At 44.0% G+C, this 70,833-nt stretch overlaps 4 protein-coding genes across 4 annotated transcripts in view; 1 reads left to right on the top strand and 3 right to left on the bottom strand.

The window, feature by feature from the left end:
- The window catches only part of LOC118589701 (myosin-3), a 21,324-nt gene extending 18,928 nt beyond the window's left edge, over nt 1-2,396 (bottom strand). Inside the window, exons 1-2 of the mRNA XM_036197202.1 lie at nt 2,191-2,396; nt 456-599 (exon numbers count right to left, since the gene is read on the bottom strand). Coding sequence (XP_036053095.1) covers nt 456-599; nt 2,191-2,394 — 348 coding nt within the window. The 5' untranslated portion in view covers nt 2,395-2,396. The remainder of the gene's footprint in view (nt 1-455; nt 600-2,190) is intronic.
- A 21,146-nt stretch (nt 2,397-23,542) lies between these two features.
- Nucleotides 23,543-35,680, bottom strand: LOC118589631 (protein SCO1 homolog, mitochondrial). Its single transcript, XM_036197098.1, has 6 exons — nt 35,414-35,680; nt 34,242-34,332; nt 31,827-32,024; nt 31,083-31,175; nt 28,796-28,911; nt 23,543-24,383 (listed from the first exon to the last, which is right to left on the bottom strand). The coding sequence occupies exons 1-6, from the start codon at nt 35,642-35,644 to the stop codon at nt 24,249-24,251; spliced, it is 864 nt and encodes a 287-aa protein (XP_036052991.1). The 5' UTR covers nt 35,645-35,680; the 3' UTR covers nt 23,543-24,248.
- Nucleotides 35,681-35,682: 2 nt separating this feature from the next.
- Adprm (ADP-ribose/CDP-alcohol diphosphatase, manganese dependent) lies at nt 35,683-50,674 on the top strand. The gene is made up of 4 exons (XM_036197097.1): nt 35,683-35,804; nt 46,393-47,019; nt 48,189-48,305; nt 50,232-50,674. Exons 2-4 carry the CDS (start codon nt 46,419-46,421, stop codon nt 50,534-50,536), a joined length of 1,023 nt encoding a protein of 340 aa, XP_036052990.1. The 5' UTR covers nt 35,683-35,804; nt 46,393-46,418; the 3' UTR covers nt 50,537-50,674.
- Nucleotides 50,675-54,301: 3,627 nt separating this feature from the next.
- Tmem220 (transmembrane protein 220) lies at nt 54,302-65,164 on the bottom strand. The gene is made up of 6 exons (XM_036197420.1): nt 65,055-65,164; nt 64,394-64,423; nt 60,436-60,496; nt 59,464-59,587; nt 58,069-58,128; nt 54,302-55,473 (listed from the first exon to the last, which is right to left on the bottom strand). Exons 1-6 carry the CDS (start codon nt 65,145-65,147, stop codon nt 55,338-55,340), a joined length of 504 nt encoding a protein of 167 aa, XP_036053313.1. The 5' UTR covers nt 65,148-65,164; the 3' UTR covers nt 54,302-55,337.
- Nucleotides 65,165-70,833: the final 5,669 nt, after the last annotated feature.

The raw sequence follows: 70,833 nt of genomic DNA, 5'->3' as shown, positions 1-70,833 counted from the left end.
TATCATATACATAATATAGGCATATATACCTATGTATGTATTATATATACACATATATCGCCTTTACTATTATCCCAGGCTTCTTTTTGATAACCCGTAAAGAAGAGATGGTTTCTATTCATGGACGAAGCGACTGAAATTCAAAGAGAAAAGCAGCCAGTCCTCCCTCCCACAGCTAGTCCTGTGCTGACCCCACCGTGACCTCAGCTTTCTTGCTCTTCGGGCTCCTCCTCCTCCTCCTCTAACTTCCCTCTCCCCCCCCCACCTTCCTTCCTCCAGCCCCCTCCTCCTACTCCATCCATCTGTCTCTTCATTCTCTTCCCTATCCCATCTCCTCTCTTTCGGCCAAAGAGGATTCTTTTGCAGGCTCCCCTCCCCCCCCCCCGCCGGCGCCCCCCTCCCCCCTCCCCCGTATCTGATGCCACCAGAAAGCCTGTGGGCTAGCAGCCACTGACGTAGATCATCCAGGACGTGTAGCGCTCCTTGAGGTTGTACAGCACGGCGGGCTCGTTCAGGTGAGTGAGCATGGCCATGTCCTCGATCTTGTCGAACTTGGGGGGGTTCATGGCATACACGTCCTCCGGTTTAACCACCAGGGTCTGAAAGGGAAGACTCGTGAGGTTTATCTAACGCTCCCCCGCCGTTGGACAGCTGTGGGTTGTCTGGCACCCTGGGAGAGACTGCAAACCAGGTGAGCAGAAGAAATGCCTGGGTGGCCGGGAGGGAAAACAAGGTCAGCACGGCCTGCGGTGGCGGTGCAGCATGGGTTCTGTTCCCACCACTTGGGACTTTTGATCTTCTCTATCTGGTAGGCCTGGGGTTGGGGGATAGTGGGAAAATGATGACAGGGGGCCTCTGAGGACTAAGTGGAGGGCTGTGACACAGAATGGGAGCCAAAGGAGGCTGTTTGGCTGTGCTGTTGGCTGTCCCTGTAATTCACCTACCTGCTCCGAGAAAGGGGCTTGTCTTCAGCAGGCCTGACGAGGGACAACGGGAATGAGAGAAGAGACACTGTGTCCCTGGTGTGGTACCCACAGCGCCTGCCAACGTCGCTGCCCTGTCTGTAGCAGCAGCTGTCCATCTTTGAGACCCCATCCGTCTTCCTTCACCACTTTCCCTGTTCTTGGGGAAGAGCTGCTGGCCCACCCTTCCCTTCCTGCAGCTCCCTGGATCTCTTCCTCCAGAGGGAGACTTTCACCACCAAGCCCTGGGGCTTTCCTCTGTGAACAGACAGCCTGTGATGGGCTTGTCAGCTCCTGCCCGCCTTTCTCTTTGGAGTGACTCTGGAAATAGCCAATCCCTGAGCAGTATGGCCCAGAAAGCTGCCTTCTTCCCAGCTTCCCTTAAGCCTCCCTGGGCCGTGGGCTTCCCTGTGCCATCTCAGGAATGTTCTCCCAAGACCCAGTGATAGTCCTACATTGAGTCTAGTTTCTGCCTCCCATCCTGCTCTGGAAGCCCATTCTCAGCCTCTTTATCTGGAATACGAAGAGGTCCCTTTCGGGGGTTTCCATACTTGTACTGCCCCTTTCCTCCCTGCGCCACTGAATGACGTCATTTCCTTCATCTCTTGCATCTTCTTTGTCCAGACTCTTATTCTGCCTCCATCATGCCCTCACACCATGGTGACCAAACCAGGACCCTGCACATGTTGGCTAGTGTTCTATCATTGAGCCGTATCCACGGCTCTTTGGTTTTCTTCCTTGTAACATTGCCAGATTCAAGATTTTCTCAAGTCCCAACTTCCTCCCACAGAATGTAGTGGGCTCAATTGCCCTTCCCATTCCAGATACAGAGAGCCTGGTTCTTGACATTGACCTTGTGGTCTTCTAGGGTCCCTGACCTTCCTTGGTTAGATGACCATTGACAGAACTGGGGGAACCTACAAACAGTGGATGTTCCAGAAGTACTCAGCCCTGAAGACAATGAAGACGGTTCTCTGGCCCAGGACAATGCAGTGACAAAAGACACCCAGAACTAAATCAGCCACCGCAGGGCCCATCTCCCATCTGGCTACAGAGGCCAGGGCATTCAGTTTTCTCCCAGTGTCTGGATACCCAATACTGGTTCAGATGCTGAATTCCAGACCCGGGCTCTGGCTCTGGAAGCGGGTGGAGGAGGGAGGAGATGTTCATGCAAAGCAATGTGAGGAGCTGGGTCAGTGCTGAGGAAGAAAAAGACTAAACACCTTACCCTGTTGTCTTCCGTCTCCACGGTGACCTTCCCATCCTGGCTACTCTTAATTTTCCCCTTGGCATATTCTTCCTTTGAGTCAACCACGAAGCAGTAGGTTTTGGCATCAAAGGGCTGGTTCTGGGCTTCGATCCTCTCCTTTTCTGACTTGCGGAGGAAAGGTGCGGCTATGCCGAAGACTTCCATCTCAGAGTCGCTACTCATGGCGTCAGCTGCAGAACAAACCCAGCAGTCAGACCAGCTGCTCCCTGGCCAGGCAGCAAGCAGCCTCCCACCCGTCCAAGTAGATCAACCTGCCCCCACCCCTGCTGTCCATGGAAGCCTTTCAGACTGGGTCAAGGAGACCTGGGCTGTTCCATGCCCATTGGGGCTCCACACAAGGAGTCAGCACTGGGAAAATGAAATCAGCTCATATTTCTTGAGTTGCTACTGTATGCTGTGGGCTTAGATTGAGTCTGTTTAATCCAAGTGTCTCAATTCCTTCAATCTGGGCTTTTGAAATCCCACTCCTGACACTTCATTTTCCTCTTCTGAGATGCGCATATGGCCAACAGAACATTCAAAAATAAATACCATGAAAAGCCAATAAATAAATAAATAGATAGATAGATAGATAGATAGATAGATAAAGGCATTCCTCAAAGAGAGCACACTGAACAGCAAATGGAAGGGGCAGTTTTGAAGTATTTTGAGTTGAGATGGCTTCTTCCTCCCACACTCAGAATACACAGAAGGCCAGGCATGGTGGCGCATGCCTTTAACCCCAGCACTCAGGAGTCAGAGGCAGGTGGGTTTCTGTGAGTTCGAAGTCATCCTGGTCTACCTAGTGAGTTCTGGGCCATCCAGGGCTACATAGTGAGATCTTGTCTTTAAAAAAAAAAAAAAAAAAGCAAACAAACAAACAAACAAAAACCCACAAAGAATAGATGGGATCCTCTGGCTGCAGCCCTGGGGAGGAAAGACCTTTCTCTCCCTCCCTGAAGCCTGGTCTGTGTTTAAACTCTCACTTGGACGAGGGAGCGCTAGGTGATCTGGGTTTACCTGAAGACTTCCTGAAGCTCAGGGACGGGGCCTGATTCTCACCTGAGTCACACCCAAAGGACAGCAGAAAACAGCAGCAGCTGTGGAGCTACCAGACCTGCAAGAGCATGCACACAGAGAAGCTTAGAGAGTAGTGATGTCTGCTTCTGTGTTGAACCAGATCTTGATGAGACTCAACTCACACACACAAAGGCCTAGACCATTATAAAGAGCCTTTAACCCTGAGGTAAGCTAGAGGAGCAGACTGGTCACAGCCTCCAGCTAGGTTGAGCTGCCAACTGCCTGGCAGGCTGGCTCTCCCAGCCCACTCTGACAGTTTCTTCAAACAGCAAGATCATCCAATGTGAATAGGGAAAGAATTCTAAATGGGCTGAGTCCCTGACAATAAAAGCATCTGTTAGCAGGTGAGGTCAGGCCTCCTGGTTGTCTGTGATCAGAGACAATGCTGAGATTGGCTGACTTAAACTTGGTGACCCCAGCATGTGGTCTTGAGGCAACTAAACACCCAACAGGTATAGAGTCCAGACAGCGAGCGCAGAGTCCTCTGCCCACTCCGTGGATCAGAGAGGCAGCAGGAAACCATCAAGCCATGGTGGACAGGCCCACATGTGTCCAACAGGCTCCTTCCCAGGCAGAAGAAAGAAAGAGTGAGAAGAGAGAGTGAGTAGAACCCCAGTGATGATGACCTGCTCGAGGCAGCAGGCAGCTGGGGACTGAGCCTCACATCTCACTCCACACATGGTCTTTGAGAACACCTTGAGAAGAGAAATGAGAGCCACCTTATGTGACAAAGCCAGGCAGGGCCACCGCCCAGGTGTGGCAGCAGCAAAGGCCAAAAGAGATTCAAGGAAAGTACTGCCACTTACCTCTGACCACGACAGAGTGAGCCACAGAGGAGCAGCCACCCCCTGGGCTTTTATAGGCCACCACTCACCCCCTGGGCTCATTCTTTCTCTATATTTGGAAAGAGAATGAGTGACACCACAAGCTGAGGACTGGCCCCTTCCACACGTATTTTTTGTCGTTGCCAAGGGAAAAGTATATATAGACATGAGCAGGGTCCAAAACCATTTTTCCAATGGTAGAACGCTGGGAATTTGAGATGCCTTGCTCTGGTCTCAGGGGTGGTGTTTCTTCACCTGATACAATGGGATAGTCTTTGCTGTAGAAGCCCCACCTGCCTCCATCCTGCAGGCCTTCCCACCCTGGAAATCAGTGGGAGCCACCACCATGGGAACAGGGGACATTTTGTTGTGCTATTTACTTAGAAATATCATCCCATGAGACAATGAATTAAAAAAAAAAAAAAAAAAAACGATTGAACCTGTTGAAATTTGCTTGCGATTATGAGCCAGACTCATCACAACCCAAGGCTGTGTCAGGGCAGTTCAACTGTAAAACTTGTGCCCTGGAATTTAGGGTTTTCCCCCCTCCTTTTCCTTCTCTCTCCTTTCTCTCTTTGCTTTCTGTCTCATTACTATCATTATTAACTTAATCCTTTCTTAAGCACCAGTAGGACCAACAAGCAAGTTAATGACAGCGAGCTATGCCACCAGCCCGTATTCACAGTGACAGCTGCTTAAGGCCTGTGGTTATCAAGACATATTACCAATTAGGAAAGACCAGCTGCCAGCCGGGATGGGGGCTGAGGGGGATGGTGGTGGCCTGCAGAGAAAGGGAGGGTGGGTATTGTCTAACAGATGTTGTCATTTCTAAATCAGGACTAGAAAAATGAAGAAGAGAATTAAGGTCTATTTTAATTTTTTTCCCATTTCCATTCTGCTGTTCCTTTCTTAACCCACTCTTTGGGGTATGTGGCTGAATGGGCACTCCACAGTTTACTTCGTAGAGAACTGAGTACCAATATATCCCACTTGAGAATGAGGACCGTCCCCTCCCAGTCTACCCACACACAGCTCAGAAATGGAAGCCAGTTGAAGAAGGGAGAAGGCAATGCAAAAGTTTTCATGAGGAGAATTTATTAAACACCCTCTGTATGCTCTTCTCTATCTAGGATGCTTCAAGATGATACACTGGAATCAGAAGATAGACTTTCCCTAACATAAATCACATTATGGGCGACAAGTCATAGAGACTTCAGAGATTTGTTTCCAAGTTTTAGGCCATTTCAGATCCGAGCAGCACACATTTACATGTTCAGTGAGGCCAGGCAAGGGAGCATGCTGAGGCTCATTAATAACCCCTTGTGCTGCCTCCCAGCCCACTGTGACATCTTCTCATTGCTCCTCTAGCTCCAGTTTGGACTGAAATATCTTCTAGCACCATCATTCCTGAAGTGCCCACCCATTATCTGAAAGAGCATGGGCTCCTGGCTCTGAATTTCCTGCCCAGTGACACATTGTCCCAGGCTTCCATGCTATCTCTTGTCCAGGTCCTGGGAAGAGATGGGTAAGACAGACATGGGACAGCAAGGCATCACTTAGGGAACAGATGTTAGAAGGCTCCCAAAGACAATACAAGAGACGGGCTCAGACATTGGCAGAGACACAGGCAGAGAGATAGGTGCCTTCAGGTTCTTTCTCATCATCTGCAGTCCCTGTTGGGAGGGACTTGTCCTGTATAGCCATCAATTATCTACCTAACTGGAGCCATTCACATCTCCAGGACTCAAAAGAGAAATGCTTTGTGCAGGTTGCTTTTACCTACTGCTCTTCCAAAGTTGGCTATCCTTTCTTCTTGCCATCAGACTTATTTGACACCATCAAGTAGATCCTGAGCCTAGCAGGAAGCACGATGGAGTAAAAAATGCCCCATTGAGAGATTCACAAAGTCACTTGCTAAGCACCCTTCCTTACATGTAAGGAATGGGAAGCAGGAGAGAGGGAGAGGTTCCAGGGGCTGTGAAGAGAGCAGCACCAGGCTGCTTCTCCAGAAGTTGTGAGGAACATGGTTGACAACAGTCATGGTGGCCCAGAAAGCAGCTTAAAGAGTATGTGGAAGGATCCAAGAGGCAGAAATGCTCAGGTGGTGGGCATGGCTTACTACAGAAGAACATGGGGCTGAGAATTAGACACACCCCAGTCACCCACACCCAAACTATAGGCTAGGACACTGCTTCCGGGACCTGTTCTCTCATCTGTGAAATGAGAGTGATATGCGCATCTCACAGACTATTAGGTGCATCCCATAGGGCATTCAAGTATTTGGCACACCAATGTTTGTCAAATGTAAGCTGTCTTCTCTACTTAAATGCACTACGGCATGAGATGACTGCCTTTCTAAGTGGTAAGCTTGAGTGGATTATTCTGAATATGTGTTTACTGAGCTGCAGAGAGGGAATGATATCAGACAATATATTTTAAGGTGTCTATATAAAGAGAAAGTCTTAGAGATAAGAATATTTTTTTGCCACCAGAAGAGGCAGCTTTCTGGGGCAAACTGGATACTCTCCCGGCATGGAATTCTTCCTCTGATAAAAAGGGGACAGATGACATATAGTATATTATTAGCCATCTCTGGGGAACAGAGAAACCCTTGTTCTTTGAGCCATCACACAGGCAGAGCTAATCCCCACAGCCGGAGCCTAGGGCTTCATTTGTCCCTTAGAAGCTGGGCAAAAATGAAGTGTGTCTCAGGAATGCAGGCAGGCTCAGGAGGTCAGGTGCTCGCCACCGGCCCTGGGATGCCTAGCTGCTTCCTCCCTGGCTATCTGCCTCCTGTTTGATGTCTGAACCCACAGGGGATGCTGGGGCTCCCAGCCATGCAGCAGCATTCCCGGGCCCACTGTGTGCCAGAGCATGAAGTCATCTTCAGTGAGCACATGGCTCCTGGATCAAGTGCCTTCTCCACGTCCCACTGTGAGGGCGATTAGGTGTCACTGGAAATGAAGGACTTCATTATTCTGGTCCCAAACCATTCCTTGGTTCTGAGGTGAAGGGTAGGGGCCCTGAGCCAGGAAGGAATTCAAGCAAAGAGAGGCCAAAGCTCTTCCTTCAGTTCAAGTTGATAGTATATGCTTTCCCTGTTTTGTTTTGTTGCTATTATTGAAACATTTTTCAGTGTACAGGTAAGTTTGAGGCATCACAAATGATTTCCCATGGGCAAGGGCTGCTCTGTTCTTCTGCACATTTTCCTCCTCCTCTCCCTCCTCCTCCCCCTCTTCCTCCCTCTCCTCCTCTTCTTCCTCTTCTTTCTCTTCTCATCCCTTTCCCCTTCTCTTCACCTTCTCTTTCTCCCTTTCTCTCATGTGGCTGTGTATCTGCAATTAAGTAGCAGCAGATGGGAACCTTCATGTTTCATTATCATCTCCTAAAGATAAGGGCAACTCCCACCTAATAGAATGAACGATAATTCCTGTATCATTTCTTCTAGTCCATATTTTCCACTCCCATAGTCCATAAATTCACCCCATTGGAGATCTCTTCTCCCTGACATTAGGAATGAATCTACTTTGGGGTACTTTGTGTGGCTCTACCTCTTCCGTTTTATAGAACATTCTTCCATCTGATTTTTGATTGCATCTTTGAGTGATGGAAACATACATTGAGCGTGTGTTACACACGTGGCATAGGTACAGAAGCTCCCCTGACCCCATGATTCCGCTTGCTTTCTGTTACTCTAGGGGACCACTGTCTGAAAGTATTACTATAGTCTTCGGCTGGGATCTTTTTCCTTTGGAAACAGGGCCTCTCTATGTAATGAAAACTGCTTTCCACCAGCCACCCCCACTGCCTCAGCCTCCTGTGACTGAGGCCTGTGCCATCTCATCACACCTGATCTGGTCGGGATTTTCAAAAGACGGAGACCACATGCACACAATTCATTATTACAGTTTAGTGTAATAAACTGGCTTTATCTGTACTGCTGTTAATGTCTGCTTGTACCAGGTTATGAGTTCCACTGGTCACAGATGTGTACATAAAGTGGAAAGCGTACTTTGTGTAAGATTAGGCGCCACCTGTGGCTTCAAGCACCCCCTAGGGTCTTAGAATGCATCCCACATGCATAAGTGAGTAGTATGGCTAGGATTAGTGAAGAGGATGTTTGGGGGAATGTTTTCTATTGAGGGGAAGAGCAGGGCCAAAAAAGACAGAAAGGGGGAAACTTTCAGGGAATGAGAAATAAGCAGACCCTAGAGAGCTGTAGTCCGGGGAAAATCATCACCCGACAATAAACAGCTGCTGAAGCCTCGGAATTCTCCCTTCTTTTGGAACGAGAAACTCATGGCTGAAGAGATGGAGGAGGGATATGGTTTGCCTTTTTACAACTTTTGTACTGCCCTATTCCAAAAATTAATACATTCAAAACATAGGTTTTAAAGTCTCCCTATTCTGCCAATGTAATAAAAGTTCATCTGTCTGCCTTCCATCAGGTAACCTATTGTAAGTACTCACCATGAAGGCAAGGGTAAACCAGCCAGCACTTTCAGTCTCTTTGGGCACTGCTCTGAAGATTTGGCAAGCCACATTATATAAAGACTATGCGGGAGGCACTGGTATGCCCGTTGATGATTTCAGAGGAAGCTGGAACGTGGGGAAGGAAAAGAAACCAGCTTGGGGTATGCAGCCAGCAAACAACCAGCTTGGAATTAGAATGTCAAAGCCAGGCTATGAAGTACCTCATTAACTCAGTGGGAAGAGATCATGACTTGAGCTGCAAAACGGATCAGGAGAAGCTTCTAGAAAATGTCAACTCTTAATCTGTCAGAGACAAAGCTGATGCTGAAAAGTGACCCCCGTAAGGCTATGATGTCACACACACACTGGTAAAATAGAAGGAAAAGACTGGAGGGGAAGGCGTTTGTCGGGTCTGTGACATTCAGCGGGCTCAGAGGAGATGACAGCTCCTGTCACAAGTCAGCTGGACTGAAATGATTGACTGGGCTCGTGTGGTTGGGAGCGTGCAGTGCCCTGATGAAAGTGGATGAGAATGCTCTCAGAGGACAGGAGAAAAGAGATTCTAAGAAAAGCCACTTGCAACGAGGTAAGGCCCTGCCAGGAGATTTGGCAGTAACAATGAAAGGTACAGGCAGTGCCACACAGAAGGGAGAAGATAGCAGCCCATTGGCAATAGGCAGGCACGGAGGAAAGAGATGAAAGGTGTCATCAGGTTACCAATGCCACCGTGGAAAACAAATGCCACTGTGACAGCAGGACTCGCGAAGAAAGGTGGTCAATGGAGAGTGGGGAAGTTAAGATTTCCATCACAGCTCTGGTGGTGCTGTGAATGAAAACGGCCCCGTTGGCTCCTATGTTAGAATGCTCAGTCCCCAGGTAGTGGCCCTATTTGAGAAGGATTAGAAGGTGTGGCTTTGTTGGAGGGGTGGACACTGAGGTGTTAAAAGCCTACACCACAGCTAGTCTCTCACTCTCTCTGTCTCCTGCCTGTGGATCATGATGTAACCTCTCAGCTACTGACCCAGCACCATGCCTGCCTGCCTGCCTGCTGCCATGCTTCCCACCATGATGATCACGGACTTACCTTCTGAAACTATAAACAAGCTCCAAATTCATGCTTACTCTTATTAGTTGCCTTGGTCATGGTGTTTCATCATAGCTATACTAATCCTAACTAAGACAGCCTTTAATTTGGAGGACAACATAGGTTTCATTTAGAGAAATCTTTCCACCTGCTCAGACCTTAGAAACACCCAAGAAGCTGAGAGGACAAAGTCTACATGAGCAGTTTGACCTGGAGACCTGGCGTAATGGGTATGGGGACAAAAAACCAAACACTTAAAGAAAAACTGAACAGGTGTGTGCAAAAACCTATGTACAAGTGTTGCTATAGGAGGAGAGACTCCACACCCTAAATACCAGCCATCCCCAGGCTAATATGGCAAGATTCCAAGAAAATTCCAACTCTTTTCCCCTGGAGCTTGAAAGTCAGTCCCAAATTTCAGACATCAATGATAAACAACAAAACAAAGAAGAGAGAAGCCACAGGATACCATTGCAATGATTAGAACACAATCCACAGCCTGGTGTGGCAGTACCTTTAATCCCAGCACTCAAGAGGCAAAGGTAGGATCCCTGTCTCTGAGTTTGAGGCCAACCTATTCTTCATACTGAGGTTGTGAGTTCCAGGCCATCAGGTCAACACAGTGAGATCCTGTAGATAATCAATAAATAACAAAAATAAAAGCGAAGCAAACATGCCACAGTCCACACACAATGGAGTCACACTGTGCATGAAGACAGACAAAGGGACATGAAAGAAAGTCTAGACCGACCTCTGGAGATGTCTGTAGAAAGCTGAGGGTGAAGACAGCAGCATCTCAGGACCAGGACGGACTCTAATAAGCAGTGCTCAGACACCCTGCGGCCATCCAGAAAAAGAGAACGGCCCAGAAGCGTACCTCACACCACACATCAGAATGAACTATGTGTCAGGTCCAAACAAAAATCTAGGGGGAAAGCTACTCCTTTTGAAATCATCTGTTCACATGACCTCCCATGGAAGACCCCACTAAATCCTTAGATTCTGTGTCTCACTCAGCCCCTTCCCTCCTGCATGTGTTAGCAGTTACCTTGGGTGGTGAGAGCAAGGCCAAGCATGATGGTTCACATCTTTAATTCCAACACTCAGGAGACAGAGGCAAGCAGATCTCTGTGAGTTCTAGGCCAGTGTGGTCTACATAGTGAGTTCTAGAATAGTCAGGGCTATGTAAAGACACAGTCTCAAAACATCTTAAAAAAAAAAAAATCAAAACAAAAACAAAAAAACAACCATACATTTTACTTCAAAAGACAGGTCTAGATTTAGGGCTGGAACACCCTCCCCCAGTTCTGACCTGGTGTGGGCTGAGGCAGCAAATCCCCTAGAGAGGGTTCCTGAAAAAGAAGAGGGAGGAGGCAGAGCTTGGGGACCCCTATGCTCAGGTTTAGCTGGGTGGGGCTGGGGGTATGGTTGGAAGGACTAGGGACCCTATGACCTCAAGTGCTCCCCCTGAAAGGTGAGGGAAGCAAAAAAAAATGTTAAATTCATCATCATGACAATTTTTTTCAAAGATCTATAGCAAACAAAATTGGCACAGTCAAACAACAAATGACAAAATATAATAAAATATCTAAATATACCTCATAAAGGCATATTTAGACATAGGAAATGGCATTTGATATTACTGAGTGTATGAATTCAGGTGCATAGTCATCAATCATGAACAAGATGTCAGGTGATGTAGCAGACACTGTATCCTTAATATATAAATAGTTCTTAGAAATTAAGAAAAAAGGAGACAAAAACCCTTTTAACTAGAAGCAAATGGTAAATCAACAAATAGAATGATTTATACAAAAGATATACATACATGCATGTGGCTTTTAAACACAAAAAATATTTATCTTTTTAAAAAAGAAAGTCATATTAAATCATGCCCAATTAGACAGAAGAAAATCTGAACACTGCCAATTCAATTTGTTGGCAAGCAGAGAATAGACACAGGTTTCTGGTTGGTGAAAACCAGTATGGAGGAGAATCTGGAAAAAATATTAAACCAGCCAAAGAAATAAAAGTAGGTATGTGATATCCTGTTGGCCCAGAAAAGTCACTTTGGAACTACTCCAAAGATACATCTCCACAAATACAAAGCAAACAAACTAACTAACTCAGCACAGACTACTTGTATATTAGGGTTTTTTATTTTTGTTAGTTTGTTTTGAGTTTTTTCACTTTTATTTTATAAATGGGTGTTTTGCCTGAATATATGTCTGCATACCACATCTGTGCAGTCCCCAGAGGCCAGAAAAGGACTTCAGGTCCCCTGGAACCAGAGTTACAGATGATGGTAGGCTGACATGTCAGTGCTGGGAACTGAACTTCCTTTGGAAGGGCAGCCAGGACTCTTGACTGCTGAGCCATGACTCCAGCGTGGCCAGGCTATTTACTGGGACACCATTTCTACAATAAAAGATTGGAGGCAGCACAAATGCTCATTAATACACAACAGATTAGATGATTTGTGCCATAATTTATGATGGTTCCATAATGGAATTAGAAATATCTCTATGAGCTGATGTGAATTAATCTCCACAATTTCTTGTCAATGAAAAAGTAAAAAAGAGAGGAGTCCAGAACAATGCATAAAAGTATAGACTTTGGTGCAAGAAAGGAGAAACAAAATATCTCTTTCTATTTGCTCATTTTTTACCAAGAAACAAGGTGTTTTAGTTACTTTAGTATTGCTGTAATAAAATGCCATGATCTATGCAACTTATAATAGAAAGCATTTAATTTGAGGCTTATGGCTTCAGAGGGTCAGAGTCCATGATGGCAGAGCAAAGGCTTGGTGGCAGGAATAGCCAAGAGCTCACATCTGTTGACCTGAAAGTTGGGAATGACCTGAGCCTTTCAAAACCTCAAAGCCCAGCCCCAGTAACTACTTTCTCCCACAAGGTCACTTTGTAATCCTTCCCAAATAGTTTTATCCTCTGGGGACCAAATACTCAAACAAGTGGGTCTAGGGGGGCATTCTCATTGAAACAACCACCCAAAGCTAACCCAGAAATTAATGACAACAGCTACCTACAGAGAGCAATGGGGATGATGCCTTTTGTGCACTTTATAAATGTATATATGTGGGTACTAGGAACTGGACCTGTTTTATACATTCAAAAGTAAGGTTAAATACCTGGGCATGGTAGAATGGCCTATAACCCCAGCACCTGGGAGGCCAAGGATCTTATATTTAAAGTCAGTCTTGGCTATACAGTGAGCTGCTGCCTCAACAAAATATAAAAAAAGAACTTAAAGAAACTGGGATGTTTGCTAAGTGGTTCTTTTGGCTGTAATGCCAGGTTGCGTTAGAAATTATTTCACACAAGCCAGGCTTCTCTTTTATAATTTATTCTTATGGGAACTGAGTGGAGACTTGTAAGCACTACATTAATCCCTCAAATCTATTTATCTTTCACTAAGCCCTATCTCTTAAAGGTTTAATTATCTCCTAACATAGCTCCACCAGGGACCAAGTTTTTAGAACATGAGTCTTTGGGGGGGAATGTTCTCAAAAGGTACCTACTATAGTATTGGATCATAGGAAATAATCACAGTTAGTATTTGATGCTACTGAGAATATGAAAACGATGCATAGCAACTGGGAGGGTTGTGGGCAAAATGAGAGGTGATATGGCAACAAAATGGTCACAGCAAGGGACAAGTGGCAGCCTATAGGCCCCCGTGCCATTTGCTGCCAGAGAAAAAGGCAATGGCCTTTTTGAGTCTACCTCAAGTGACCTGACAGGTTGAGTGTAGAGTCAGATGCTCTGGAATAATAATGACAATAGTTTTGGTTGGGGATGGATCTAATGTGAATCTGTCTTAGAGTTGTCATGTAAGAAAATGCCTTAGACCCAGGCTAGGCTAGGTCTACATGCAGGCTTGGGATACTGAGATACCAACAGAAGGGAATTTGCACTTCCTAGTGTCAGGGAGAGTAGAACTCAAAAAAAAAAAAAAAAAAAAAAAAAAAAAGAGGGTGAGAAGGTGATATCTCTTCCCCTGCCCTGCCCCCTATCCTTTTTTTAATTAAAATTTTTCATTTATTTTACATACCGACCAGTTTCCTCTCCCTTCTCTCCTCCCTCTCCCTCCCCCCACCTCACTTCTAATCCCACCCCCATTCACTCTTTTATCTCCAATCAGAAAGGGGTGGGCAGGCTTCTCAAGAGAATCAACACAGCATGGCACATCAAGTTGAGGCAGGACCAAGCTCCTTTCCTGCATTTAGGTTTGCCCTGCATGCCCCCCACCTATAAGATGTAACTATGCACTGGGGTTTCTAACAGGAAGTAGTGATGGACTTCAGTTTTGCATTTGTGTCAAGAGACACATGAGCAAATGTGGCACTGATGGGCCAGGGAGAGGAAGGCCTCCCGGAACTATGCCCAATTCCTTTCCCCTTTGCACAGATCGCAAAGGTATATAATTTACACATGAATTAAACAATTTATAATTAACATGTCACATTCACTTCTTGGTTCCCTCTGTCTGGTGTAAGCATGAGTACAGGGTGGGTGAAGGGATTTACACAGTAGTTCCAAGAATCTGGAGGCCCCGGAGCATGGATATCAGTAGAAAGTGTCAGTCGGTAGAGACAGGCTACCTGGCAGAGGCCACCATACATAGGAGCCAACTGTAGACAGATTCTCTCTTCCATTCTCCCAAGACGGAACCTAAGGGGTCTCCCAGCCCTAGTTCAGAGCAGGATTGAGGGGTATAAAGAGGAAAAGACAGAATCCAAGATTATCCAACCACACTGAGGAAAATCTGGAAGCAACTAGGTCTCTGTAAAGTGACAAAATCTCTCAAATTTTATTTGCATCTTTTCTTTTTATTTTGTAAAAGTTTAAATTTTAATTAAAATCCAATTATATCACTTTCCCCACTTTCTTTCCTCCATCAACTCCTCCCACATCATCTCAAACTGATGGCATCTTTCTCTTCATTATTGTTACATATATAAGTACATAAATACAGCCCACTGAGTCCATTTGGTGTTGCTTGTGTGCATATGTTTCCAAGGCTAACCACTTTGCATTCAATAACCAAGTATGGAGATCAGCTCTGGGACAGACTAATTCTCCCACTCTCAAGAGTCATTCATTAGTTGCCTGAAATTCTTTGTCTAGGGGCGGGACACTGTGAGATGTCCCCCTTCTGAGTCAGCATGTTCACTGTCATTGTTCACGTTTCGTTTGGGCACCTGTATTGTTGAGGTATCGTGGCTGTGGTTCCCTGTGAAGTTGGATATCTTTCTGGCCACTCACAGTTCTTATCCTTCATACCCTTTGTTCTTTCTCTCTCATGTATTTTTTTTTTCTATTTTAGGAACTTTTATATGTCAAAGGTTTTAGTAATCTTGTGTGTGTTGCCAATGCTTTCCTCATTTGTCTCTGATCTTTTTTGAGCCTTGTCACAATCCCAGGGAATAGGCAGAGCAGGTGGCCATATCCCCACTTAATTGGTAGGGAAGCTATGACTCAGCAGGGAGAGTTTCTTGCACAGGGGATGGATGGGGCTGTGGGAGGTGCTGGTCCTGGTTGTGAGCATGTCGCATGTAGCTACCTCAGTGCCTCAACACTGATAGAATATTCTTGAATTATGGAAGAAACAAATTTCCCCTGTAAAGTTTAAACTTGCTAAAAAAAAAGATGGGGGGAGAGAAACTACTCTTAAATCCTCATATCTAGTACCTTCTGACTGTCACTTAAGGTACAAGAGTCTTGTGGGCTGCAAGAATATATTATAGAGATTCAGCTGTGTATTAAAGGTATACTTTGACCGGCTAAGGGGCCATCAAATGGGAAGCCATTTATCATGGAATATTTGGTGTTACACAGCCTTAATATTTCACCTGTCTTTTGCTATGGAATTCTTGCATGCCCAAATACTCCCGGACCATTTGGCAAACAGTTCTGCTGAGACCCTAGGTAACTAACTCCTAGGAGACAAGCAGGCTGTAGATATATGTATAGCTTTGCTTTTTATGTAAATGAAGCTCAGACCATCCCCCTTCCTTCAAACCTAGGGGCAGGCAGAGAGATTGACTGAGGACAATAGGGCTTTTTGCATAACCAGGTGCTGTAAGGACTGGAGGGAACTCCAGAGGCAGACACAGAACTTCGTGGCCAGAGAGAGAAGAGAGGAAGACAGAGATTCTGTAGGGGGTCAAGCAGATCTCTTGTAGAGTTTATCTGGGCCAAGGGTAAGGAGCCAGGAAGAATAAATGAAGGACGAAGGAACAGAGGACAAAGATGAGACCAAAAGCTTAAGGACCTAGTTATTACCAGGGCTATGAGGGGACAGGAAAAGTAGGTACAAAGAGGAACTGAGACTCAGGACAGAACTAAAGCTGTATAGAACATAGTGTAAATAAGTCCCTTTTATTTACCCTCACCATAGATAGTGTCTTTTCCAGGACTCTGGGAGGAATTTTCTCAGGGTAGGAACTTGGGAAAATTCTGTTATCCTTACAAGAGAGACACAAATCTGTATGTGTGTTGAGGCAAAGGGTGGTCTGTCATAATATGTGACATTCTCTAGGGTGACTTGACAGCTTATCACTAAAGGCATTTCTCCCTGGGGTTTGCATGAGACTGTGCATAAAAAGCCCAAGTCGTGCTGTGCCCTTCTCCAGTCAAAAGCAACCAAGCACACAGGGCAACATTAAACCTAGCACCTCACTTTCATGGCTGGTGGGAATTAGATCAAGATGGCTACCACTGCTTCCTACAACCCCTGCAGACATTACTAGTGGACCACAGCACATAATAGCTGATCCTGGTCTTCACATCATAATCCCTCTTAGCACCATAATGTTGGAAGCAATGAAATATGATTAAAATCAACACAGAGATAAACTATTTGTCTTCCTTAACCTTGACCACTTTTCCTAATAACAATTCTTTTGTAAAAAATTGCACTAGAGCTGCAGACATAGCTCAGTGGTTAAGAGCACTGGCTGCTCTTCCAGAGGTCCTGAGTTCAATTCCCAGCAACCACATGGTGGTTCACAACCATCCATAATAGGATCTGATGCCCTCTTCTGGCATGCAGGTAGACAGACATGCAGAGCACTCATACATAAAATATAAAAAAAATGACTTTTTTAAATTAAAAAAAGCACTTCTTTTTTCGTGTGTGTATGTGTGTGTGTGTGTGTTGTATGTGTTTGTATGTGTGCAGATGCATATCCCCATGTACAGATGTAAAGACCAGAGGAGGACATTGGTGTCCTGCTGTCTCTTTCTGCCTTACTCTCTTGAGACAAAGTCTTTCCATGAATCTAGATTAAGGCTGGCACACAGCAAGCCCCAGCTATCCTCATGCCTGGCTTTGTTTTATATGAGTCCTGGGACTTTGAATTCATTACGGTAAGTGTTCCTACCCATGAAGCCATTTCTTCAGCCCCAATGACTCATTTTTTATATAATACTATCATTCTCATAAACAAAATGTATATTCACTTGAAAAGGCTAAGAAAACAGATCATCCCCGGGCAGTGGTAACACACTCCTTTAATCCCAGCACAGTGGAGGCAGAAGCAGAGGATCTCTGTGAGTTTGAGGCCAGCTTGGTCTACAGAGCAAGATCCAGGAAAGGCACCAAAACTACACAGAGGAACCTTGTCTCAAAACAAAACAAAACAAAACAAAACAAAACAAAACAAAACAAAAAACAAACAAACCAAAGAACAAAAAAGCAAAACAACAACAACAAAACGGTAATCAAAATAATTTAAAAAATTCATGAATGTACTTCCATTTTGAACAACTGTTAACATTTTGGTGTGTAATTTTTGTGTTTATGCAAAAAAATGAGATCAAACTTCTGTGGCTTACCTAGTCAAATTATGTACTGAATATCTTCTTATACCCTTATACAGTAACCAACAGCTCCTCTTTTAAACTTACTTAAATGTAGTTATTATGTGGTCCTGGGGATCAAAACCAGGGCCTCACATATGCTAGGCAACTCTATCACTGAGTTATACTCACAACCCTACAGCTCCATTTTAATGATCCTGTGGTTTTCCATTTATGAATGGACCACTGTTTATCTGCTATAGCTCAGCACATAGGTAGTTCTGCATTCCACACCAATTTACATTATTTAATATGGAAGTGCTGCAGTAAGCAGATGTTTGCACTCACTCCAGTTATTTCTGTGGACAAAGTAAAGCAGGTTTGTTATCTGCTGTGAACTCACCATCACAGAATGGTTGCCATGGTTTCTCTACCAGTTCCATGCAAGAGACATTATTAATGGGTATCATTCTTTTTAGTGTCTCATGAACCTGAGACAAAATCCCACTGTTTTAACTTTCATTATTGATCACTAGTAATGCCACACTTTTCATCTATCATTTATCTCTTATTCCTCTTTTGGGAACTATTATTTATGTCCTTTGCCTGGCTTTTTCTGAAGTTATTCATATGCAATTTCTCTATGGACCCTTAAACACTTCTTATCCATTGGGTTTAGTAATTATTTATGTATGTTTTTGATCAAGTCTAGTGATGACCTACTTTATGCACTCTGCCTTTGCTGTCATGTCACAGCTGCATTTCTGGGTTTTATGGTTGTGAAAAAAAGACTCACCCAGAAGCTCTAGAGAAGAAGCAAGAAGGGAGGAACCAAAAGCATTGTGTAGATTGGATCTAAGACTAGATGCTTAAGAACTCCAGAGCCTTGGCTCTCAAAGTCAGGCTCACAGCACAACAATATGGGAGAAAAACATTAGGCTGTCTAAACATTTTAATTTTTTATAGAGAGAAAGAGTGAACATATGTAAGACAATGCAAAAGTATGTACATTCCATCTATAAAATAATAAACTTATACCTTGCTACAGTTTGGATTTGCAATATCCACCAAAGTTTTTATTAGCTTTTCAAAAAACTCAGAGGGACCCAGTCTTTCCTTCCTATACCACAATGACGAACCTGATACTGTGATGGCAACTATCAGGCTTCAAGGCCATCAAAGTCCCTTACTTGAACCCAGGCTCTACAGTCCAGGCTCTCTGCTATTCCCTGGCCTCATTCCTATAGGTCTGCATGGCTCACTACTGTCACTCGGGTCCCCACATGCTGAGTGAGCCCTGGTGTTGGTACCATAGGCTTGCTATAGCTTTTGCTAAGAAGGTTCTCCTAGATAAAAGGCTCACTCTCATTTTCCCCAGTAGTTACCACATGAAGGAAACCTCTGACTTTTGTGTATTTTTGATAGAAAATAAAAATATCACACATTAAATTATTAACAATAAGAGGCTTTTCAGCTAACAGTTTGGGTCCAGGATTCAGGGGACTGCATCTGGTGATGGCCTTTTTACTGGTAGTCCTGAGGCTGTGCACGACACTGCATGGTAAAGCAAGGTTCATGCAAGAGTCCAAAGCAAACTGGCTTCGGTTACACTTGTTCTTAAATAGTCCATTAACCATTTACCAATAATTCATTTATCTCATGAGTAGGTTGCTCCATCCATGAGGGCAGAGGCCTCGTCCTTCATCTCTTCAAGTCCCACATTACTATTTTTGAGGATTAAATTCCAACAAGGGCTTCAGAGGGACCAACCACATTCAAACCATCCCTCCTTCCATACACATCCATCTTCCCCATCTCTCTCCACTCTTACCTTCTCTGAGTTTCTTTACAGTACTAATGATTACCACAGCACTCAGTATGGTGATCTACTTAGAGTCCATCTGTAAAAGTAAGTTCCCAGAGAGTTTGCTCACTCCCAAATCCCTAACGCCAAGGACAGTGACTGCCATGTAGTACATGCATGTAGGTATTTATAGACTGAACATGTCAGCTTCTGAGCAAAGTTCATCCCCAGTTAACTCTCCTGCAATCGGAGAAGGAAACCTGCTCATGAGGACCTCACTCTCAAAGCCTTTGAAAAAAGCTATGTGTATAGACTGAGACAGAGAATTAAATCAGTTACAGCCAGGACAGAAGCTAGGCCACAGGGAATCTTGGGATTTCTTATCTAACAGTGGGAGTGACACTTCATACCTGGAGCCAGAAATGCTTGACAGGAATGATCGCAACCTGATGGAGCAGTTGTCAAAGCCAGCAGCTGTTTCAACTATTTATTGTACTGATGAATTACATTTAAGAGGGCTGCCAAGTTCAACACCAGTCTAGGGGTACATAGGGTGCAGTGGCACACACCTTTAATCCCAGCATTCAGAAGGCAGAGGCAGGAGGATATCTGTGAGTTTGAGGCCAGTGTGGTCTACAGATAGAGTTCCAGGACAGTAGTCAGGGCTACAAACAAACAAACAAACAAACAAACAAAATACCCCAACAAAACAAAGCCAGTAACAAACATCTCAGAGAACTATTATCCTTCATAATCTCAGAAATGCTTAGAAACCAGCTAGTTTCCTGGGCCCCTGTGCTACCAGGCTCTTGAAACAAACCTGATAACAGGTCTGCTCTGACCACACACCTCTGATCCTGTATCATCAATGAAAGTCCCATTTCTGGTTGGAACCAGAAGACAGCTGTTTTTATTATTATTATTATTATTATTATTATTATTATTATTATTATATTTGTGTTTTAATTTTACACATCAGCCATGGGTTCCCCTGTCCTCCCCCCTCCCTCCCCCGGTCCCCACCTTCCCCCCAGCCCCTCCCCTCCATTCCTACTCCTCCAGGGCCAAGACTCCCCTGGGGATTCATTTAAACCTGGTGGATTCAGTACAGGCAGCTCCAGTCCCCTCCTTCCAGGCTGAGCAAAGTGTCCCTGTGTAAGCCCAAGGTTCCAAACAGCCAACTCATGCACTAAGGACAGGTCTGGGTCCCACTGCTTGGGTGCCTCCCAAACAGTTCAAGCTATTCAACTGTCTCACTTATCCAGAGGGCCTGCTCCAGCTGGGGGCTCCACAGCCTTTGGTTCATAATTCATGTGCTTCCATTTGTTTGGCTATTTGTCCCTGTGCTTTTCTAATCTTGGTCTCAACAATTCACGCTCTTACAGTCCCTCCTCTTTCTTGACAATTGGACTCCTGGAACTCCACCTGGGGCCTAGCCGCATATACCCAAGGAATGCTCAATCATACCACAAGGGCATTTGCTCAGCTATGTTCATATCATATTGTTTGTAATAGCCAGAACCTGGAAACAACCCAGATGCCCTTCAGCTGAAGAATGGATAAAGAAAATATGGTACATATACACAATGGAGTACTACCCAGCAGAGAAAAACAATGACATAATGAGGTTTGCAGGCAAATGGATGGATCTAGAAAAAAATCATCCTGAGTGAGGTAACCCAGACTCAGAAGGACGAACATGGTATGTACTCACTCATAGGAGGATACTAGATGTAAAACAAAGATGACTAGACTGCTACACAACTCCAGGGAGGCTACCTAGAAAACGGGACCCTAGGAAAGACACAGGGATCACCCAATGACAGAGAAATGGATGAGATCTACATTAACAACCTGGACGACAGTGGGAGTAATGAAGGGCAAGTTTCGAGGGAAAGAAAGCTTAGGGGAGCAGGAGATCCCAGCTGGATCAAGAACAGAAAGGGAGAACAAGAAATAACAGACCATGATAAATGATGACCACATGAGAACAGGAATAGGCAGAGTGCTGGAGAGGTCCCCAGAAATCCACAATGATACATCCTCTCTAGACTGCTGGCAATGGTCGAGAGAAAGCCTGATCTGACCTAGTCTGGTGATCAGATGGCCAAACACCCTAAAACCCTAACGGTCGTGCTGGACCTCTCATCCAATAACTGATGGAAGTGGATGCAGAGATCCTTGGCCAGGCCCCAAGTGGAGTTCCAGGAGTCCAATTGTATTTTGTTTTTTATTCCAACACACTTTGCTTTTTAAAAATTTCTAAATCCTAATGTTACGTAAGAAAGCAGATACGGGGACTAAGGAGATGGTAAAGTACTTGAGCATGAGGTCCTGAGTTAATCCCTAGAATCAATATATTAAAAACAAACAAAAAACAAAAACAAAAACAAAAACCCTAAAAACCAGGTTTGGCAGCACATGCTTATAACTCCAGCACTGGGAGGCAGAAACAGCCTGCTAGGGAAATTCTAGGCCAATGAAAGACCTCTGAAAACATGGTAGACAGCTGATGGCATCCAAGGTTGACTTCTGGCTTCCAAACACATGTGCATCCACAAGAATGTGTATGTATACACACACACACACACACACACACACACACACACACACACACACACACACACACAAAGGGAGATCATCTCTGAGGTCCTGTTCTCTGCATCTATCCTGCTAAGTTCTAAGTCTGTAAACTTGACACTGGATGAAGAGCAAATGAAAAGTTTCTGTAAAAGCTCTTCTGGAGCATCACAGGAGAGCTAACCTGCAACAGCTGAGAATGAGCAAGCATGCCACACACTGAGCCATACAAGTGTTCTGGGCTAAAATGTTTGCTATTTCTGATGCTCAGTACCTTTCAGACTTTAGGAAGTTCCCAAGAAAGGCATTCCAAACCAAGTACTTGGGAGGGGAACTAAATCTTCCAGCTGTTTATCAAGGAATGGACTGTACTGGTTTGCTACAGCTGACTGAGTGGTTTAAACAGGAGACCTCTATTTTCTTAAGGTTCTGGAGACTGGCAGTCTACAACGGAGGTGTTAGTTGTTTCCTTCTACACAGGCTAGTGGACAGACACACCTGTATTCCCACCTGTGTCCTGATCTCCTACACTATTAAGGACGCCAATAATATTGCTTTATGAAGGGCCTAACCAAAGTCTCATTCCAACTAAATTACCTGAAAGAATGAAATGGCGCTGGTGGGTCGGTAGAAGAGTCACGGCCACGGCAGAACCCAATATTAGTTTTTAGAGCTTTAATGGGGAGGGGGGGCGGGGAGGAAGGGGCAGCCAGGCCTGGCAGGGGAGGGAAGTGGGGCAGAGCAGAGAGGAAACAGAAAAGAGAGGGTGGCGGGTCTGTGTGTACCTTTTTAAGGTGGAGACTGCGTGACCACGCGGCAGTACGCAGTTGCTGGCACCCCCCTGATGATGTAAGATGTTAGACCTGGAAGGGTGGAAGCAGGATCCTAACATTACCTCCTTAAAGACTTAATGTCCAAATACAGTCACACTCTGAAGTGACTGATTCCAGGATGTGGACATATTTCTGTGAAGGACGATTTGGCCAGTAACTTATACAGGGTGTTCTTTCAGTGACATTAAGTACTCATTAGGCTTAATGTATGTACTGAGAAATCAAATGCCAGAAGATAAGCCTGCATTATATGCATATAAAAGCTAACTGGTGTATGGAAAGAATGCTTTCCAACAAGGCTTATTTGTAGCATTTACTGGAAAGGTTCAAGTTGAAAAGGTGACAGACAGCCAAAACCAGGTATGAGGGCAATTTAATTCAGAAACAAAGCCAAGATCCATTATTCAACCAGTATTTTCTTTTCTTTTTTTCCTTTTTTTGGAGAGAGGGGTTCACTAGGTAGCCTGGCTGGCCTCAAACTCAGAGAACCACCTGCCTCTGCCCCTGAGTGCTGGGACTAAAGGTGTGTGTCATCATGCCCAGGCCACAGCAGCCATTTTCTGGAATAGCTGCTGACAAGTCCTCGAAAGGCTGGTTATGCTTACTGTTTCTCCTGAGACACTAGCTCCACGTGTGGACTCCCATCATCAGTATGTCAGTCACCTGTCCCCGGGGAAACCCAGGTCTCTGCACGTCACCCAGACGAGAGAGGAGAGCTCCGAGCCTGCATTTGAACAGGCATCTATCTACCCACCCATTTCCGTCTGTGGCCTCTGCCCTGACCACGGCCCTACACATCCACTCTTCACAGAATTGAAATCACACTTGTCCAAGTTGCTGAACTGATTACATCTTTATTTTATATAATCTGGTACACGCAAAAAACCTTTATCAGTCATAGTTAATACCCTCATTTCCATTTGGTCCATCACTGAAAACCAGCCAAACCATTTAGCAATTAAAAACTAAAAAAAGCAGGAACTGAATTAACAGTTAGGTTGGAACAATAAGCTTTCTCCTTCAGTCGTCAAAGCAGCACCTTTGGAACGATGCAAACCCAACAGTGACATTCTTTTCTACAAAGACTGACCTCTACTCTCCATTATAAAGACAAACCCGCATGCCTGTCTTGACTATCAGCAAACAAGCACACAAGTTGAAAAAGCAAGAGCACTGTGGAAATGACACTCTGCTGTTGAATCCAGCCCTGCAATTTGCCTGAGCAAGGTCCCAGACGCTGTCAGGGCATTGGTGCTGCTCCAGTACCATCCCTATGGAAAGGTGCTCATGTGCCTCCCTCTGATGGCTCTGGGAGGCCTGTTCTCCACCAGCTCTGCTTACCCTGGCCCTTTGGACTCATGGTAGCAGTTACGTGGTAGACTGGGTTGGCTGAGCCCAGGGCAACATCTCATGTAGAATGATACTCTCAGGGTATGAAGGCCATGCTGTACATTACATTATATAGAGGCTCCTTGGGGAGACAAAGCCTCCTTCCTCTTCAACAAGACAATCCTGTGTCTGGCGACACACCTCTGGCTACCTCTTCTTCATGTGTGCTCTCATGTGTGCAGCAATTGAACCAGCTATTTCTGCTGCCTTCTTGTTTTGGCCAAAGTAATCAAGGAACTCTCCATCGGGTCCAATCAAATACATTATTATTGTATGATCAACCTGTAAAGAGGAGGGGGAGAGGTATGTGTGAAAAAAGATCACCAATCTTATGTTACCGAAGAGAAATATGCTGCAGGGTAAGAGACATTAACATCAGCCCTTAAATAACCACTGCAGAATCCTCTCAGGGAAGCACTATCTACCAAATGGGCCTGTGCCGATTGCAACACACTCCCAGCCAGGGACTACCTAAAACCTCATGTTCTAGAAATCTGCAATGACTGCTGCTGTGGGTCAGCTTAGGATCTTTGGTACAATTCTCCACATACTCACCCATACATTCCTGAGAGTAGAATTCACCTTCTATCAGCCTTCACAAATACACTATGCTGTGGAACAGCAGCGTTGTTATGAAACACCTTGCACTTCTTACTCGGTGTATCTCATCTGACCCCTTCTGCATTCATACAGAGCTATCACATGGAGTCGGAGCAGTGGTCAGAACTTCTTTGAGTAGTTCAGAACTCGGCGAGTGCCTGGGTGTGCATCCTCATGTTTAAGGAAGAACTGCTTAAACTCTGCTTGCCACACTTTATGAGAAGCCAGAAAACCAATCACTAGCTGAAGCATGTAATTTACAAATCCTAAGCGATTTAGTCCTGATACTAGTGATTCAAACAAAAACCGAAGATGTTTTTCTCCCTTGGGAAATTTGCATTTGCTAGTCAGACTTTCTTATCTGACGCAGACTGCTTGGAAACCCCACTGGCCACAAATGCTGCTCTCTAGGAGGCTCTTCAATTTCCTTGACTATGCTCTTAAAATGTCTCAGTTCCAATTTAAGTAGTCATCACTCTTTTTAGATATTCATTTCCACAGTATTTAAGAGTAGACCTGGCATCCTAAGTCCTTGGAATTTGTTGCAGGCTTGTTTGGCAAGACAGGAGAAGATAGGAATGCCATCACACATACCAACTGGAAACTCCCCAGAATATACCTCAGCCCACATTATCTGGCCATGAGGCTAATGGCTTTTTATACACACACATTCATAAGGAGATAGCAAATGGAAAGAGCCACTTGCCTGCCATCAGGAAAGAATGTCACCAAGAGCTCAGACAGCCGGTGACTTCATGTGGAGAATTGACTGCAGGAGCTAGGCAGGACCAGGAATCTCTTCTCACATTTGACATAGGACTCAGTATAAAAACTCTGGCTCTCCCCTCAAGCCTTTCTCTGAAGCTCATACCCCTCTTTCCTTCACCGTTTCCTTTAGAGAATTAATTTTTTGACAATTTCATATATACATATAATATCCACTGACCCCCTCCACACACACTTTACCTTTTTCTCTATTCACTTTCCTTCTTAAAGAACAGAACTGAAGTATGTTGGACTTATTTTTGAGGGTTCTTAATATAAATTACCAACTAGTATATAGTAAAACACATTCTTCTGTCCTTGTCAAACTTGTCAATGGTTACTTTTCCATTATTGTTGGGGCAAATCAACACTTGCTCTGATAGAGAATTCATTAAATTTTGGTAGTTTGTAGTATAGAAAAACAAAACAAACAACTACACACCCTTTCCTTCTTGTGTGTGTGGTGTATGTGTACATGTGCATTGAGTATGCACCCCCCCACACACCCCCACACATAGAGGATGATGTTGGGTGGCCTCCTTTGTCACCCTCAGCCTGATTCCCTGGAAACAAGGTCTCTTACTAAACCCATAGCTAGGTTAGTAGTATCAAGCTCCAGCAAACGTCCTGTTACCACCCCTAATAGTGCTGGAGTTTCAGGAGCGCATGGTCATGCCTGGCTTTTATGTGGTTGCTGGGAATGTGAACTCAGGTTCCTGTGTTTGTACAATAGGCACTGTTACCCAGTGAGCCATCTCCCACCCCTCACTTGTCATTCAACCTGAGATAGGCATCCTCTATAAAGTACAAACTGGCTGGAGAGGGGACGTTATATACACTACTAAGTGCCCCTTAAGACCTAGCACCTGCTCTATTTCAAAGTCCACGTCCTGTTCTTATCACTATGTCACCACGATTTCCAATCCGGCTGCAGAGCTGGCAACTCGTGTCTTTTACTACACATGTTACCTGCCTAAAACAGTAGTGCATGCACACGAATCCTCCACTCTGGACTCCCACGTCCTTTGGTTCTTCTAGCAGGGAGCGACTGTCACTGGTGACTGCTGTATTCTCAGAGAAATCCTCTTCACTCACTATGTCTGTAGCCGGCACCGCCTACCACCGTCACACAACTGACACTTCAGGACAGTCTCTTGTCAGGCCACCCACAAACTGCTGTTCTCCATCAGGACAGATGAAGAAGTAACGCTTTAAACATGGTTGCTTGGGTTTCCGGCCCGGTCTTACCAACAACGCTGTAAGATTATTCACCTGTGAGCTGAGTTCCAAGTAGCACCATGTTGGCAGCAGCGTTTTCACATACTTCCTCAGGACCCTCTGAAGGGGGCCTGCCAGATTCACCCTAACAACACTGCCTGGCAACACTTGTTGTCTGAAGTCCACTCCAACAACCCAGTTCTTATTTTTCCAGTTCTAACAAAAGATTTTCAAAATTTCCAATCACAGCTAAACTGACAGGTTTTAAAAAGGTAAACCACTAAATAATCCTTATTTCTTTTGTTATGAATTTGTCTTCACTTGAATTTAAAAAGCCACTTATATTCTTCCTGAACTATTTTCTAACTAACATTTATATATAATAAAGTGGTATTATGTGTATAATAAGTATGCATATAATAATAATAATAATAATAATAATAATAATAATAATAATAATGTGGAAATTTAGCTTTGTGGTGAATCCTGTTTAGTATGCTCAATTTATATTCACTGTCTAAAGATTCTACTTTTATCATTATTGTCTGAGATTGTGAAAGTAGCATCTCATTACATCTCAAGGTTAATCTCCAAACACTGCATCTTACTGGTCCTTAATCCTAACATATTTCACCTCAAGACATAAGGAGTTACACTAACAAAAAACTCTAAGAAGCTGGAAGTGTCTCCCCCTGTTGGCTGATTTAGCAAATACACAGCAATGAACAACAGGCTACAGGCTCAAAAGGGCTAGAGAAGGCTGAAGGATTAGCCTAGTGTGCCAGTGCCAGAGCTTAGGGTGAAAGCAAGAGTTCAAATAACCTGCATCCAGGTAAATGCTAAGTATGACCACAGATGCCTGTATGTGCAGTACAGGGGAGCAGAAACAGGCAGATTCTGGGAGCTCATTTAGCAGCCATCCTAGCCAGCACATGTACACACGTACACACACACACACACACACACACGTATACACACACACACACACACACACACACACACACACACACAGAGAGAGAGAGAGAGAGAGAGAGAGAGAGAGAGGGGTACAAACTACAGCGGGCAGACATCCTCACAGGACTGGTAAATCAGTGACTCAGACATTTTGCAGATAAAATGGAAATTTATGATTAATCACTTCACTCAACTAACATTATAGAAAACCCAAAGTATGACAACTGAAAAAACATTTTTGTTGACAATACTATAGCAGCATGTCAACTCTGAATGTGCCAGGAAACAAGAACGTGGCTGAGAAGAAAAGTCAGCTCTTTGCACACCATGAAACACCAATCAGAAGTGGTTTAGTTGCTCAGACTTTACAGACAACACTAACAAAGAAACAGATCCTTAATGAAGGACCCACAAAGGTAAACTGGGCAGATGTCCCATCTCTCATCACCGAACCCCAAGTTGAAAGGAACTATCGCAGCCACTAAAACCTGTAGATAATCTATTATTTGAAGACTCTTATTTTTTCTCGTACTTTTCAATGAAATAAATGATTCCCTAAGGATTACAACTACTTCTAGAAAGGAGCATTTTTTTCTTCTACTTCATCAGACACAGGGAAAGCCAGCACAATGCTGATGAACTACAACTGCAGTAGCATGGATTCAACGGGGTGCTCCTCCAAATCCAATATGGTGTCTGAGTATTTGCTTTTGTAATTGTATGCAACCAAGGAAGTCAGACAAACTATGGGATGAATATAAATTAAGCAATGAACACCCACCTCTCAAAAATATGTGCCTTCTAGATTTTCAAATTACCCTAAATTCTTGAGGAATTTACAATAGCTTCAGTTTTCTTTTTAAAAGAGATTTTTAGTTTATGTATTTGAGTACTTGCTTACATGTAGGTATGTATTCCTAAGTGTGTGCCTAGTGCTGTGGAGTCCACCAGAGGACACTGGATCCCTTGGAACTCGATTTACATTCAACTGTGAGCTGCAGTGTGGATACTAGGAAATGAAACCAGGTTCTCTGGAAGAGCATCAAGTGCTTTGAGTAACTGTGCCATCTCTTCAGCCTTTCAGGTTTTCCTTTATCTCAGAAGCCAGTCAGGCATGTAAAGCGTGAGAACCTGGGATCCGAGGCCAAGTTACTTACTATGTAGTCTTCATCTTCATCCTTAGGGCCAGGGCTGTAGTAGACCCTGTATGCTCTGGCCACTCCATCAATGTCTTCTTTTGACCCAGTCAAACCAACCAATTTGGGAGAAAACTCTAAATATAAAAATGAGAACACAGTGAAAATGAAAGAGAAGAAACATAACCATCTTTACTTAAAATAAAACCAAAATAACAGAAAGACATGCATAAATAAAAACCCCAATAAATAAAAACACTATGAAGCAGCTTTGGTGCTACTTTGTTCCCGAGTCTCCAGACATTTCTGCATGATTTAAAGAAAAATAAACTAGGAGAAGAAATGAAAATTCTCCCATGATATATGTTGGATCTTTTAATGATTATAATATAATAAAGATCTGGGAGAAATATATTCTAGTTACTTAATTATGTTAATTTAGCTATAACCATATGCAGCTGAGGATTCCTGAAGTTCCTCGGGGTTTTCACTGCATCATATGGGAAGAAACTTAGTTCAATAGGCTAGTAAGATGGCTTAGTGGTTATGAGAGGCTTGTGTGGTGATTTGAAAGAAAATGGTCCCCAAAGGGAGTGGGAGTGGCACTAATAGGAGGTGTGGCCTTGATGGAGTAGGTGTGGTCTTGTTGGAGGAAGCATGTTACTATGGAGGTGGTCTTTGAGGTCACATATATGTTCAAGACACTGCCTGGTGTTTCAGACCACTTCCTGTTGCCTGTGAGCCAAGGACTCTCAGCTCCTGCTCCAACACCATGATAATAATGGACTAAACCTCTGAAACTGTAATCCACCCAATTAATTAATTTTTCCTTTATAAGAGTTGCTGTGGCCATGGTGTCTTTTCACAGCAATAGAAACCCTAAGACACTTTGGGAGGAATCAGTCTGAAATGGGATGTCTTCATTGATCCCACTCTCCTCAAGGCTCAGGATCCACATGGAAGAGGAGGTGGAAAGACTTTAAGAGACAGAGGGATGGGTGACTTCAAGAAAACAGTGTCTTCCAAAGATAACAGGCCTGACACACATAAAGAATTCTGAGATTGTAACAGCATACCCAAGCTATGCACATGTTCAAACTGGACAAAACCTCAGCACTGAGAATGGAAAGTGGACACAAGTCCCACCCCTAGTCAAAAAGCTATGGGGTTGGGGATTTAGCTCAGTGGTAGAGCGCTTGCCTAGCAAGCACAAGGCCCTGGGTTTGATCCTCAGCTCAAAAAAAAAAAAAAAAGCTCTTGAAATAAGGTTGAGAAAAGGAAAATCAGTTTTCCACTGAAGTGTTAATGAGAACATCAAAAACACTCCAGGGTGGGCCCATGCTCAGGAGTAGTCGTCAGCCAACACAAAATGGACTCCCATGTTCTTTTTGTGAACTTTGTTTCACTATTTGGGCATTTTTTTGTCTTCTTGGGTTTTTTTTTTTTTTTGGCGGTGGGGTGGTGGTGTTTCTATTCTGATTTTTTTTGTTTTTCTTTTTGAGGTGGGAGGAAGAAGGATGAAGTTGAATGGCTAGGCAAGTCCTTGTAGTTGGGTTGAGAGTTGAGAACATAATCAAAACAGACTGTATGAAAAAAACTTTTTTCTTTTGAGAATGTTAAGACAGGGCCTAGCTATGTAGCTCTGGCTATCTTGAACTCTGTGTCGACAAGGCCGGCCTCTAACTCTTAGCTCCCCAGTGCTGGGATTAAAGGTGTGCACCACCATGCCTGGTGGGAAACAACAACAACAACAACAACAACAACAAAGAGAGCCAATAAGAAAATTCATACAAAACCAAAACTCATGGCTATGGGTAAATCAGGCTAGGATGTATGTACTATTATGATTTTTAGAATTTATGTAATCTTGGAAGCCTCTTAAAACAATTAGGCAGGGAATGGTGGCACACACTTTTAATCCCAGCACTCCAGAGGCAGAGGCAGGTGGGTTTCCGTGAGTTCAAGGTAGCCTAGTCTATGGTGATTTCCAGGGCAGTCAAAGGTATAGTTAAACCCAGTCTAAATAAATAAGTGAATAAAATCTCCCACTGTGCACACTCCTGAGGCATGTTTCTCCATTCTTACAAAAGGACAGTGAGATAACTCAGGTATCCATGACGCCCAAGCTCCAACCCTTCCTGTGATAAAGAGCACCGCACCAAGGATGGATAAAACTGCTTCTCATGTGTCAGCTAAACTAAGCTGTAACTCTGACCTATTTGCCTGAAAAGTTAATAATACCACCTGTCTATTTTGCTTTGCTACTGCAAACTGTTAGTAAGTATGTGCAATTATCGGTAAAACACACCTTTCACGTAAGATGAGATGGCTTCTTTTGTGTCCCTTTCTGGGTCAATGGTGATGAAAAGTGGAGTTAAATTTGGCAGGGACGGAATACTGTCTGAAAGAAAGTTCCAATTAGTCAACAGTCACCATAAGGGAAAAGACACAACACTCGGAGAAAGTGTTGCTAAATCGAGAAGTCAGGGGAACACAGAGGACAGATTAGATAGACTATCTGGAGTAGAGGAGTAGTTCCCACCTGTGGTGGAGCCAGACAGACACCCATCAAACACCTCTGCTGATACACAAATGCTGTCACCCCAGATCGCTTCTCGTAGCTGTCTTATTTCCTAATGCAATCCAACTCCTATAGTTTTTCCTACCCTATCTCAAGGTCAAGGTAAGCTATCAATAAAGAATGAATACACCAAAACAATTTAAAGAGGTACGATTCCTTCTAATTCCTTTTAATTGACACTAATAAAACATCACTTATCACTCCAGATTTCCTAACCCAACCATCAATGTCACTGGGGAAACACAATGAGAATGCTTCAGGGATAGGAGACGGAGGCATGCGGAGAGTTTTAAGTGGTCTAACACTTGGCACCCAAACACGACTCCTTCGGTGTAGAGTAGCGTCCTGCAATCAAAGCATCAAGTTGAACATGGAAACTTTACCTTCTTACAGGCCAAATAACGACCACACCCTGTCTAACAAGTGAGAAACAGTACCATTAAATAGTGCAGTTAGCAACTGCTTTCTTACCTATTTCATCTACAACTTGAATCATTTTCTCTAGTTCTTCCGGACAAATATCAGGGCAATGCGTGAAGCCAAAATAAATCAATACCCAGTGGCCCAGGTAGTCCTTGTCAGTTTTGGGCTCTCCATCGTGAGTGGTGAGGGAAAATGGTCCCCCTAGTAGAGGCTTTCCGACGGTGCGGTGTCGCTGCTGCTCCAGCTCTTAAAGAGATGCACCAAACCAAACAAGTCACTGAAATATCGGACAGTCAGCATAACACTAGTAACAGTATGTGGGCGGGGTGGAAGGTATAAAATACACAAGAAATATCAGCTTTCAAGACACTAACAAAAATGTTTTCAGAAAAATAAGCAAAAAATAAGAAAGTTAAATGCTATAGCACGTGGCAAGTACTGCAATGAAGTGGTAAAATGTGTTCTCCTAGAAAAAGCCAGTCCTGCATTGTTCAGAGTGGGGGTGAAGGAGCCTAGAGGCTGGGTGTGCTAGAGACAGCTTCGTGGGAAAGGCAGTGGTGATGGTTTTATACAGAAAATTAATTAAATAAACAAGCCAAACAAACAGGGATAAGAGTATTACTAATGGGAAGGATGCCAGAACTATGGACGGAAAACTGCAATGATCTCTGTACTATTAAGACAATCAGGCACTGGAGTTTATGGTTTCATTACATAGGGATTATCCAACTAAAGGAAAGTTATTTTTATTGAGAAATGCTGAAATAAGATGAAAAAAATTAAGTACAAGAAGAGCCAGTGACAGAAGGTAAAATCTAGAGACTCCTGAAAACAGGATCTTGTATGAACAACAAGCTCTGTTCCTGTTTCATTTCTGATGCTGGGATAAAACGTCTTGTCAAAAAGAAACTCAGGGCCAGGCAGTGGTGGAGCCCACTTTTAATTCCAGCACTCAGGAGGCAGAGGCAGGCGGATCTCTGTGAGTTTGAGGCCAGCCTGGTCTATAAAGCAAGTTCCAGGACAGCCAGAGCTACATAGTGAGACCCTGTCTCAAAAAAACAAAACAAAAAAACCAACCAAACAAAAGGAACTCAGATGAGGAGGGTTTATTTCATCTAACATTTCCTGGAAATAGCCCGTGTGTGTGTGTGTGTGTGTGGGGGGGGGGGGGTTCTAGTGGGAGGAGCTGCAGCAGCTAGTCCAATCATGCCTAGTCCAGACGAGAGAGATAAACTATGTATGCATAGATTTAGCTAGCTTCTGCTATTCTTATAAAGTACAGGGTCCCAAACCAGGAACTGGGGCTACCTTCCACTTTCAGGCTGGGTGTTTCCAAGTTAATTAGGGCAAGACAATCCCCAAGGTCATGTATGTCTACCGGCCAACCTGATCTAGATGACCCCTAACTGAGATTCTTCCCAAGTGATTCCAGGTTGTGTCAAGTTGACAATGAAAACCAACAACCAAACAAAACAACTAAGCATAAGCTCACACAAGTTACTTTGAGGATTAAAAGAAAGAGAATAGCTCATAACCCACTGAATACATAGCAAATAATTAGTCTATACTGACAAAAATAAATGAATAAATTCAGGGTGATGAGAACAGCACACACAGACACATATCATAAAACACATGATTTATACAAGAGAAGGCTTGAGTTGTCTTAGATGATCCAACATCATCAATGACAGGCCAGGGAGAAATCATAATGTATTTGATGGATGCAATGACTAGTGTGGTATTACTTCTGTGAGAACCCTGTCAAAGGCTGCAAGGCCTGAACTGAATCACCAGGAAAGATCAGACCAGTACAGACTGATGAACAATTCTCAAAGTTGTCAAGGTCATGAAAGTCAGGGAAAGCCTAAGAAACTTACAATCTTCAGAACTAAAGACACAACCAGGAACAGTTGGACATCTTAGTCATCTTTGTACCTACCCTCTGGACTTCTAACAGCCCACACTCAACATATTTACAACTGTCTTTTAAAACTATTAAGCTGAGTCATTTTGGATTCCATTCCTGAAAAGTTAGACACTGAGAAAATGTGCAAAACCCAATTAAATGCTGTAATCCAGTTAATTCTATCAACTTTAATTTCTTAGTTGTGCCATGACCTTCTAAGATGTCAACACTGGGAGAGGGGTTGAATGAAAGGTATACGGAGACTTTTCTTTGCCATATTCCCAACTCTTCTAAACTAGTAAATCTAAAATTATTTTTAAAGAAAAAGTTTAAAAACAGGGCAGGCCAACAGCTCAGTAGATAAGTGCTGGCTCTAAAAGCCTGACCACTTAGGCTCAATCCCAGGAACCCACCATGGAAGGAAAGAATACACTAGAACCAACTCCCCAAAGGTGTCTTCTGGCTCCCACCAGGACATTCATGCACCTGCATTCACAGACATACAAGTAAAAAAGTTTAAAAGCAAAAAAGATGGTCACAGAGTAACCACTTACTTTCTATCTTTTCTTTCTTGAAGTACTTCATTCCAGCCAATAAAGATCCTCCAATGGCAAAAGTCAATGCTAAAGACTTCCAAGAAACGGGCTACTGGGGCAGAGATTTCAACAATAAAACAAGTAAGATGCAAACATTTACCCATGCTGTATTTACTGCCTAAGTTTCCATAGGAAGTATATACACACAAACCACTGTTAAATACATTGAATGTTTCAGGTTACTTTGGGATAAATCCTGAAAGTTTCTGTGAATATAGTGGTATCTACTACAAAAGCACCTGTTTCCAGGGGAAAGTTACCCAAGTTCATTTAAAAACAAAAGAAGGGTTGAAGATGGGGCTCAATTAATTAATTGGTAGAGTGCTTTCTTGGCAAACCCCTGGGTTCCGTGCCAAGCCATGCATAAAACCGGGTGTGGCGAAGCACACCTGTAAGCTTAGCACTCTAGGAGGGGAGGGCAGGAGGATCAAACTCAGTCATTCTTGGTTACATATCAAGTTCTAGGCCAACCTGAGATATAAGAGGCCTGCTCTCAACAAACAGCACAAAGCCTGTAATTGATTACTGGCTTATGCTAATACTATACTCTTTAAGACGTAAACTATTTGCTACTTGTGCCTAAGATTTTCTCCGCTCCCCAAATCCACATTTCTTACTAACACAAGCAAGGTGGAGGCTCTGAATGTGAGACCGAAGTAGAACGAGAGGAAGATAAAAAAGGAACAGGGGAGGAAGGGAGAAAAGGAGGAAGGGGGGGATACCCAAACGCAACAGAGGTCCACATTTTTGTTTCAATTTCAAATTATACACTGAACCGGGGGATTCAGTGAGATTATAAAAGTGCTCTGACTTTTGAATCATGATAAAGTTGAGACCCTTAAAACCCAGAACTTGTTTTTTTTTTGTTTTTTGTTTTTTTCTGGAGCAAAAGCCCGAGTTGTGACTGTGCGGAGAGGGAATGAGTAGGTTCTCAAGTTCTGTCGAGGCTGGGACTACGGGCTGACCAGGAAACAGTTCTGTCAAGGTTAGGGCTACAGGTTGACCAGGAAGCAAGGGAGTGACTCCATAACCCTTTCAGGGCACGCCAGATAGTTCCTGAGGTTGTGACGGAGCGGGATGCGGAGATACCAAGCTGCAGAGAGTGCCGAGCCCCCAAAGGCTCCACTCACCCCGGGCTTCGAGCGGCGCGACCCGGCTTGGCCGCCCTTGGGCTCGGGTCCGTTGGCTCCCGGCGGTGGCGGCACGGAGCTGAAGGCTCGGATCCCCAGGCAGCAACGCGCCTCTCCCGGCCGCAGAATCCCTGCCGTACCCCAAAGCCCATGGCTGTGGGAGAACAGAAGCCAGAGCTGGCGACATTGCGGCCGCATCACCGCACAAGGCGCCCGTACCAGTGCCGCCATGAGTTTAGAAGACCAGGCCTCTTCGGGGCCGCCCCTCCATTTCCGCTGGAGCTTCCGCTTCCGCCGGAAGCCGGGCCAGGCCGCTGGAGCCTCTGGGCTCGGTGGTGATGCGGTTTACCCGCGGGTTGTCAAGGAGTCCAGGGTTGTGCGGCTGCAAGCGGTAGGTGGTTCTCCGGGATGGAAACGGGTGTTGCGGCCTGTAGGTCCCGGCCTTGGGGTTCTGGGCTGGGCCTGGCGGCGGCTGGAACAAACGAGCATCGCGGGGGGCGGGAGGGTACGACGATGGGACTAGGTGGCCCCGGGTCGGTTAGCAGGGTTCGCTGCTTCCAGTTGCAGGAGCCTGGGGATCCCCTCCCCCTGCACAATCTAAGAACCGGCCAGGTAGAGCTGCGAGGTCTCGGACGTTCAAAATAGAAGTCGTCGCATGACGTTTGAAATAATCCACGACTTAGAAAAAAATACTAAAATGACTTTTGAGTGTCTAGGGTGAGAAGAATAAGACCAAAAGTGCCGCTTCTACCTACAAGCCGCCTGAGAGCACGGCACTGCAAAAGTGTATGCCGCGTCATACCCATCCTTCATTTAGTCTCCAGTGGCTCGTTTCTTAAAAAAAAGTCTCACCCCCATCCCCACCCCCACCCCGATTTTAAAGTTTGTTGAAGGTTTCTGTTGTAGAATATTGTTTTGAGGTTGTGACTTTTGTTTACGTTGCATTTGTTTAACTCTGTGAAGCTGTGTTACTTTTCATGGCTAAAGTACCTGATGGTCTAATAAGAGCTGAACAGCCAATAGCAAGGCAGGAGAAAGGATAGGCGGGGCTGGCAGGCAGAGACTGTATAGAAGGAGAAATCTGGGGAGAGAGGAAGAAGTAGCCGGAGGAGGAGGAGGAGGAGATCAGGGGCCAGCCACCCAGCTACACAGCCAGCCACGGAGTAAGAGTGAAAGTAAAGTTACAGAAGTAAGAAAAGGAAAAAGCCCAGAAGCAAAAGGTAGAAGGGGTGATTTAAGTTAAGAAAAACTGGCAAGAAACAAGCTAAGCTAAGGCCAGGCATTTATAAGTAAGAATAAGCCCTGTGTGTGTGATTTACTTGGGAGCTGGATGGTGGGCCCCCAAAGAGTAAAGAGCAAAAACAAACAACAGGTTTCCTTATCTGGGACTGCTTGGTTAGTTGACTACAGCCACATACTTATTTTTCCTTGCGAAATTTTAACTCGTATTCTGTTCATTTGCTTATTATTTGCTGTGCACCTGCAGGGCAAATGACCCCCAGCTTGTTACCTGCTCTTGCTTATGACTCAGTGTCAGCAACCTTTACCGCTCCCTCCCCACCCTGCCTCTGTAGTGGTGTGTCAGTTTGTAAAACACCAGTACCCTTTAAGTAAAGCACTCCCCACCAGGGGATCCCAGCATTGCTTCAGTGATTATTGCCCTGGAGCATGATACTGTTTTCTCAGTGTCTGGACCGGCTGACCTATTATGCGGCTCTCTAACACGGTAATTACTGTTTGTAGTTTAAAGGTGTTTGTTTCTTCTCAAATTGATTTGGAAACTTCTGAAATTTATGCTCAAAGTAAGTAGAGTTTTTTAAAAATAGAGCATTATTGAAATTCATGAAGAGATTTTAACACGTGTTTTTAAGAACAGCGGTTAATAGAAAGGAAGAGAGTGTACACTCAAAAGCATTGATGTGGGCCTCTCAGGATAGACACACTTAATTGTCTTTATATGATTTGTATGGCTTCTGAAGAGATATCTCAAGAGATTGTCAAACAACTTTTTACTTTTATTTTCATTTTTTCTGGGAAATGAGATTATAGTCTGGCTCCTGGAGTGCACTAGATAGGATTATACAGGGGCCTTGGGACATGTTTAATGCAAATAAAGTTTATATTCTTGCTTGTAAAATTTCCAGAAACCTGTAGCTTTATATCTGGAAAAGGAGCAGGACCATACTCCAAGGTGATATGTGCTTAGGCCTTAAGCATAGTTCATTGCTGTTTCAACATTCTTATTTGAAATCTCTGTGTAAAGGGAATACCTTTTCTTTGTAGGCAACTTCACAGCAAACATTATTAATTGTGGGAAAATCTTGACTCTCAGCTGGCAAGAGACTCCATCCAGATTCCTTTTCATGTCTCCTACCTCATTTCCCCTCTGAAACTTTGATCCCTTAATTTTAAGTGTTGATGGTGGTTGTAGATATGTTTCCTATAACTTATTTGCTGAACAGGGATATATACCCTGCCTATCCAGCCATCAACTGTCTCAAGCTGTCTTATTAATATAGGATGTGAGAGAATCTGAGCGTGGAGATTACAAGATCATTATTCCATGGGAATGTACATGAGAGGATGCCATTACTCACCACAACAAACCACATAAACAATAAAGCATACAGTAGATTGTTATACCTGGTCCTAAGATTAGTACCAAAGTAACCAGGCCTTTTAATCACATGGTAGCTGAGACCTGTGATGTTAATGAATTGTTAAAACTTACCACAGAACTCTACGGTGATTTAACTGTGGTGTGTAAATCTTGGAGGATTGAGGATACCTATCCCTGTTGTCAGGTGCTCGGCTTCTTCTTGTGCGATTGACAGACTATCAGGGGACATCAGTGCGACTGTCCTTACCTGGACTTTTGGATTTAGGATTGGAAAATACAAAGAACAACTCTAAGAAGAATTGTTCATTTATTTTTAAATAAGATTTCAAATTGTGTGTGTACATATGAGTGCAGGTGCCCACGGAAGGCCAGAAGTGACAGATCCCCTGGAGTTTGAGCTGCAGGTGGTTGTGAGCTACCTGACATAGGTGCTGGGAACCGAACCCAGATTCCCTGCAAGAACAGTCTGCACTCTGAAGTTTTGAGCCATTGCACCAGCCTGTGGATTATATTTATTTATTTGTTCGTTCATTTATTTATTTATTTTAAGGTTTATTAAAGGATGTGCCTGTATATGTCGTGCCTTCAGATACCAGAAGAGGACTTTGGATCCTTTGGAGGCAGAGTTGCAGCTAGTTGTGAGCCGTCCAGTATGGATGCTAGGGTCTGAACTCTTTGTTTCTAAGGAATGAGCAGCAAACACACTTAACTACTGAGCCATCTCTCCAGCCCCCAACCAAGAAAGATTTAATGACTAAGTAGCTTTTTTTTTTTTAAAGGCAATGATGTAAGTTGTAGCCATTGAGTATGTATTATACCTACAGCACCTAAAAGGAAAACAGTGAAGAAGCCACAACACTAAGTAAGTAAGGTTCCAGTTACTCAGAGGTCTTAGAACTGAGGCTTAGCTTTGTTTTTAAGAAGGTAAGGATTTTTCTCTCTTGTCTGAAAAGAGCTTTCAGGTCTTCTCATGGTTTGCAGGTACAAGAGATCTTAGCGTGGGGTGCTCTTGAAGCAACAGTACGTTAGGGATTGTCCCTTTGTGGCTGCCAGGAAAGATGGCAGCCCCAGTGGGGCAGGGGCAGGAAGCCCAGCTGCTGCTGCTTCCTGTAACAGTCTTGGGCCTCTCTTCAGAGTCCCCTGCTCCGGTGAAGCTGGGTTCTCAGCTGCAGAGGAGTTTCAGGATGAATCAGAATGATGCATATTTGGAGTTTATTACAAGATTTTAGAGATTTAAGCATGAGAGCTAATAGGAAAGAAGGAGAGCCACAAGAGCATGGGTGTGGGGTTCTTAAGAGAGTAGCTAGTAGAGTTCTTCAATTCCTACTCAGCATGTTGGGTTACTGTCACTCAGAACTCATTTTTTCCTCCTGAAGATGACTCAGTGAAAGGTTTGAAATCCCCTTCTGTAGCCACATGTTTTTGCCCAGGGCAAAGTCTGTACTCAGCTGTAGGGTATATATATGATCAAACTCACATACAAATTAACGTTGTGTTTAATGTTGTATTCATCCCATCCATTAAATTCTATTAGCCAGGAATTTTACTACTCCAGCTTATTTGCTTACCAAAGTGTCTTTATGTATTGGATAAGATACAGTATTTTAATTGTAACCAGCTGTTGAATGGGTCACTGGTACTACCCCTAAGCCAGACTCCATAGAGCCTTGGCAAAGGTAGTATGTTGTGTAGTGTAAATCTGGAACTTTTATTATTAAAAGAAACCACCAAGATACCGGATGAGTCTGCTTACAGTTTAGGAACTTCTCTTGAGAGAGACAGGAAATACATAATACAATTTGATGCTTATTTTATCTTTAGTTGATGGGACTACTTAAATTGTGTGCTGGATGTGACTTTAGGCTGCTTTAAGTGGGATAGGCTAAACTGGAAATTTTCAAACTCCCTGGCACTGTTAACATGCCTGCTTCATCACAGGTCCAGACTCTTGTGACTAATCACAAGCATGCCCTGCCTTGCACTTCTTCTTCTTGACACTAACATTGTGAAATACTTTTTCTCTGAGTGTGTGGGGGTGTATTTTGTGGAGACGGGTATTTCTGTCAATTGGCTGCTTAGTTTCCATTTCCCCGCTAGAGATGGATTTGAGTTTGTGGTCTTTGTCCGCAAGGGCCAGTCTCTCAAGCTCTCCTGCCTCTATTTCCCCGAACCATAAAGCATAGCCCACAACTAGCAAAGAGTGATTTCTCTGCATGCTTGGTTCTCTTTGCCCACCCTTACTCATTGTGATCCTAACTGTCTGTCCCTGAATATAGCCTGGTCCTCCCCTGGGACTCTCATTTTCCCCTAACAGGTCACAGTGAGGTGTCGCAGAGATCCTCACGAGGTTGAGAGGCAAGTTCTCAGGCCTTCACTCATGACTAGTTACCCAGCAAAAGCAGCCTTGATCTTGTTAGTGGTGTGTGACCATGACCCCTCCCCTCCTTACCTCCTTTACCCCCTTCTTCCCACAGGTCACAAGTTAAAAAATACCTACAGGTGCTAGGTGATACTACGATGTCTCTAGAGATGAACTGGCCATTGATTTGTGTCTTACACAAGAAAACGATCTCTGAAGACATATTGCAAATACCATCTCATTGTCACTGCGGTCTGAAGTTTCTGTTGGTTTCAGGTCCACTGGTAAAACCAGGAGACAGAAATTGGTAGAAGGAAATTGACTTACATGAGGGATGAGAGTGTGGACAGTTAGGTGTTGAGGCTTTTAAGAGGTATAAGTAGTTACACTGAGATGATGTAATTATCCCCTGTGGGCCGTCCTTTTCTTTGAAAGGCAGAGCTGACCCAAGACTTGCTGGGAATTGGCACCTGCATTGTCTCTTTGGAGGCTCTGTTTTTCTGCCAGTCAGCTCACATTAGTTGAGGAGAGAGGCTGCTCTTAGAAATGCCTTTAGAACTCAGAGTAGCCGGTGAGAGGAGGTGGGTCTGTGGAAGATGAGCGGAAGTAATCTCTTGCTCTGCTTACATTACACATCAAGGCAGAGCAAAAGAGAAGATGAGCTCTCTCTGTTAAGTATTTCCTGAATGCTAAGTTTCAGGCCCATCATGAGTAGGACGAATTGCCAGACCTGGCACCTCTCAAGCAGCCAACTAAAATGCTTGTTTTGTCTGTTGGCTTGGTCCTCCATCCTTTTTCCTTTCAGGTAAGTCTTTTGCCTTGTATAAAACACCCTCCTACACCCTACCCCCTGATTATTGAGATCAAGGATCCCTTGTGTCCAGTATCACCAGCCTGATTTTATGTTTTCTGTTTATTCAAGATGATTTAGTTAGTAGCACTGTATATTGCCCCCCTTTCATTGACCTTAATTTTTGTAATGAGCTCAGGTATATTTTGCTCAAGGCTGGCCTTGAAATCATGATCCTCCTGCCTTGGCCTCCAGAATCCAGGGATTTCAGGCATGCATCATGGCACCCAGCCCCGACTTTCGTTTTAAAGGCCATTTGTATGCAGTTTTGATTTCTATCCAGAACAGACCAGAAGTGTGCGCTCCTTGTGTGGCTGCCCCCCACTTTTCTTTGGAAAGTTGTCAAACCTTAACCTAGTCCCTTGTTTGCCCACACTAACAGTGGAAAGTGACAGGTAACTGACAGGAAGTAATTAGGCTTGCCCTTCGGCATCAGGGGAACCTGTTGAGTGACAGTGGTACAGTGAGTGATAAAGGTAGATCTAGCAGTGGGTTCAGGTATTCAGCAGTTGCTAGGACCCTTTCTTTCCTCGTTCAGATTTGCTCCCTTCTATATTAGATTTTTGTCTCTACTAATTTCCCCTGAAACTCAAGTTGTGTTATAGTATGGATGAGAAAGTTACAGACCACCATGCATAGAAGGCCAAATTGGAGCCCTTTACTTTTGGCCTTAACCGAGAGTGGGTTAGCACCTCAAGGACACAAAGCCCCGGAATACAGCATTTTTAAAGACAAAAGACCACACTGACCACAAGTACATCAATCTTAGATAAGGGTCAAGGTAACCTTGCAACATCCGTGTCAGCAAAACATAATAGTTGTGTCAGTCACAGCATGACAATTAATTTTGATCTATACCTTTATCAGTTATTGAAGCATATCTTTAGTTTGTATAAACATGGTAAATACATCTGGACCATGGTCAGGGTCGTGGAAAATCCCAAATATGTTGCCAAGGTAGATGTGTCTGTTGAGGGGGGTTGGGTTGAAGAGTACCTAATCAGATACAAATTGGAGTCAGGACAAGACAGTGTTCTTTTAGTCATTACATTTGTAGTTTTCAGCTTAGTGAAAGGGGCAGCAAAAGTTGTGCTCAAGCTCTTGGAGGATGTTACTAAGCTGAAGTTTATTGACCCAGCTTGGGGTGAGTACCTACCCCTAGGTGGTTAGCCCAAATTGGGAGGTCACAAAATATGACCTCCGAAGGGAAATTGGCATGTAAGGAAATGGGGATGTAGTTACACAAACAACAGGAAATAAATGTTAAGTGAGCAAAAATAACATCTGCTTCCTGGAGAGAAGATAAGATCATTGGGTGTAGGCAGAGTTTTCCAAGATCAGCTTTGTTCCACCAGATGCTTCCCAAATAACTACTCAGGGAGTTATTATTAATTATAAATGCTCAGCTGATAGCTCAGGCTTATTACTAACTGGTTCTTACAACTTAAATTAACCAATTTCTATTAATCTGTGTGCAGCCCCAAGGCTCATCATGTCTTTTACCTCTCCTCCATGTCCTGCTTCCTTTCTGTCTATCTGGCAACTCTTCTGACTCTGCCCTTCTTCCCAGCATTCTCTCTGCCCTCAAAATCCTGCCTAGCCATCAGCCAATCAGCTTTTTATTAACAATGAGAGCAATATATATTTACAGTGTACAAAGAATGTGCTACCACAATTAGGACTAAACCTTCTTTAAGAGATCCACAGAACTTACTGTCACCTAAAATTTATGAGTTCAAATATCAAAACAAACGGCTTTGTCTGGCACAGCCAGAAGGCCGTTCTCAGGTCAGTTTTGTCTTGAGCTTTGGGGATGATGCTCATGGGACAGACTCGTTGCTGCATGGCCTTTGCTGTAATCCTATTCAGCTGTACTTGGAGTCACAAATACCTGAAACTAATTAGATCAGAGATTTTCAGATAAGTTAGATGAAATTCAAGTCTCTTGTAATTTTATTTGAGTTTTCCAGCTTTCCAATAAGAGTGTCTTTAGTCTACAGGAGGGTTAAGAAACTACTGCCCCATCACACATATTTAGACTTGATGTCTATCTAGTAAGGCTTTCAGGTGGAGACTATGGAAGAAGAGAACAAATTTTTAAAGTGCTTTAACAAAAACACTCTTTAAAAAATTAAAGAAAGGGCCTGGAGAGATGGCTCAGAGGTTAAGAGCACTGACTGTTTTTCCAGAGGTCCTGAGTTCAATTCCCAGCAACCACATGGTGGCTCACAGCCATCTGTCATGAGATCTAGCGCCCACTTCTGTCTACTAAATAAATAAATCTTTGTTTATTTGTTGTTACATATGTCCCACAGTACACGTTCAAAGGTCAAATGGCAACTTAGGGGCTGGGGTTCACTCTTCCCACCATGTGGGTCTTAGGAATTGAACTCAGCTCTTTAGTCTTGGCAGTTAGCAAGCACCTTTACCAAGTGAGCCAACTGGTGACAATGACTTCAGAATCAGGAGAGCCCTTTATCCTCACATCCAGCTGAGGTCTGACACCTGTGCTGAGTATGGAGTTGGAACCTCTGTTAGGAGTACACTTGAACTGGGATTAGATAGGAACTCTGGAGCTAGACAACAGGAGTCAGAAGGGTTATAGAAAGTCAGAGGAGTTTTTAGAAGATTTTAATCAGTTCACATAGAACTCCAGTGGGTTTTTCCCCCATGATAAGAATAGTTGATAATTTAATACCTTGGCCTTTTATGTTTGTCATAATCCTTAGTATTCTTGCTTCTTTTAGAGTTACAAATTCTGTTTATAAATAACCTAATGAGATTCTTCTCCCAAGTTTAATAGAGATTATGAGCTGAATGGAAAGATTTGTTTTCTGTTCTGGTTCAGGGATAGGGGTTGATTCTAAGATTAGGAAAACTGGTTCAAATTAGAATTCAGCTATTGAAGCAGGACCTGTTGTAGTTAGTTGTTTTTTACTCTTTACTCCTTAGGGGCCTGCCACCCAGCTCCCAAACACAGAGAGGCTTATTAATACTCAGCCTTAGCTTGGCTTGTTTCTTGCCAGCTTTTCTTAACTTAAATTATTCCATCTACCTTCTGCCTCTGGGCTTTTACCTTTCTCTATTTCTGTATACCTTTCATTATTTCTTACTCCATGGCTTGCTCTGTAGCTGGGTGGCTGGCCCTGATGTCCTCCTCCTTCTCTCATTCCCCTTCTCCTTCTATTTATCCTCTCTGCCTGTCAGCCCCTCCTGTCCTTTTTCCTGCCTTGCTATTGGCCATTCAGCTCTTTATTAGACCATCAGCTGTTTTAGACAGGCAAAATAACAAAGCTTCACAGAGTTAAACAAATGCAACATAAAAGAATGCAACACATCTTTGCATCATTAAATGTTCCACAGCATAAACAAATGTAATACATCTTAAAATAATATTCTACAACACCTGCTGCTCATGGAAAGGACAATGCTTACATTGATGTCATAGTGTTTGTATTTTTATTTATTTATTTCTATGTGATTGATTATGCACACATATATTTGAGAGCCCTGGGAGGCCAGAAGAGGAAATTAGATCCCTTGTAGCTGGAGTTAGAGGTAGTGTGAGCTTTCTGACATGGGTGCTAGGAATTCTGGTACCCTGGAAGAAACTCTATAAACCACTGGGTATCTCTCCAGCCCCTGCACTGGCTTTTTTAAATTTAAAATTATTCTTCGTGATATTAGTTACTTTTCTGTTGTGATTTTTTTTTTTTTTTTTTTAAAGAATGGTCAAAAAATAACTTACGGAAGAATTTAGTTTGGCTTATAGTTCAGAGGTATAAGAATCTTTTGTATCTGGGTGAGGTAGCACATGCCTTTAGTCCCAGCACTTTGAAGACAAAGGCAGACAGATCTGTATGTGTTCCAGGATAGCTCGGGTTATATAGAGACCCTGTCTCTAACACCGCTTTCCTCCACCCCGTGAGTATGTAGTAGCAGGCAGGCATGGTGGCCCAGCATAAAGCTAAAAGATCACATGTTTAATAGCAACATGAACCAGAGAGTAACTGAAGTGGGGAAGGGCTTTAAACTCTAAAAGCCCACCCTCAGTGGCTTACTTATTCCAGCAAGGCTGCCCTTTCCCATAATGCCTCCAACTGGGATTGGGACACCAAATTCCTGAGCCTCTGGGGACATTCCTCATTAAACTATCTCCTTTTCTTTTCATATCACTGCCTTTCCTTAATACTTCAGATACAAAAAAGGGAGAGACTGATTTCTGCAGGCTGCTCATCAACAAAGAGAAAAGACGGCCTGCTGGAGTACCCCAGAGTGAAGGTCTGCTATGGAAAGTAGAGCGGATGAGTGTGAGTGTGATGGTGAGGTGTGACGGGTGAGGTTCTGGTGGAATTGTTTGACTAGGAGAGGATATACTATCATGTTGTTGTTTGTTTTTCACTCTTTTGGGGACTCACCACCCAGCTCCAAAATAAATCATACACAGAGTCTTATTACTTACGAATGCTTGACCTTAGCTTGGCTTGTTTCTTGCCAGTTTTCCTTAACTTAAATTATCCCATCTACCTTTTGCCTCTGGGCTTTTCTGCTCTCTTACTTCTGTAAATCTTACTCCATGGCTTGCTGTGTAGCTGGGTGGCTGGCCCCTGGAGTCTTCTTCCTTCTCTGGTTACTTCTTTCTTCTCCCTCCTCCCAGATTTCTCCTTCTATTTATCCTCTCTGCCTACCATCCCTGCCTATCCTTTCTTCTGCCTTGCTATTAGCCATTCAGTTCTTTATTAGACCAGTCAGGTGTTTTAGACAGGCACAGTAACACAGCTTCACAAAGTTAAATAAATGCAACATAAACAAAAGTAATACACCTTAAAATAATATTCCACAACAATATCAACATGTTTTAAATGGGTGGAACATGATGATTCCAGATTTGAATTTGGTTGTTGTAGTTGGAATTACTGATGGTCAATATGATAGTACCCTTTTGTAAATTGTTAGTCTTCTGGGTGATAGAGGTTATCATCTTTTTTATGGATGAGAACTAAAGCATTTTAGAGCTGAGACATTGAACCCTAGAGCCCGCACACATGTCCATCTGTCTTGCTGTCTAGTCAATTAACCCATTTTGTCATTCTTTTCTACCCATTGGAAAGCTGCAATATTTTAACTTGGGTATTTTTCCCTCTCGTTAGCTTATTTAGAAGACTGCTTGGAGGTAATGGCTGATCATCTGGATGCTGATGCCTTGGCTGATGGTTCAGAGCCACTTTTTTCCTTTGGAGTTATAGCAGATATTCAGTATGCTGATTTAGAAGATGGATTCAATTATCAAAGAAGCAGGCGGAGGTATTACCGGCACAGTCTTGTTCACTTACAGGGTGCCATTGAAGACTGGAATAAAGAACGCAGCACGCCCTGTTGTGTCCTCCAGCTTGGAGACATCATTGATGGCTACAACGCACAGTATAAAGTTTCAGAAAAGTCTCTAGAACTTGTCATGGACACATTCAAAATGCTTAAAGCCCCAGTTCACCACACATGGGGAAACCATGAGTTCTATAACTTCAATAGAGACTTTTTAGCAAACTCGAAACTTAACAGCAAGTTTCTAGAAGACCGAATTGTACAGCATCCCGAGACCACGCCATCAGAGAACTATTATGCTTATCACTTTGTACCATTCCCTAAATTCCGGTTTATTTTACTTGATGCTTATGACCTGAGTGTCTTGGGCATAGATCAATCTTCTCCAAAATATGAGCAGTGTATGAAGATGCTGAGGGAGCACAACCCAAATGTGGAGTTAAATAGTCCCCAAGGTGAATTATTGCTTTGAGCTGAGAATCTAATACATTGTCTTTAAATTCTTCAGCTACCTTTTATTCAGCAGGAAGATGGATGATTAAGGTAAAATTTATTGTCGCTGTTGTTCAGGGTCAGGATTCTTAACAAGCTTGAGGTCACATAAATTGGTTATAAGTTATTTAAACTTCAGACATTTAACAGATATTTGAGTACCCATCATAAGCACTGCACATATATATGGAGAGAATCATAGCAGTAGGTAGGTAGAGCAGATAATAAATATATTTTTTAGCTTTCTGTCACTGATCAGTACCTAAAATAATTAACTTGCGAGGAGGAAAGGTCTCTTGGCTTATGGTTTGGGGTAGGGGGTGGGGAGGGGGAGGAAGGTGGTTTAGTTCGTAGTCCCTTGGCCTGATTGCATTTGGGCCTGTGGTGAAGCAGCATGTTAAGACAGGGAATACCTACTAGAGCAAGCTGCTTACTCATAGCCAGGAAGCAAAGTCGGGAAAGAGGGCCTGAGCTTGTAGTCTCCCTTGTGACTTGACTTCCCTCACTAGCTCCTACCTCTAAAAGATGCTACCACCTTAGTTGGTGACCAAGTCTTCAACACATGAGCCTTATTGACTATTTCAGATCCAAACTCTAGCAGGAGATGAAACAAAAGCAAGATTATCTTCTCAGTGATAACTGTGCTGAGAAAACGGAGTGTGTTACAACGAAGAACTAGGGATGCTGTTTTAGATTAGGTGAATAGAAAGAGGCGCTCCATGGACTCAAGTATTTAAACTGTTGTCTAGATGACAGGATTTACACTTAGAGTGGGGTGGGAAGCTAGCAGGCATAGGGAGACACAAGTGCAAGGTCACTAAGTTGCGTAAGACTTTGGCATTATTAAGTAGCACAGGCTTCACTGGGGTGAAGGTGACAGGTATAAGGCTGTGTAGTAGGGCTCAGAGGACATCTTATGGGGGGTTCTGTTTTTAGTGTAGTGGAAAGCCAGTGTAGTAAGCAGAGGAGACCAAGACTAGAATTCACATTGCTGTGTTTATATATTGCTCTACATCCTTAAAATGGTGATCAGATATCCCTAAAGAACATGTTCTTTATGTTAGCCAAACTTGAATGTCCAAATGAGGGAGAAAATGACATGCCATGGGTCTAATTTGCTGAATTCATTCAGGACTTTCTGAGCCCCAGTATGTCCAGTTTAATGGAGGATTCAGCCAAGAACAGCTGAACTGGTTGAATGAAGTTCTTACATTCTCAGACCTGAACCAGGAAAAGGTGGTGATTGTGAGTAAGTATGTAAATTGTTTCTTTGGTTACACTGACATTTTAGAAATTGGAAAGTTATCCATGAAAGAACAGTAATATTTGTATTTTGATACCTTCTTTCTGTAAAACAGCATCTTTAACTACATTTTCTTGAGATTTTAAAATAATTTTATTTAATGTATGAATGTTTGCCTGGATGTATCTTACAGTACCTGAGAAGGCCAGAAGAGGGTGTCATATCTCTTCTGGAATTACAGACAGTTGTGAGCTGACATGTGGGTGCTGGGCATTGAATCCAGGTCCTCTGGAAGAGCAGCCAGTGCTCTTAATTTCTGAGCCATCCTTCCAGTACTAGTTTTTACTGAAATATAACGTAAGTCTTAACATTTAAGAATGAATCAGGAAAGAATTGTAAAACAAAAACGTTTTGTCATCTCTTAGTGTCTCTGAGTTTCCCTTGTAGGTTTCAAAGTGGACTTTTCCTAACTGTGATCAAATTATGTACTAATTTTAACTGAGGAATTCTTTTCAGGCCCCACCAAGTCTTAGCCTTAGGAGCCCTGGCTGGCAGTGAAAATGACACCATTGGGTAACTGTTGCCCAGCTGAAGCAAAGTTAGTATGAGGTGTGACAGGCAAGCTCTTGAGGTTCTCTGTCAATCTCACAGTTGCACAGGCATTAGTGCCCTGTTATTTTCATTTAGAACCAGTTTTGGGAGACACTGCCATCAGAGACATAGGCAGTTTGGAAATTATGACTGTGTGCACATGATGGTGGGATGCCAGCTGCCTCTTGGTGGTATGAACTTTGTGAGTGTTGACAAACAAAACCTGTGAACTACAATTTTCTCAGCTTTGTAACACGTGAAATCATTAATGAAAATCCTTTGAAGATGATAGGCTGTTCAGGTGGTTGATAATATAAATGTGTTTCTGTCTGTAAAGTGGATGGAACAGGAGCATGGCATTTGACTGTCCTTTTAGCCTCTCTTAGCCTTATTATAACCGTTCGGGTCAGAGAGAGGAAGAACGAAAGGACACACACACACACACACACACACACACACACACACACACATTTCCTCCTGCTTTAGGGATCTCTTACCCACTCCCTTTCTCACTTGCTTATAAATAGGTAAGTAGAAAATAGAACTTGTTTAAATGTAAGAATACACATGAACAGGAGCAGAGCAGAGCTAAGTGACTGGGAAGAAGCTGAGATTGGTGAGCTGTGTTGCCTCCCTTCAGAGTGAACCTCTGGCCTGATGTATGCTCTCGGACTAACCAATGTGTTGGCTCTGTGGATTGGAAGTCCCCTGTGCCTGTGGATTTCCTATGGGCCACAGGTCAACTATCCCAGCTTTAATCAGTTTTCTCAGCTGCAAATTGGATCTGGCAGCCTTGATCTCCAGATGTTCTTTAAAGTCTTCTGAACTGTTTCTGTTCAGTGACTTTTTTTTTTTTTTTTTTTTTTTTTAATATAACAAAACCCCTGGGCAGCTCCTAAGCTGTTTTTTAGCTTCATCATTCATTATATGTAACATTCCTATTTATGGAAATCAGTGAGATTGGATTTCAGTGCAGAATCTGGCTGACTCCTGGCTGCCCTTATAGATGCCCGGCACAGGATGTCCTTGGGATTCTGAAGGCCTTGGACATGATTTTCCTATACAAATAATGTCTGCCACCTTACATCTGAACAGCTACCGGTCTATCCACTCTGTGTGCCAGAGATGAGGCTACAGATTGCCTGCTCAGTACCTTAGTCTGGTTTTGAACTCATAATCCTCCTGCAGCTTCCCAAGTGCTGAAATTACAGAGCACATTGTCGCCTTGGTCTTCGTGTAGATGAAGAAGCATTATACTTAGGTTTGGTTTTCCTGAATAGTAGCTTTCAGTCTTTTCTTGATGGAAAATGATTTAATTGGCTCCTAATTTTTCTTTAACAGGCCATCTTCCCATTTACCCAGAGGCCTCTGACTGTGTGTGCTTGGCTTGGAACTACATGGATGCTCTGTCAATCATATGGCCTCACAAGTGTGTGGTGTGTTTCCTTGCTGGTCACACACATGATGGTGGCTACTCTGAGGATCCTTTTGGTATACACCATGTCAACCTTGAAGGAGTTATTGAAACAGCTCCGGACAGCCAGGCCTTCGGCACAGTTCATGTCTACCCTGACAAAATGATACTGAAAGGGAGAGGCAGAGTTCCAGACAGAATTATGAATTACAAAAGGGAACAAGCTTTGTGATTTTAGTCTCATTGTCTTGTCTGTCTTTGTAGAAAGAGAATGACATTCTTTTGTGTTTTACTCCATTGCATATAAAGTTAAATTCTTACCAGGTGTGGTGGCTCATGCCTTTAATCTCAGCACTTGGGAGTCAGAGAGTTCGAGGCCAGCCTGGTCTACAGAGTGAGTTCCAGGACAGCCAGGGCTGTGACATAGAGAAACCCTGTCTTGGGGGGGAGGGGGAGTTAAAATTCTCAGTCCCATTGTTAAGTATTCTGTTTGTCTACAAAGTGGCTTTGTGGCTTCAGTATGTATAAGTGAAGATAAAATTCAGAAGTGTTATTTTTGGATAATATATCCAAGTACTGGCAGCTGGAATGTCAAGTAAACCAGGAAGGAGACTTGTGGGTATGTAGTCTGATAAGGGACTGCATTTAGCCTGATTTGAATTTCTTCTTTTTCATACAAGGAGAATGTGCTCTTATGTTAACTCTAGAGCTTAATACATGGAAGCCCAGGCAAGTCGGCCATGCTTACCCGCTGTGTGAGCAGGCTTCCAACCATTTTGGTTCAGAGCACCTGTACTTAGATAAAGATGACACTCCTGTTCTGTGAAGAAAAGCTGAGAAGTTAATTTAGGTGAAAACATGGTGCTTCCTTTCATCTGAGAAGGGCCTGCAGGTACATGCCAAGTGACACCAGACCAACCACCATGCTGATTGCTGGCACCTCTGGTCTGTCTGAAATACCCAGTACTCTGCAGGACCACAGTGTAGAAAATGATTTATTTTTTATTTCCTCTGTAGACACACAGAGCCCATGTAACCCCACTGCTGTTTGTGTCAAGGCTTATCTGCAGAAAGTCTTGACACAAACAGACCATTGAAGAGTTTGATTCAGGGCTGGAAGACCGAAATACTGGTCACCATAAGAACCTATGAAGTGCCTACCAGAAAACAGGCACGTTCATTTTCTATGACTGCTCCAGTGAATTCTTGAGTACTCATGTGGCAGCTTACCACATGTGTTTGTTCTCTGGTTGTTCTAATGGTCAGGATTCTGAAATCATTTCACCAGGCTGAAAACAAAGTGGGTGTGGCCACAGTCCAGTGGGAAGCTCTGGCCAGAATCCTCTCTCTTGTCTTCCAGCCTCTCAAGGTGCACGTGGGCATTGCTTGGCCCTCTGGATAGTTCAAGCACCTGTCCGAGTCAGGATTCTTGATCTCATGTGCAAAATTCATCTCACAGTGTAAGGTAACAGGGATTGTGATTACCCAGCTGGCCACAGCACAACTGTCATGTGTTCCTTTGTACACTGATGTCACCAGGATGGAAAGAGACAAAACACAAGTACAAATGTGAGAAATTGCCCACCACATATAAAAGGATGAAGAATGTGGAAGAGAAACTTGAATTTCATTTGAAGAGATTTAGGATGACATGAAAAAAAAAGAAGAGGGCTGGAGAGATGGCTCAGAGGTTAAGAGCACCGACTGCTCTTCCAGAGGTCCTGAGTTCAATTCCCAGCACCCACATGGTGGCTCACAACCATCTGTAATGAGATCTGGTGCCCTCTTCTGGCCTTCAGGGATACATGCAGGCAGAACATTGTATACACAATAAATCAATCTTTAAAAAAAAGAAAAGAAGAATGGTTTAGATGAGTGGGGAAGATCAATGAGCGAGGGGTGAAGAGTTAAAGCATAAGAGGAATTCTTGGTTTCTGAGCTGTGGAAGTGTGTCTAGAGAGCAAACATGGGCAGGCATAGGAAATGGGAGAAGACATTCTGAGAACTGAAGTGTTAAATCTGCTATTGATTCTTAAATCCAAAAGAAAAATAGAGTGTGGTCTTCACCTCTCCAAAGCACTGCATGTGCCAGTGTCTGCCATCTCAGGGTCATGGTTGCCCTTTTCCTTCTGGTGAAGGCCAAGAAGTTCATCCTGTACCATCAGACCAATAGGCCCAAACTAAGTATAACTAGCAGAAATCCAGCAGTATTGAGGTGCAGAGAAGATTCCAGGCCAAAGCCTGATGCTCAGTATTGGGGTTATGGGGAGGACAAGAAAACAGAGCTGCCTAGTAGCTTTGGGAAGTCCCTGGTCTGGAAGTGCCCCTGACAAACAGCAAGTCTCACTGTGCTGAGATCATTTAGTCTTGCCTCCAAGAACCACAGATCCTCATGTAGAGAGCAGCCATAGCTGGCCAGCAAAGTCACCAAGCCCAACATCGGGCTGCACAGCAAAGAAAATGAATTGACAGTTCACATGCACATCTTTTTTATACTGAAATAAACCCATAAATGCCGAAAGAAGAGTTTAGCCTGGCATGTTGGCTAGCCTGAACTACATAGACTCTGCCTAAAAATAAAAAAAATTATTTCATTGGTAAGGGCCCAAGACAAGTACAGACAAAAAGTTAGTGTCTTCCATGCTTCTCTGAGGATGCAAAAGGTACTATGAATGTTTACAGCCATACTAGTCTGATAGAGGGAATTAATATATGTTTTGAACATATGAGTCATTTACACAGAAATCAAGCCTATTTGGAGGATCAATAGTGCCTATGTTGAGTTTCCAAATGGACTGGGTTTATTGTAACTAGTTCTAAAGAAGATATGCAAGTTATAAAGAGCTTGTAGGCTAAAGGGATACTGGGAAACTCAAAATCTTTGACATGTATTTTATTGACTCCAACTTCACTGCTTGCTTTAATATAAATTTTATTTTTTCCTCGATATCAAAAATAAATATCCCTTTAGTATTTATAGATTACTGCTGCATTATAGGGTATATAAAATAGAATATCAGACTCATTCCCACTCCTTTGGCATGATAGGTACTAATTCTACTTAAGCATTTCTTAAGTCTCTTGAATGACATCTTTTTTTTTTTTTAAGATTTATTTATTTATTATATATACAGTGTTCTGCCTGCATGTGTCCCTGGCAAGCCAGAAGAGGGAACCACATCTCATTACAGATGGTTGGGAGCTACCATGTGATTGCTAGGAATTGAACTCAGGACCTCTGGAAGAGCAATCAGTGCTCTTAACCACTGAGCCATCTCTCCAGCCTCTGAATGACATCTTGTCTGTCTTACTTTTCTATTTCTGAGACAAAACACCATGACCAAGGCAACTCATCAAAGAAAGCATTTAATTTGGGACTTGCTGTTCCAGAGCAGTGGTTCTCAACCTTCCTAATGCTGCGACCCTTTAATACAGTTCCTCATGGTATGCTGACCCCCAACCATAAAATTATTTTTGTTGCTGCTTCATAACTAATTTTGCTACTGTTATGAAATGTAAATATCTGATATGCAGATGGTTTTAGGTGACCCCTGTGGAAGGTCCTTTGACCCCTAAAGGGGTTGCAGCCCACAGGTTGCAAACTTCCAGATGGTCAGAGTCCATGATGGCAAACAAAGGCACAGTGGCAGGAACAGCTGAGAGCTTACTTACATCTTGTTATGAGAGCAGGAGGTAGGGAGAGACACTGGGAATGGCCTGAGTCTTTTGAAACCTCAAATCTCATTCCCAGTGACTACTACTCCCTTCAGCAAGGCCACACGTTCTGGCCTACCCAAACAGTGACACCACTTGGGGACCATTCAGGCATGTGGGGCCATTCTCATCCAAACCAGACATCTGGTTATAGAGTGTCATTCCAGCCTAGATAAACTTCCCATCCAGATACCTGACAGGCCATGTTAGCTAATTAAGTAATCTAACACACTCAAGCAGTCACACTTTAAAAAGTAAATACAATGTATTTTATTTAGTCTAATTTATTTCAAAATATTTTTCAGCATACAATCAGTATAAAATGCATTCTGTGTTGATGTCTCTAAACTCTATTGTGTTTTGTACAGAAGCACATCCACCTGACACTAAACTGCAAATATTTCACCTGTAGATCACACACACACAGACACAGACACATCATTCCCAGCACACTTAACTTTTTCTGGCAATTGAGCATCTGTTTCTAAAAGCACAAAAGTTAAGAATTTACTTCTTTGGTTACCCTGTCCATAAGTCAAGTGCTCCATAACAACATGTTGGATGTTCTGTTGGATGGTGTCTCCCTCTAGTGCTCTCAGTGTGGTCATATCAATCTTCATTAAACAAATGTATAGATTTCCATCTTATTTTTCACTGAGAGTAAGAAATTATCATTAATATTCCCTATTCATCTTTTCTATACTTTCTTTAATTTCTACTGTTTTCCTACTTTCATTGCAAGACAAGCCTATCATTTGGCTCACCTGTTCTAGAGTGCTCCTTAGTTCGTGTCACTGAACCAGGGAAGTATACTGGGATTAGTTTGGAGTTGCAGTCTTGAGTTGACCTCTGTGTCAGCATATTACCCAACTTCTGCCCCTCCCTCACCCTAATCACATACAGCCCTTTGTAATCCGCACACACTTCATCTTCTCAGAGTGCTTTCACGTCAGTTTGGTTGTGGTGACCAGGGAGCTCTGACATCCTACTTTATCAGGAGGAAATATCCACCAGGACATTCATGGTTCAGCCCCGTCACATAGTGCGAAAGCTGAATTCAAACTCAAATTCCTGCTCAGTGTTTGTTCCACTGCTGTCCGAGAAGAGGCCTCTGAACAATCAGACCCCACTTCTCATCTGTCCTGTTCAGTCTTCCATCATGCTGTAGGCACCTTGTTAACTTCTCAAGACTTCAAATCATCTCTACTATTCACTCAGATTTCTTGACATCAACCAGGAAACTGTCCTCTTTCCTGCTTTATCTATACAGTAGTGTGCATAAAATACTGAAATACTAATGTAAACATTATTGAACTCATCTAAATGACTGTCTTGCAGTGCGTCGGCCAGGAGGAGCGCATCTCCTTGTGTATGTATACATAGACCCATGAAATGAGTGGGAAAAGAGTGATCACAATGGCAATAGCCAAGTGCATTCTTCCACCAACTGGATTCCTAGAAAAATAAAAGGGATTATAAAGTCCAAGAAAACACATTGCTCTGGAAATATGCATGCAGTTTGAATTGGTAAAACATCGCATCTTAATAGTTTCCCTTTATTGAACTTAATATTTTGTATAAAATCTTTATATACTTAATCTTGATAGATGTTGCAAATGCCTTTTCTAAACACTGTTCTGAGGAGTATTGATTAATTAGATTATACTAAAATTCATCTTTCCCTATTTTTTTTTTTTTTTTTTGTCCCCTCATAAGAAATCTTTCCCTCTCTTAAACTGCTTGAGGCAGGGTTTTGCTGTGTAGCCCTTGCTGGCCTTTCATTTGTTACATAGCTCAGGCTGGCCTTGAACTTGTAGCAATCCTCCTGCCTCACCCTCTGAGTGTTGGGATAAGAAGATGTAGTACCCTGCTCTACTTTTCCCAAGGTCTTGATACTATTGCTTTCTCTGGAAATTTTGTTGTTTTGTAATTTTAAGTGATTTTTACAGTTCTTTTTTTTTCATAACAATAAAATCCTCAAAGGTTTTGCCATCTGTGCTTATGAGTGAAATTACTATAATTTTATTTTTTTAATGTTTTGGTAAATTTTGTTATAGAGTTGTTCTGCCTCACCACGTGAGCTGGAAAACAGTCCTTCCTTCTTGTTCCAGAGGTATTTGCTAATGGTCAGCACGGTTCTTCCTCACTGTTAGATTTTTTTCAATTATGCCATCTATGTCTACAGTTGTATTTTAGGGAAAATTAAAAAAAAAAAAATTGAAGTCCTACTTAACAAAAAGACTGAAAAGTGATTAACTAAACTTCCAAGAAGTTAGGAAGATCCAGCTGAGTGAGGAGGGACTCTTGGTCCCCTAAGGGTGTGGTCCCTGGCAGGCTGACCATGCTGCAGAGGTTGGCCACAGACCTGGTGATGCAGGCCTGTAATCCCAACTACTCAGGAGCCTGAGGCATGAGGATTGAAGATATATGACCAGCCTGGTAGAAAGTAAGTTCAAGGCCAGACTGGACAACTGAGATCTTGCCTCAAAATAAAAAGTAAAGAAATCTGGGGATATAGCTCACTGGTTGAACAAATGCCTTAGCATATACAAGCCCTATTTTCAGTCTCCAGCACCTCAACAATAAATGAATAAATTTTATAAATCAAGTCCAGAATAGGAATTCACTAAAATGCCTTCCAGCATTGATGATAACTCTAAGTCAACTGAATACTTTGATGAACTTGTTGACTTAATCTAGGATTTTAAGAACAGTGCACAAAGTTGTTTACAATGCTGTCCAAGGACTTAATCCATTAGTTGTGCTGGGTGTTCTTGTTTACCTCCTATGTCTCTTTGATTTATGCCTCCTCAGGATCTTGCTCTTATATGTATATATTTTTTAAATTTTGGTCTTACCAGGGCTTGTTAATGTGATACTTTTAGAGAATCCATATTTGGCCTTATGTTTCTCTTATGTTTGTATGTCCATGTTTCATGTAATTGGTTTACTAATGCTTATTTTCTTGTTGGGGGGCATTTAATTTGATGTTCTTCTAAGCGTGAAGCCTAGCTCATTCATCCTGGCCTCCTCACCCCTCATATCAAATATATGCCGAAGTCCAGAATTCTGTCTGAGCGTGGTTTTAAGCAATATTTCATAAATGTTAGCATTACCCCTTTGAGTTTCAGATGTTTCTGATTCCCACTGTGCTTTCTTTTTTGGCCCAAGTGTACTTGAAAACAAATTTCCTAATTTCCAAATGTACAGCAATTGTCTAATTTTATTGTTGTTAATGGTTTCTATGTTAATTACACTATGTTCAGAGAATATACTTTGTAGGATATAAGTTCTTTGAAATATATAGGGAGTATTTTATGTCTGAGCCTATAGTGTTTTTGAAATCATATGTAAGGGAAAAGAAAGTGGATTCTGCCAGGTATGTGGTGTGTGTGTGTGTGTGTGTGTGTGTGTGTGTGTGTGTGTGTGTGTGTGTGTTGTATGTGTGTGCAGGCCAGAGGTTGACATTGACTGTCTTATCACTGTCTACAATTGTTTTAAGATTTATTTTTATTTTTTGTGTGTAAGTGTATGCCTATATGTATGTAAGAGCACCACAGTTGTACCTACTTGGTACCCCTGGAGGCCAAAAAGGCATTGGATCCCCCAGGGCTGGAACTATAGACTGTTGTGAGACACCATGTAGGTGCTGGGAACCGAACTCAGGTCCTCTTCAAGAACAGCAGGTGCTTCTAACTGCTGAGGTTTCTCACCAGCCTCACTGTCTACCTTTTTTGGAGGCAGGGCCTCTTACAGAACCTAGAGCTGCCAACAAGCCCCTAGAACCCATCAGTCTCCAATCTCTTAAGTACTGGGGTTACATGTATGCACAGATCTACCCGGTGCCGGGAACCTGAACTCAGTCCTCAGGCTTCAGAAGGTGGCATCAAATCCCCTGGGATTAGAGCTCACAGATAGCCAGCTATGAGCCAATCTGTGGATGCTGGAAATTGAACTCAGGTCCTCTGGAAAAGCAGCCAGTGCTCTTAATCACCGAGATGTCTCCCCAGCCCCTGAGCCCTTGATTTTTAACTGACGAGTTGAACTTACTTTGCTGAGCTGTGACACAGTGCCATCCATGCTGTGATGATCACCAGGCCAGACAGCTCCCTGGAAAACACCACGTTTCCCATTATGAAGTGGCTGCGGCTCTCCCCCTGCATGCCACTAGGAGTGGTACAGCCCCGAAAACAGCCTGGGGGCTCATTTGTCATTAGTTTCATGGTTTTAAAAGGTGTCAGTGCTTTGCAGGAGCATGAACCAATAAAAAATACTAAACACACACTGGGGGAGATTGCAGTGAGAATAAGAACTTGTAAGATTAATCAGACTAACAGTGTTGAGGGGAATGTATTCATGGAATTGTGTGTCAGATATGTGTGCCTCTTACACTGGCTGAAGAATAAGCAAATTGTTACTGCCACTGGAGACCCCATTTCAAGCCCACCCTGATTACTAGTCTTCAAGCTGGAGGTGACTTAACCCATTTAGTGTATATCCCCATCTGCAGACCCAGCCTGGCCATCTCTCCAGTTTACATAAGTATAGGAGGAGCGCAGCCAGCTAGCCTGATAAAACCTAAGCTGCCCTGTTCCAGGTAGTGCACATAGGCATGCATGCTAGCTACTTCCCACTGAGCCAACTTGGAGTCTGCTGCTGCACCTGGTGATTGGTGACCCATGACCATCAGAATGTTGGGGGCCAATGAGAAAGAGACAACACAGCTAAGAGAGTCTCCAGCTGCCAATGGGTAATTGGGAGGGGGTATATAGGTTTGTCCCATATCAACAATAAATGAGTCTTCTGCTTGCTTCTCACCTGACATCTGGTGTCTGTGTCATTGACACCATGCCTTCTCATTCCCTCCCCCAAGGAGTGTCCAGATAGAGACCTGAAACATATAGGCTAGGGTCCAGAGCAAAGCACACCCTGTTAGTGACCCCTAACATACAAGTCCCTGGAGCATGCTGCCAGCAGACACCAGCAGCAGGGAAGAAAGAAAGTAAAGGTCTCTTAGTAAGGCTGGGAGCCAAACAAAGGAAGCTCAGCATAAAAGGGAGGTGATATGCGATACACCAAACAAAGCTGGCAGAGGTTGCTGACTCCTGAGGTGGCTGGTTGCACTTACACATAAGACTTTGACCTAAGAGTGACTCAGGATGCCATCAGCTTACCAGACTGGAATGACTGTACTATGCCCTTACTAGCTGTGCAATGGTAATAGCTATGAGAGTTGTGATAGTGGAATCCAAGAGGCGACCCTGGGTTTGAATCCTGACTCCCCCATTTCCACTCTCTCTTCATCCTGTAATGTCTGTGTTACTGTCCCTGCCCCTCCTGGTACATTTGGGGGAGTTAAATCATCACTGTGCACAGGTGAGTTGCTGTTGTGAAGGATTACTCAGGTCTGCCCCACCCCTCCAAAGAGCAAAAGTCACTGCTCACCTGCCTTCTTCCTCGTTTAGGATGCTCTGCTGTGCATGAAGCAAGAAGTGGTATGCCAAGCCGCCAGCCCACAGCACGCAGAACAGCACATGTATCGTAGACACACTCTTCCAGATGAAATTGCCTACAAGTGCATATCCTGCAGCTGTTGAATCAGGTCGAATCCAGAAGCAAGTGTTCTCTTTTACTTGCTTTATGGGAATTCACTCACTTTCTTGGGAGAGCCACACTTCCCACACCACTTGCCCATCACCAGCACCTGGCCTCAGCACTTTCTGTTGCTTAGCCTAGTGGAATAATACATGTAAGCTTATGCAAGGAGGCATAAAGCATGGTCTTGCTTGTAAGGATCTTGCATCTAATAGGGAGATACATAAAAGCATGCCATATGTTGCTGTTGCTGTAAGTGTTATGTACTTACAGAGATTGGAAGGAGCAACATATACCAATGAAAAACACAGTGGTGTGTTACACACAAGATAAGCACTTTCTATACACAAGTGGCAGTTTGTATACACAGACTTTGAATAAATTCTGAATAAGAAAGTAGTCAACAGGAGTGGTGTTGTTCTAAGAATGTGTAAAGAAAAGGAGTTGATCTGGATTAGAAAGAAAAAAAAAATATTTAAGTGGAAATAGTTGCCCCTGAGTCTGAGAAGACAAGATTATCACTGTGAATGATACCCATTTGACACTAGCTAGAGGCTTAAGAAGTCAGTGCAGTGACCAAATCTGTCTCCCTTATGAGCTAAATCTCATAAAAACCATCAGCCCAAGAGGTCTTGAGTTGATAATAGCTGGTACACCAAGATCTTGGGAAGTCTTCCTAGGATAGTCTAGGCGAAATGGAGCTCCTCATTATGAGAAGGGAGAGGAAATGCCTGGAATCCTGGTTTTCTCTTGGGAGTTGGCCAGGTAGATTCTCACCATTCTAAGAACTCTGAACCTCCACGGAGAATCCACTGTTCATACCTGTGATGAGAGGATTAACCCCAACAAGCAGGGTAAGTACAGCAGGGATTGTGTACACCACCTGTTAGCAAAAAGGACATGGAAGGGTTAGGAAGTGTGCCCAAACCTGGGAGTGTAACCCAGTAATAGAGTGTCCTCATTCCTAGCCCTGAAAATGGGAGTACAATCAACATGTGGTACGTTCAGAGGATCTAGCAAATAAAAGTGTGATCAGTGGTCCCCAAGCTGTACAATTTTCCTGCTTTAGTAGTCACGGAGGATGTGATAACTTCTGCTACTGTGACCTTAAAATCACATCAGGCTGTGATTTTTACCTCACTTGGTCAGCTCTTCCAGGAAATGCTTTGCATCCCCAAGCTGTAGGTCTGAGCAGAGTGTGTAGTCAATGCTGGCCTCCCAGTCTCTCCCAAGCAACTTCCACACCCAGAGTGACCTTCCTTGCTTGCATAAAACAACATTCTCTTAAAAACAGAGCAGGAATGCCGGGCGGTATTGGCGCACGCCTGTAATCCCAGCACTAGGGAGGCAGAGGCAGGTGGATCTCTGTGAGTTCGAGGCCAGCCTGGGCTACAGCGTGAGTTCCAGAAAAGGTGCCAAAGCTACACAGAGAAACCCTGTTTCAAAACAGCTGCAAATGGCCAGATGGCCCTGCTGGGTTGGATCTCACGGACCACGTGATTCAGTATTCCACCTCTGCAAGTGAGGTCACAAGAAAACAACCAAATAATGTGTGGGTCTGATGTGCCCAGTACTGAGACCAGGCTCTTCCTTTTGGAAAGGGAGCTGGAAGATCGGCCCTGAAGAAGCCCCATTCCCAAGCATCATCATAACAAACTGGCTGCAAAGCACACAAAGGAGGGCAAGAAGGGAGAACAGCTTCATAAAACCTAGAGACTTTCCAAGGGAGAACGCCATTTCACTACCATATCAGTTGCTGTGTTTAGAACAGGAACCTTTAGTCTCTTCGGAAGTTATCAGAGCTGTCTGTTCTAAGTGACCATTTTTCACCTTGAGTGGAGCATGCATTCAGATCACAGAGCTGGCATGTGGAGCCGTCTTTCCTGTTCCATCCCAGTTGGTGACTGGAATGTCAGCCAATTGGTATCTGCACATCAGGTTGTCCCTGACAGATGGGCAGTCACACTCCTTGGGGGTAGCCCTACACTTCCAAGTCTTCAGCGTGTAGGGATCGCCTGGGGTCTTGTTTAAATGCAAGTGCTGATTGGGGAGGTCACAGTAGGTCTCAGCATTCCTACACGTCCCTGGAGGGGCCACTGCTGCTCTTCTAAGGACACACTGAAGGAGTCAGGGATCAGTCCCAGTCCGAATGGAAAACTATGACTCGGCTACCCAGGAGTGAGACAGAGATAGAGAGAATTAGAGACAGAAGACAATAAGCAAGCATACATCAGACAATATTCAATTGTGTTCTGTGAGAAATGTCCAGCATAGATTTTTAAAAAGTGCATCCAAATGCCTGTCTATCCATCATAACAGTATACAATTCTAAAAGAAAAAAGCTAAAACAATGCTCAGCAAAAATCCATTTATAATGTTCTTTTTTGTTACTGTTGGGATTTATAAATTTAATTAGTTTATTATCTTATTATATCATTCGAGTGTGTGTCTGTATGTGCATCTATGTATCTATGTGTGTACAACATATGTGTTTGGTGATCAGAGGACAAATTTGTGGGGTTCTACTTTCATATGGGTCACCAGGACCAAAATCAGTTTGTCAGGCTTTGGGGCGGGCACCTCTACCCACTGAGCCATCTTGGCAGTCCTTTGTTGATTTTCTTTTTTTTTTTACAATGGAAAAAAACTACAGATATCATAGTACTCGCTTAACAAAATTTAATTCAATGGTGTCATAAAGTAGCCTGGACTCATTTCTAATTCTTGTTCACTGGAAAACTGTTTTTCAACCTCTTTGGCTGCAGGAAATGGTCCATGTCCAGAAATATAATGGAAGGTGTTGCAGGTTCCAAGTTGATGACATAGCATGGTTGTGTCAGAATCAGGTTGAGGCCCCGACAACATGGGATGCTGATCTGTGTAAACCGAACAGCACCCGCCCAAGGGGCTTCTCCACAAACGTTTTCTCTGTAACTTAAGGGAAGAAAGCAGAGGAGGAAAACCTGTCTTGTTCCTGCTTTGATTCTTCTTACGTTAGATATACTTCTCTGGGGATTCGAGGGCTGGAGCCGCAGCGGCTGTTCTGAGAACATGAGGATGGCTGAGAAGAGAAAGGTCAGGCCCTCTGTGGCACTACTGACCACCAAGCGACCCCCTGAGTTTCCCAAGTAATGTATTCTGTATTTTTCTATCCCCTTGTTATAATCCACATCCCACTATTTGCCTCCATGAGCATCCTATGCTCATGAACAAGGTGAAGCGGGGACTGTGGAAATGAGCCGGGTGAGATCCTAGTCCCCAGAGCCCAGAAAGTAACACAGTATCGTTTATCTGTGCATCCATCCATCCTGCACTTTACTCGGGAGGATTTTTATGAGGAAGCTTTTATAAAGGCTCCTAAGTAGAGGGAGAATGTGTCCTTCTCCTCCTGGAAGCCGGCAGCACAGAACACAAGCCAAACGCATTGTTGCTATAATAAGGGTTCAAAGGAAAGATGGTCAGATCCTCTGGAGAGAGGCAGAGTAACCGTTTTGGGGAATGAGACAGCATCTAAGACAGTTCCAGAAGCCTGGGCAGACAGCAGCACTGTAGGGGCAAGACACTGTAGCCAATGTTTCTGGACTAGACTTTAAAGGCCATGCTGGAAATGTGGGTGGGGCCATGCTATGATAAGCCTAAAGACTAAAAAGAGGATCTCCAACTTCGCTTGGGGAATAACAATATTTAGAAACAGACAGTGGCATACAGGTAGCCTAGAATCAGGAGACGAGAGGCAGACAAGAGTTTACAAGGCTGTTTGTGAGAGGAAGTGATGGAGGACTGAATGGGAGTGAGAGAGGCCACCCATCAGAACGTGACCTGTTTTCCATTATCCGTACACGGTGTGATGGAATGCCCAGGCACCGTGCGTATAACTGTACCTAGAATGGGTTTTGTTGAATTCCTTTTCACTTTTACTTCTGATGGCATCTCAAGGCAGTGATGTTAAAGATGATTGGTTTTGAGCAAAGCTGCCTGGGTAGTTGTGCTGAGAACAGAAATGGCCAGTCAACAGGAGGAGTGGGCTTGGGAAGGAAAGGGCTTGGGTGGGCTCTTGGGCATGTTTTGAGGAGCAGCATGGTGGCACAGATGGCTATTTGCTGCAGTCTTTTGGAGATGCAACATGAAGCTTCCTGAAGAGAAACACAATTGGAATTCAGGCTATGGACCAAAGTGCTGAGAAGGAGGTCGTTTGATCTGGAGACTCTGGATAACAGGCAGTTTCATACTATGGTTCTACTGGACAAACACGAAAACCAGATTACAACTTTGCTCTGTAATTCCTGGTGTTGTCACTTGTGAACACTGTCCTCAAACCCAAGAATGACTTCCTTCCTCAGTGATAATGTACAGTCTCCCTCCAAGACTGTCTTTTGTGGTCCGAGGTTAAAAACAAAAACAAAATACATGATTGGATATAACCAATACACATCCTTGTGATGGCTGTCATACAGGTTAGCATAATGCATGTCGAGTGACTAGCACGTTGTAGGTCCTTAATAAATGACAGGAACTTGCATTGCCATGGCTGGTGACATGACTGTCAAGGGGACAAGAGTTACTAGGATAAGTTCTTTCTGTGGAAAGACTTCCATGTCTCCAGAAAGTTCCAAATTCACACCCTCCAGCAGGTTATATTATCACAGTGATTTCCCCCTTCAAGGAGAAAAATTAGGAAAACAGGCTCACAAAAGTGTTGATTTTTCAGGTTTTAGGCAAATGCCACTGGGATCAGACGTTAAGATGTGTCAAATTAAGGGATATAGTAGCTTATACTCACCACCCAGAACTCTGCATCTGGATCGTTCACCTAGAATGGTCAAAACATCAAGATGTTAGCTGACATTAGACCCGACGTGTCCTATGCCTGGTCTGACCTTATGTTTACTGCGAAGAGCCAGGAGCTGCAGTGAGCTAAGGGTACTACCGAACACCTTTGAACTGTCTAGCTGTTTGCACAGCAGGATGGCTGCAGGGACTCCCGGTTGAAAATAACCGGTGGTAACTAACCCATAGCCATGCATCTTTTGAAAAGAAAAGAACAACACGGGTGTTTTAAGACCCTAGGTCTCAAGAAACGAGTGGGGTTATCCTGCGGATGGTCGGGAAGAGGTCTGGAAAAGGTAAGGACGGTGTCAGTTCTGTTTCCCCCTTCCTCCCAGGCACAGAAAGCCATTCAGTCTCACGGGAGCTGAAGGTTCGGAAAGGTGCCAGAGCTGCGGTTCTGGGTCCCGTTTCTGAGTGATCAGCTGCGTGCACGTGCACGCTGGGCCGCCAGGTCAGGCTCTCAGAGTGTTGCTTAATCACAGGAACTTATCCGTGTTCTGATTGAGAAGACTCAGCAGGTTCGGGAAACAGAACCCCTATTCTGCTCCACCCTGTGAACTGGCTGCCCGGGAGTCTCTGCGGTCTCCCTGCCTGCCCTTGTCAGCCCGCCTGACCTGCACCACGGCAGCCAGGCCGAAGAAGGCTGCCATGAGAGCGTTGCAGGCCCGCCACAAGCCGGGAGCCCAGGAAGCCACTGCAGTCGCCATGGCCTGGAAGCGGGAGGGGCTGGCGTGGTCAGGGAGGCGTGGCCAGAGGGGGCGTGACCAGAGGGCGAGGCCCGGCTAGCGGGGCAGTACCCAGAAGGAGGGGCGGGGCTCAGCGGGCAGGGGCGTGGCTAGTGGGGCAGGGCTCAGATGGGGCGGGGCTAGTGGGGCAAGACCCAGAACGAAGGGCGGGGCGCAACGAGCCGGGGCGGGGCGCAGCAGGCAGGGGCGGAGCTAGCGGGGCCAGGACTCAGATGGCGGGGGCGAGCCTCCCCGCCCTCCTCAGTCCTAGGACGGTCTCGCGATGCCCACTAGCGGAGGAGTGTGGCATCGGCCTTGCTGTGTTGTCTTTTCTTTGGGGTGCCCTGGAGGTAGGGTTGACGCTGTCCCCCTACTTGATTAATGGGAAAGTGACTCCTAGTTGGTCAAGGTGACTTGCTAAGGTCTTCCAGATGGTGGAGGGATAGAAGAAGATCGGGTTTGAACTCTTGTAGAGAGGTGTAGCTCCAAAGCCTGTTTCCCCTAGTCTAAGGCTGTGCTTTCTCATACTAAAAAAGCAAATGAGAAAAAAAACAAAACAAGCATAAACCTGAAATGGAACTAAAGAATAGAAAGAAAGGTAAGGAAAAAAGAACTCTGTGTGTGTGTGTGTGTGTATGTGTGTGTGTGTGTGTGTGTGAGTGAGAGAGAGAGAGAGAGAGAGAGAGAGAGAGGTGCAGTTACGTTTTTTCTCTCTCTCTCTCTTTCTTAAATGTTTTTCTTTCTTTTTTGAGACAGGGTTTCTCTACACACCCCAGGCTGGCCTGGAACTCACTATGTAAAACAGACTGGCCTTGAACTCAAAGAAATCTGCCTTTCTCCAGTGCTGGGATTAAAGGCATGCACCACCATGCCTGGCCTATCGGTTAGTATTTATGTGCTTCTTTCCAAAGCTCCTGCACGTTCAGAGCCAGGAAAACACTGTGACAATTTCTGAAGTGAGTGACTACACACAGCTTTTCAGCAGCTAGCCTCCTTTCTCTTCATGCCCTCTTACTGTAAAAAGTATTTTTTGTGTTATACATTTCTCTCCCACCAGCAAGACCAACATTCCCAACACGCATTTGCTCATGCACTTCTTAGAATGAAAGGCATTAAAGTATTCACCGCTCTCTGCTCACTCACTCCAGCCTTTTCCTGTTGTGTAAGCTACCACTCCCATAGCTCTTCTCTGGGTTCGTTTACACAACCATCCGCCTTGTCATTTTTTATTCTATGGAGTCTCTGTCACCTTAGATCCTGCACTTGGGTCCTTAATTGTCCCCCTTTACTTGTAACTAAATTTCTTTAAACTGCTCAGAAGGGTTTTCCCTTCTGTTTCATTCTTTGGACAAGGGTTTCTCAACCCGTGGGACACAATAGAGACATTCCTGAAGTAAGGGGTTTCTCTGGAGCGGTGATTCCTGATGCTGTGACCCCTTAATCCAGTTCTTCATGCTGTGGTGACGCCACCCCCCAACCATAAAACTATTTCCACTGCTACTTCATAACTGTAATTTTGCTGCTGTTATGAACCATAATGTAAAATATCTGGTCCTAGGCTACTCCTGTGAAAGGATCATTCAACCTTGAAGGAATCCCAACCCACAGGTTGAGACCACTGTCCTACAGGGTTTTGAGATACATAGTAAAGACTTTTGGGAAACACTGCTTTCCCCTCTCTCCATGACCTGGGGAGGCTTAAGGGGTCATCTGTAGGTGTGGTCTCATTGATCACCCCTTAGATGTTTTGAAGACCAGAAGGATTTTCCACCCATGGTCTTGTCCTTTTTAACAAGATAAAGGAGTGGGGAGGACAGGCGATTAAAACCAATCTCTACTCATCTTCATTTTGGAGCTTATAAGTTAGGCTGTTAGACCTGTGAGTGTCCACAAGATGGCGGACTTCCTCTGCGAACCGAGTCCTGGGGAGCGGGGAGGTGGGGCGGGTTGTACCTTCCCTTGGACCTTCCTGGAGAGGCCTGATGTAGACTTTCAGGGTGCATATGAATTTGAAATCGCCCGAGGTGAAGAAATACAAATAGGATTTTGTACCAGGACCTTTTACGTTCAAGCGGAGGTGCCGCGAGGAACGAGCTAAGCTTTCCTGTGCTATGGCCAAAACTTAAACCCATCTGCTAGCCTGAGATTCCAGGAAAACCAGATGAATTTGTAAGACGTGATCCCTGAGCAAACAATAATGATAATAGCTGTTGGTTGCTGAGTCTTTATGAAAGACCAAAGTAGCTTTGGGCATCTTAACATCACCCCAGAGTCTGCATTTGTAAATCTAAACAAGAAGACCTAAGCTTCTTCGATACCCTTCTCTTCACCCATGACTTCGCCACGATCATGTACACAGTTGCCCTTTTTGTTAGCGGTGTAAGGGTGTCTTAGTAAATTACCATGAAAGGAGAGAAATGATTGTCTCATAGTTCCAGAGTCTCGAAGTCCAAATTGAAGAAGTCAGCAGGACCACATTGTCCTGAAAAGGCTTAGGGGAAACTTCTTGTTCTTTCCAGGTTTTGGAGGCTCCTTCTGGCCAGCTGTCTCCTGTAGACTCTCTCTGTCTTCATCTTTTTCAAAGTGGTGTATGTGTGTGTGTGTGTGTGTGTGTGTGTGTGTGTGTGTGTGTGTGTATACATGCTAAGGTGAGCATGTGGAAGTCAGAGGACAGCTTGCTGGAGTCAGCTCTCTCCACTGCCTGGCAGTGCTGGCCTCAGCGGTTCAACTCAAGTCACATCAGCCACCATCAAGCACTTTTACTCACTGAACCATCCTGCTGACCCTCTCCTCTCTGTCTACAGGGAGACTGATGGGCTTCAAGACACACCTGGATAATCCAGACCGATCTCATCTCTGATTACCAAGTTAACTACATTTTCAATTTTCTTTCTTCAAATAAGGTCATGTGCACAGACTTCTAGGGTTGGGGCCTGGACGTATCGTTGGGGAGCTACCGCCCAGCATGTTAAGTGTAGAAACCTACCAGTCTCTTCATTCCTTGTCCCTCCTCAGGCAGTCCTTCCCCCAACCCTGTGATCCTGGTAGACCTATCTGCAGCATCACCCCGTCTTTACTGCTACATCCCAAACAAGCTGCTGATGTGCTCACCTAAGCCCCAGTGACCTCCTGTGTGGTTTCTTTCCTATTTGGGACTGAGTTCCCCCAAATCCATATGTCGACTGTGTGGAGACAGGGCTTTTAAGGAGATAGTTAAGTGAGGCCACTACAGTGGGACCCTAACCTGATAGGACTGGTGTTTTTATGGTAAGAGGATTCAATATAAATATCTACACATCTCCCTCCCCTCCTGACAGAGCCTAGAGAAAGCCACAGGAGGAACTGGGAGCAGGAGGCTGTGTACAAGCCAGGAGGGAAGCACTCTCTAGCCGTCAACCCTGATGGCATTGAGAACCCACAGCTTCCAGCAACACAAGACAGTAACTGTCTGTTATTTAAGCCGCCCTGCCCCATGCAGTACCTATGAGGGCAGCCAAGCCAAAGAAGACCCGTGTTCTGAGCTTGCTCCCACCCGCATCGCAACCAGTGATCTCCACAAGACACACATCTCAAAACTTTGACCTAAAACTAGCCCTCCCTCCTCTGCCTTCTTCATCCTTTCTTCTTTCCTCTCTTTGCTCCTTCTTCAGATTGATGCAAGGCACTGCTCTGGGTACCAGAGATTTAGAGTGCTCAGAACTGACCACCTCACCGAATCCTCCCATGGGAAACGCCATGGTCAAGGACCTATGGTTTGAACAGTCTATAAAACCCTGCAAAGCTGGAGCCGGCAGGCTGAGCTTGCTGCCTGCTGAGCTCTCTTCCCCACCATTTCAAATACACATGCTCCTAGACCTTTGGTTACACAGGCCTCCTATTATGCAGCTTTCTTTGCTGCAAACATGGGCTCTACATGGTTCCTTCCCTTTGCCTATTTAATTCTAAATCCTGTTTGCACTCAAGTCTCCTGGAACAACCCAGCCACGCCCTCAGCATCTGCTTTCTGCTCTGGTAGTATATTGATCACCCTGTCAATGAAACCATCAGTTGCTTGGTGTTTGTGTAGCTCACCAGACTGCAAGCCTCATGAGGACAATATCCGCATCTATCATATATATTTTTTTTCTTCCTGCTGCTTGCCCAGGCTAAGCACACTTAGGACCTAGCTGGTGCTGGTTAGCCATTGTGGGAGAAATGAGCCGCAGAATTAAGGAACAATTCTGATGAATGCCTACCATCTTTTAGATCTTTTTACAGTGTACATGAATTCAAAGTGAGTTCATTGGCACTCACCAAAACAGTTACCTAGAGAAAATACTCTTTGTGACAATGAACAGAAGGTTTGGTTACATATAAATTACCAAGACCAGAGCAAAATGCTGGAGCAAACTAAGACATCAGACTAACAGACAATAGCCCAAGCCTGCCCTCATGCCCTACTTCTCAGTTGCTGCACAGCAGCTTTTAGATGTTTTATTCCCAGGTGATGGATGTGCTAGCTTTATATTTTGATATTTTTTTGTTTGCACTTGTGTGTGCATGTGTATGAGTGTGTGTACATGGCATGCGGATGTGGGTGTGTACATGCATACGTGGAGGTCAGAGGATAACTTGTTGAATGTCAGTTTTCTGTTTCTACCATGTGGGGCCTGGGATTGAACTCAGGTCCCCAGGCTTGGAGGCAAGTGCTTTTCCCTGCTGAGCTATCTTGGCAGCCTCCTGCTAGTTTAGGATAATGAGAGAATTCTTAACAGAATTATTTTTCAACTCAAATATTATTTATCATTACATGTGTGTTTGTGAATGCCACAGCACACAGGTAGAGGTCGGAGTTCAAATCTTAGGCATTGGCGCCTTTCCTCTTCCTCTGTGAGTTCTGGGAATCAAACTCAGGTGTCAGGGATGTGGAGCAAGAGCTTTTTCCAGCTGAGCTGTCTCTCCGACCTTCAGCAGAACCATTAAGAGGAAATTTGCTAATGAATAATAATTTTCTTTATTAAATAACTGTTGTGGTCAGGAGTACAGTCATACTGCGATATAGTCACATAATGAATTACTAATATAAATAAAAGGAAAGGAACCCCCTAGCATCCTTGGTAGGGAGCCACGCTGGCAAGGAGGGAAACACAGAAGGGAGGCTGTTTATGAGATGGTCCTTACCAGCAAAGCCTTTTCTGGTGAAGCGCATCACATCAGTAGTTCCTCTGGGATGGGTGGGGACTGAGGGAGAGGTCATGAGGGAGCTCGTTGCCAGCGATCACAACGCTCTGAATCTTCAAGGAGCGGTCGTTCTCTATGTGCGTGCATTGTCAACACTTTAGGGTCTGCACACGTCAGAGTTGCTAATTTCTCTGTTTGCAAACTGTGTCGCCAAAAATAAACCCTTGGGCAAATACTGCACCGGGGTTAATGAGATACGTAACTGGGGTGTTTAGGGGTGTGGCTTAAAGAAAAGATGGATTGATAGTGGCAGATGGAGGAATGGATGGATAGCTGTGTGACAAGACGGAGTCAGCCGTCCCTAGAAAGTAGAGGTGGGGGATGGAGAGTGGCTCCCTGCACAGTGCTCTCCAACTTTGCCCTGTGTTTGCACATTTTCATAATAAAATGTTGAAAAAAATGAAGCACGGTAAACTGAAAGAAATGTTTCAAAAGCAGCTAAAATTCA

This window comes from Onychomys torridus, chromosome 8, assembly GCF_903995425.1.
Source record: "Onychomys torridus chromosome 8, mOncTor1.1, whole genome shotgun sequence".
In the NCBI taxonomy this organism is placed as follows: domain Eukaryota; kingdom Metazoa; phylum Chordata; class Mammalia; order Rodentia; family Cricetidae; genus Onychomys; species Onychomys torridus.
This window is presented reverse-complemented; position numbering and strand designations above follow the sequence as displayed.

Bases quoted from the DNA above. Each gene is read 5' to 3' on its own strand.
- LOC118589631 (XM_036197098.1), bottom strand. From the start codon at position 35,644: ATGGCGGCACTGGTACGGGCGCCTTGTGCGGTGATGCGGCCGCAATGT. The intron at 34,333-35,413 runs GTGAGTGGAGCC...CTGCCCCAGTAG, and splicing joins CGCGCCGCTCGAAGCCCGGG to CCCGTTTCTTGGAAGTCTTT. The intron at 31,176-31,826 runs GTAAGAAAGCAG...ACTTTCTTTCAG, and splicing joins TCAAGTTGTAGATGAAATAG to ACAGTATTCCGTCCCTGCCA.
- Adprm (XM_036197097.1), top strand. From the start codon at position 46,419: ATGGCTGATCATCTGGATGCTGATGCCTTGGCTGATGGTTCAGAGCCA. The intron at 47,020-48,188 runs GTGAATTATTGC...GAATTCATTCAG, and splicing joins GGAGTTAAATAGTCCCCAAG to GACTTTCTGAGCCCCAGTAT. The intron at 48,306-50,231 runs GTAAGTATGTAA...TTTCTTTAACAG, and splicing joins GGAAAAGGTGGTGATTGTGA to GCCATCTTCCCATTTACCCA.
- Tmem220 (XM_036197420.1), bottom strand. From the start codon at position 65,147: ATGGCGACTGCAGTGGCTTCCTGGGCTCCCGGCTTGTGGCGGGCCTGC. The intron at 64,424-65,054 runs GTCAGGCGGGCT...TGACCATTCTAG, and splicing joins GCCTGGCTGCCGTGGTGCAG to GTGAACGATCCAGATGCAGA. The intron at 58,129-59,463 runs GTGAGCAGTGAC...GGTGTTTTCCAG, and splicing joins CTAAACGAGGAAGAAGGCAG to GGAGCTGTCTGGCCTGGTGA.